The sequence below is a fragment of the Dreissena polymorpha genome, chromosome 11 (genome assembly GCF_020536995.1).
Source record: "Dreissena polymorpha isolate Duluth1 chromosome 11, UMN_Dpol_1.0, whole genome shotgun sequence".
NCBI lineage: Eukaryota > Metazoa > Mollusca > Bivalvia > Myida > Dreissenidae > Dreissena > Dreissena polymorpha.
The window spans coordinates 79,881,526-79,953,614 of record NC_068365.1 but is presented as its reverse complement, the minus strand read 5'-3'; the positions used below and the strand labels follow the sequence as shown (position 1 = coordinate 79,953,614).

Sequence of the window (72,089 nt, the reverse complement as noted above, 5' to 3'; positions counted from 1 at the left end):
TAGTGTATTCTTATGCGATACATTGTAGGATATTTTTCCAGTTTATGCTACATGTATATGTCTATTGAAAAAATGTTTCGAATAACGAACAGCATCATAAGGCAATTGGTGTAAGTTGTGTTTTATATATGTTTTGACAACTGAAATGCCTCATGATTATCATTTATTGCAAACACGTGTTGCTGTATCAATAAAGGCTGACTTATCAAAGCTCCATCAACCTGTTTAATTTCTTTGCAAATCCGGGGTTATCTCTTATCTGATTCCAGTAAGCATTACATCTACTGGAAACTTGCAAACACTAGCGTTGCTAAGCACACTAGGTAGTTACTAAATTACAAAATAAAATTCACACATCTAGTCTTCACCACAAACATCAAAGGGTATGTGGCAATTATCGACTTAGTAATAAAAATAAATATTTCTGAGTATTACAGTTTATATCGCTTGTGTAGTAAATGGGTCATACTATTCCTACACAAAATTTAAGCTTTTGGTAATGAAATGAACACAATTAAGTAAAATCCATTGATTGGCAGTACAAATTGCACATTGAATTTGTGTACATGAAACATTTTACTTCAAAAGGCAAATATTTCCAGATTAAGATCTGAAAATTAACATAGCTACTGTGTAACATTATCTTATCTGTTTTATTATATTTACCGGAACCTTATTATAATGCAAATGTGATCACAGAATATAACACATTAATTTGTAACTTCTGAATTGTTAAGCTTATGTTTCCAACTTTCGATTGTCTATCATTGAACAAAACGGGTTTAATGAGTTACGTATTTTAAAACTACGAATCGGTAAGCATGTGTTGCAGAATCTAGGTAAGGGTTTATTCATCGATGAGACGTCGAACATGTTTGGTTGAACTGTCAAAAGCAACCCTACAATAAAACTTAAAAATATCACCCTATTTGTTGTTCTTACGTTACAAATTGTTTAAATAAACATTCGACATTTATCAAAGTATAAAATAAAGCCACTGAGGAATTCACATTAAATCATAAAAAAATAAAAAATAAAACACACACTAGAACAAGTACAGTTCATATTGCGGTGCGTCCAAATACAAATAAAAAGTATACATGTATATGATATATAGAAAGATAAATAATTATGCTGAAAACAACAGTAATTGCATTATTGTGTTTTCTGCCCCATGATTTTAAATACAAAATGAATTGTCATGCTTAGAAAAGGTCATTCACTTGTGAAGTAATATACTCTATCTTTGCAATTTCTCTTAATAAAGATAAAACAAATATTTTTTTTTAAGCGGGTGCCCGAAAATTTATAAGAAAAAATACAGAGGTTCGAAAATGTATAATCAGTTTAGAAGATACTGCATTGATAATCGTGTACGGGTTTGCAATGTGTTCAGCGTCTATTGTTTCAACGAATAATAGCACATGCTTTATACAACAAGTTTAATAAGTTTGATTAAGTTCATTGAACAATTCATCCAGAAGCCGAGGTGGATATAATAAGTATCCAGTGTTTACAAAGTAAATAGTTTATTATTAAACCAAGTTGTAATACATTTCATTTTAACAATACATGTACATACAAGTATAATTAAATACTATGTCCTTATATTAACAACTATCGATAGTAGATATGTAATTAGATGTGTAAAATAACTTCAAATTTTTATGGAGCTTATTAATTGCAACCATATATGAAATAAATTATTATGTACATATGTTAGGACTGACTACATGTAAACTAATATAGTAAAACTTTGTACTAACCTCAAGTAACAACTTTCGTTTCAGGAAACATACAACGCAGTAAAATAAAAATTACGTTCACTTTATGCTGTTTGTTAAATAATAGTATATTACAGGTGTTAATAGATATTTACCCGATAAATACAAACGTAATTGTCCCTCGATATAAGGCATTCGTCTGCCAGTTTTATTACCTTAATCGGTTGTAAAAATGGTATGATCAAAGGGTTCATATATAAGCGAAACAGGGCATAATTCTGGTAAAAGAGAAACGTAAAATTAACTCTATGAACATTTAGAGTCATTTATTCTGGACGAAACCCCGTATGTCCAACAATATAGAGCCAGGAGAAAAAATTATTTTCGCTGAAAATGAGGGTGTTCGAAAACATAGAATGTCGGCAAACTAAGAGAAATTACATTTTTAAATATAATGATTTTTTATATGCGGAGCAATTATGGAATTTAAATCATTCTCGTAGTTTATAATTCGGAGTTGGTTGCTAGTTTACAATATGGTCACTACTTTTCCAATAAAATAATTTGTCAATTTGCAAACGTTCCATTAGCTCTAGGGAACAAATAAAAAGAACCAATCGTTTTCGTAATGATTTGGTTATTTATATGCAATACAATCACCTTAATGCGCGTATTTTTCATGGTTTTACGAAAAACTGGAATATATAAGATAACAAAAATATTACGGTAGAAAACACGTTTCTACAAAATACAAAGAGCTTATCATAGTGGGAAATCGCTATCACAAAAACGAATTGTATTATTTTTAATTATACAAAATAAACCTGCAAACATTTTGCGAAGAACTGTTGAAAACAAATGAAACAATTCTAATAACACGTATTAAAATAATTATCAAACAAGCTGAACACTAACATCTGGAAAATGTGTAAAACTCATTTAACATTTAAAATGTGCACTAAATAACAATTTTATTATAAGGAATGTTAATAGCGTATCCTTATTATAAAACTAGAAACAAATACAAATGGTAATGAGGAAGGCATTGTATCTATTGTTTTAATGACTAATTCATGTGTTTCTTTGTAATTATTTCAAAACTTGTTGAACGTTAAAATCGGTCTACATGTTCCACTGTTGTTAAAATATAAATGAAAACTATATAAATACCAATGTATGCTTATAATGCAAATCGATGTGTAAACGATGTATAAGTTGTGAAAATGTGCAAATTCCAATCTGAATTGTTCAATGAATAAGACAATCGCTATTTCCGAGTAAATAGAAAACTGGAGTTAACTTGAACGAAACGAAGAATTGCGTTACGCTGCGCTAGCTTCATGATCATCTGTCATTTCAATTGTTTTTGTTTCCAGCCTCGACTGTTAAAAGCAATATCAAAGTGATCCCGGTGGATAAAAAACTACTGTTCATATAAGTGGCTCGTAACCCTCGTCTATGGAAATGCTTTGCTGCGCATCTGCTGTGCCATCTATGAAGAGACAAAGAAAGCTGTCCATTATTATGTTTAACTGTTATGTTAATTAGTAAATCGTCAATCTAGTGGCCTTGACATCATGCAATACTGAACATAGACTATCCCTACCGAAACGAACCAATGGGAAACGTAAAGGGACAAACACCGGTCAAATAAGTATATTGAAATCATCCCAAAATACGATCAATACTCTCTTAGACTAGCGAAGACTTATTGCAAATCAATTGGGACAGTAGTCTTAACATATTATCTTTCAACACGGAAGGTCGGTCCTACGATAAAATATCCAAAGTAAAACATTTCTTGGATGTTAATCCTAATCTTCATATCCTTGATTTACAAGAAAGTTAATTTCCTAGAGATTCTTTTTAGTTTGATTTTTTTTTTCAAGTAGCAATATGTATTGCCCTGGAAATGATCTTTACAGATGACAATCATAGTAAATTTTATGTAACTTCTAACAACTTCTACACTTTATACAAGTACCTATTAAAATGAATCATTATGTATGGTATAAATTTAATATTTTACCACTAATAATACCCATTATGTAAATATACTATTATAATCAATTTCATATCATAAATATTTATTTATGGATAGTTCAAGACCATGCAACACGTTAATGGCATAACCGAACCCAGTGCTTCTATGATACACTGGGAATGTATACAACGGCCCCATGGATATTATGTATACTTTCCATTTTCCCTGGCTGAAAAGTCAATTAAACACCATCTGCAAATACAATGCACTCTGTTTTAGGGGATAAAACCCAAACATAATGCCCAGGCGATCCCCAATTATCTCCCCTATATAACCACATGGTATTTTCTTTCCTTCCCCTACCGGATTCCCATAACTCCAACCTTGACTGCCAACAATTATGTCGTATAACTCCCATGATGTCCATAGGTTTCTACGTTATACTAAAAACATAGTGATAATAGATCAATTAACAGACCATTATCGAATACGCATCATAAAATGATACTTTAAGTTTAATAGTACACATAATCCGGTGAAATGAACTTGTCATCTGCATACAAATCAGCCATATGACCTCCATTCTAAAATGTTAGTTATCATCCCTTAATCATATGACGGGTGATTTTAAATGTAAATACAATTGGTCGTTGACAGCCCAGGTACTACTTCAGAGTATCCCAGGTACTTTTAAGTGTACATGTAACACAATGTACCCCGACTCCCCGAGTACGCAAACTATTATAAAGGCAACCAGCCATACCACCGGATACTTTAAGTATATTATTCTACATCAGGTACTTTGTAGAATACTTAGGAGTACCAGTGGTATTACCCTAGTCGACAATGACCAATTGTGGTTTTCTCATTAGGTCGTTGTCGGCTCAGGTACTACATCACAGTCAATCTCCACGCAAAGTATTCGTTCCATACTCTCACATACAACCTCTCAATCTCCACGCAGAGTTGTCGTTCCATGCTCTGACATAAAATCTCTGCCATAACAAAAAAAAAACATCCCAGATCTTGAAATATGTTTTTGCTTAAGTAATATATTATGACAAAAAAAAATATTTTCTATTTTGAAAATAGTAAATAAGTGTAGGTTTATAATTAACAAGAAATATCTTTAAAAAAGATATACGGCGTTGATGTTAAAATGTTTGCGACCAGTGAAAGGAGACGGAATGAAGCGACCATGTATTTTAATAATAGTAATTACACATTTAATTAATATATCAGTAAACTAAATATTGCAATAGACAAACATTTGTATAAATTATTACATTTTTTTACTTTAGACGTTGACCTGTATTACAACGCTGTTTACAAATTACTAAACTATGCAGAGTCACCCAAAGTCTACCAAAGGCCTCAAACTCAAGCAAAGTCAAAATAAAACACAAATAAGTTAACCAGTGGATCCTTAATTCAATAAATTTAAGACTATTAAAGGACTATATTTAGGAGGAACAAAGATTTTAACATAAATATCTGTTTTTATTTGGTCTACAGTGGTGTTCATATAAATCCAGGCAAGTTATAACAAAGGCATTTCAAGAGTTACAGTGGGTTTATTGGACTTTAAGTGCATGTGTGTGACTTTGTGTAACTTGGCTACACTTTGTGTGTTTTTGTAGTGTTTAGTGTGACCTTTACGGGCGTCTCTCTAAAACGAATACGGGAAACGCAGACAATTTACATTATAACGATTGGTAACATTGAAAAATGCATACGATATGAACAAAGAAGGAACATGCAGACGGTGATTGGTGTCCGTTATTATGGTGTTTATTATTGTTTCGTTGTTTGAATTTTAATGTTTGATGTTGAAAATAAATAATTAATCCTTAAATATCGATGTTTTGTTGAAAACGTGGCTCGGAAAGAGATTTCGACCCAGATCGGAATTAGCGTAATATAACCTCCAACCTTATCTTGATCGTCTGCGTTTTTACGTATGCGTTATAGTGACCGCCCCTTTACGGCATGTAAACATCAGCTTCTTATAACTTTAAAGACGTGTGATTAATGCTATAATGCTTCGTAAACTAAGGAAAAACGTGGAAAAAATTCTAAATTTTTCTCTCAAACTAGAAGTCCGCATCCCCTTAAGTGAACAGTGTTACATGCTATACTACAAGAACGCGGTTATGTTGCCAATGTTCTAGGTAATTATGCTCAAATCAGCCAATGCAGTCAATGAAGTGTATTCATTTGGATTTAGCCGCGGGAAGTCGTATTTGAATTCTGTTGGACGCTAACAAAGGTCAATTAAGGTGAAAAGCTGGCTTAGACAGCTACGCCGAAAAACAATTACCTGAATAAAAAAAGTAAAAATAACAATGGGAAAATGATTGTACTACGGCACTCGGCTATCATCACGTGGTTGGTTATCACGGCAGGGATTTGATGGAGCTCTGCTGGCTCAAGTCAAATCTCTGCGCGGAGGTTGCATAACAATGCCCCAGGTAGTTAGCTACTCGCATAAATACTGGTTTCCAGGATCTAGTCTTTCTTTTAATCTGCATACCTAAAAAAATTGCGGCAATTGGAAGATTTTCGATTTCGACTTCGTTCTGCTACGACTTCGCGTTTTGAACCGTTTTTCAACATCCAATTTAAAAACACTAACAATTTAATGAAAATACTAAATGAATGTATGGAATTAATAATATTACTGTAAAACGTGTTTTATGCGTGCTGCATGCGAATCACATATAATATACTTGTCACCTGATCAACAAACTATGATGCGTCATTAAGCGATAATGCAGAGATCTACACAAAACAAACATAATGATTATTGATAGATCTTTCGATAAGGTAAGCATCGAATTTGGGCAGAGATCCATAAAAATGTTATCGGAAGCGTAAATGGGATCAGTATATAGACCCGCGAGATTAATGTGGGACTTATCTGGACTTGTTTGGTTGATATATTTGAGGTGACCTTGGCACGCCGGGTATGCGGATACTTTGATAACAGATGGCACTTCGATACCAGATAACAACAAAAGCCACGCGCAAGAGTTGAGTTCTTCAGCTTTTTTGCATTTATGTTCTGTTCATTTGGTTTTCAGACACGTAACATTGTTTGGTCGATTAATGGTATAGTACTTCGTATTGCGGAGCAAGAAAGTCGTGAAAAAAAACAGTGAATTATAAAAAAAGAGATAAAATGTCATCGATAATCGTCACGAATTCGATGATCAGTACGTATTTCAACAAAATAAAAATACTTGGAAATAAATCAAGAACGTGCGAACTAATCGAAATGAAAGATCAATATGTCCATTAATGTTACAACATGTTGAATTTTAGATGAATAACGTATTTGAGGAAATTCAAATGATTTAAGAGTCGGATGCCAAATTTTCATGGACACTTCTTTTATCGATCATCTCAAAGACAATGACACTTCGATTCCAGATATATTGACACTTTTTACCAGATATAACACACTCTGTTTAGTGAATCAGAAATGCAGAATTCGCTGTGGAATACTGCTATAGTAAGCAGGCAATAAATAAAAATGTAAGTACTGACGTAAATTAAAAACGAATTACCGAAACATGTTCTTATCCCTTTGGAATATGATAATAAAATGGAAATTGAAGTTTAAAGCTCAATATAAAGGGAATTTTCCAATCTCTTTTAAATTTTGTGGCTACGCATTAGTATTGTCTTCATGATGCGATTCTTTTTTTCTTTTTTTTTTCTTTTTTTTTAATTCAATATAAAACATACAATGTATACATGTATATGATCATATAACAAAGTGATATCATATGCAGCAGCAATAATATTTTAACATGTTATACAAGATATGCTAATATATATATTTTTACCTTGTGGTTTCCTTTGATTAAAAAATGAGAAAAGGTTAATATGTATTATTTTTCTTTCAATTGGAAGGATGTGAAAAAAAAAACAGAAAAAAAAAACAGAAAAGTTATGAATAAGGATGAGTTGCATAAAGTGAAAGAAAGCATACTGGACTTGTTTATGAAAGTTTAATGTGTTTCCATTTTTGTTCAAATATATGAAGTGTATCATTGTTTAGGGCAATTTCTTTTTCAATTTGAATTTTCAGTTTTAAGTAATTGATAAAACAGTTCATTGAAGGTCTTTGTTTTCTGTATTTCATGCTGAATATAAAATATTTCATTTATATAATTATGTAATTCACAGCGTTATTAACCTCTTATATTTTGAAGGTATTTACCCCTAAACTGATGTCTAAGAGAGATAGTTTAACATTTAATTGTTGTTTCTCTAGAAAGGTTGTCAATTGATTCCATAGAGGTTGAATATGTTTACACTCCAAGAAAAAGTGTTCTATATTGTTTCAATATGTTCATTACACATATCACATAGATTCGTGTTGGATAGGTTGCATATAAAAAGATGCTTATTTATAGCTATGATTCTCTGGATGTATTTATATTGAAAGTTTCTCAGTGTGCTATCAGTGGTTGATTTATATGGCATAACAAATATATGTTTCCAATTAAATTCTTTTTCTCCAAGAAGGTTTTGCCATTTAGATTGAGCTTTGGAGAATTCGGCAGGGCTTTTTGTTTGAAGTGTGTAAAATATTTTGTTCGTTTTTGTTTGTTTTGCAATTATGTTTTCTACGAATGTTTTTTTAGTACATGGTGTGTTATTTGTATTGATTACAGCTTTAATATGTATGGGTATACTTTTGATCAATGTGTAGTACATCAGGAAATTACTTGTAGGTATTCCGAATATGTAGCATAAGTTATCAAAAGAATAGAAGTCGTTTATTCTGTAGTCGTAACAATTGATCTAAATATTTTATGTTTCGTTCTCCCCAATGTTTATAGAATAAAGTTTTATTGTTAGTAATTATGTCTTTATTGTTCCATAGAATGATTTTACTGTTTATTTTGGTTTCTAAATTATGAGTAACTTTACACCATGCCGATAGAACATTCGATAGAAATATGTTTTGGGTTAAAATTTCATCTAAGATATTATTGTCGATATTACATTAAAAAAGTAAGGAGTCACCATATCTTTTAAGAATTTTCTGGTAGAATAATATCCATTTAATCGTATTCGTATTATCTAAATATCTTTTAACCCAACTGCATGTGATTGCATTCAGGAATGAATCTATATCCGTTAGTCTGATACCTCCATTTTCTAATGATTGAATTAATTGAGTTCGCTTAATTTTATCAGGTTTAACCGTCCCATATGAAATTAAATATTTCTGATTTTATATCTTCAATTATATCAATTGGTGGGTTAGGGAGGACTGTTAGTGTATAAATTAATTTAGGGAGTGCAAACGTTTTCAACACCGTGTTTTTTCCATTTAATGTGAGTTTACGATGCTGCCATGATTTTAAGCAATTTTTTATTTTGTGTAGCATTGGTAATATGTTTTTAGAATTGTTGCATGTTCATTGTTTGTAAAGGTTATTTATTCCTAACGTTGTTGATTCATTTGATGTCCAATTGAATTTCATTTCTTTTTTAAGACGAATATTGCTTTGTTTAAATGTACCTACTCGTAGCACAGTGCATTTACTCTTGTTTACTGTCATTTACGAAAATAAGTTGCATCGTCAGCAAATAGGGACTGTTTAATTTCTTCGACAGGTTCTAGCGATATTCCCTTTATATGTTTGTTTGATTGGATATAGTGTGATAGATACTCGATGCATATAATAAATAGTGAGGATGAGAGTGGACATCCTTATCTTACCCCTCGTTCGATGTTAAAACTGTTTGAGAAAAAGCCATTGTTAATTATTATACTGTTAATATCGATATAAAATAGTTCAACCCATTTAATTAGACTTTCACCGAAATTCATATTTTCTAAGCAAGAGAACATAATACTAATTATTGGCGTCGCACTGGAGTGCGGCGACTAGTATGTAATGCTTTTTTTCGCTTATGGGAGAAGTTATTTTACGGATCAATGTATATATTTTTGATTTAAGAATATCTTGCATAGTGGTGATTTTTTGTGTCAATTAGTGTTAATAAGTACTGTTTTTGTGCCTATTATATTTATTACAACATTTATTGCCAATAATTCAATTGTTTAAAATATAATAACTGATCACAGGGGAAAGATCACAGGGACTGGGCATATACGCGAAACTTTCTGGTTTTGTATAAAAACAAAACATAATCAAAATATATTTATTTTGTGGTTTTTCTAACAATAGCGCAGACTTTTGCTGTTCGAGTTTTGGTTAACGCGTATTTTCTTCAATTTTACAAGACGACAGCGATTACACGGTTTATTGCTTTATTGATAACCGTTACACTACAATCACTTATTAAGGCAGTAGGTGCCTAGTGAGATCGGGATTAGTCGGTCGATATCGCCGTATTCGAAAAGCGTTTCGGCTATAAGCGATATATACGGTAAAGTCCGGAAATTATACTAAATACACGAAATCAATTTGTATTTTTTTATTTAAGAGTTAAATTTGCTTATCTCTTTAAGATTTAATAACTATACAATACAAATATAAGTTAAATTAATTCGTTTCATAAAATATTTGTGTTCATGACGTCACGGTTGTTGACATTTTCTTAGAAAAATGATAGTGCGAAATAAAAGCGAGCGATTTGCAAAATCGAAAAAGAAGCAAACACCGATCGACAACGTTGTGTTCGATAACAATTATTCATTTACCGAGCTCTGCTATGGCGATTTGTGTGAAAATGACTCACGTAAAAGCTATTCGCATTTGCTAAATGGCGTGAAAAAAGTAAGCAGAAGTGGGTGGGGGATAGGAAGAAGATTGATTGACTCGTTGAGCTGGAGGTTTTGTTAAACAAATTACAGTATGGTCAGTTTTGTAATTTGTGTCCCATTCCTTTGACAATATATAACATTGTTGGCGAACTACAAAATGGCCTCAGGGGAATGCCATGCTTTGACGTAAATACCAAGCTTGGAACAGGTATGTATGTCTTCATTAAACAACCTGCCATTTCTATCAATGTTTAATCATTGTACAATTGCCATTGATCTTTGGACTTCTTCCACATTTTCAGACCCCTTAAAATTCCAAGTGTCATTCCCAGAGAATATTTGTTTATCGTGTAATATATAGGGAAACATTCCGGTGTCCATCATATTCAGTTTTCAAATTTAGTTTCGCATATGTGTTGTTAAATCCAATTGATTGCTCATTCAACTTATTTAATAATGTAATGATGATTCGAATTGTTTCTATGAAAATACATTGTGACGTCATTATTAAGTAACTATGGCCTTATTTCGTTTTCATGTTCTTATCATTTTCAATTCTCTTTTCAGCAATAAAAGTCAGTTTGGGCAGGCCGGTGAAGGTAAATAACTTCCTAACCACTCTAAACATAACGCTTATTGCAAATAGAAATCTTAAGAAGATGGAGGCTCGTGCTGGGGAGGCCATCAAGAAAATCTCAACTGCGTCGTCTAACAAGGCTGCCATTGATGCTTATGAGAAAGAAATGGAGTAAGTGTAAAAACTAACTTTTTTTTAATACAGTGTTATTGACAATTCTGGTGCCAAATTTTAGTATTTTTTCTCATCAACTGTCTTCTTATTTCCTTTTCCAGATGAACATGAAACATTATTTTTACATATTAATAATAATTGATTTATTAAAGGCACTGTGTTCATAGTTTGGTAAAATTACTTTTTTTTAAATGTTTGGTTAGAACCCCAGGGCAGGCACATTTTTAAAAATATTTGTGATTTTTATTATAAATATTAAAAGCTATTCCAAATATTACCATTTTTAAAATAAATTCATTACTTTTAGTAATAAATCTTATAAAGGAGCATAGTTATATTAAAATTCTGAGCTATTCATATAAATGGTGAATTCTTTTCACAAGCGATAATTTGAGTTCAACGACTTGTCAATATGTAATGTGCTGAAAATTGATTTTTCTCATAACCAACGATCATATAAGGCGTCAGAATGAAACTTAAAGGGGAATTATAAAATTCATGAAATAAGCATTGTGTGAATTTAATTTTGTATTTCAGTTCGAGGTACAGTAATGCCTGATTGCTGCAGTGCATTTGAAGACGGGTTTTAAGTTCTCGACATATGTGAAGACAACTGTGCCAATTTCTTCCGAAGCTCAGAAAGTGATTGGCATCCCTGTTGATGATCATGGCATAATGCGTGTAAATGGTGGAAGTGTTGATAGTGTATCAATAAAATCTTCTCTTCATGATTGTATGATGTGGCTTGCAAAGTTTCCCAGAGCCATTTTTGTTGCTGATAATGGGCGCATGTTTGATTTTCCGGTTTTGGTTAGTGCATTGCTGAACACACACTGTTTTGAAACGTTTTGTAAGCAGTTTTGTTGACTCTTTGCCGGTTTTCAAAAATAGTATCCTGGAAAGTCACACAAACAGGAAGATCTAGTGAACGTGTTCTCCAGGCAACCTGCAACGCCGACAGTGCTCCTGATGATGTTGAAGCACTGGGATCTTTGCTTAAAACATGTAAAATTACTGACAATATGGCCCACATCTTTACTGTTACTACAATCCATAATTCAGTTTGTTTAAGTCGTGAAAAGCCTTAAAGGCAAAGAACATTAGATTGTTAAACGTGCTGTTGCATAGAGGAACTCTAAATCGACCAACTGCTGGAAACATTGCGGGATATGGACTGGCCTTGTGTCATTTGAAAGCCATATTTTCTAGTTCCGGAGAGGATGACTTTAGGGATACTTTCATTGCTAAAACAATGAGGGACTACCAAAAGTCACAAACGCAAAAAAATATTTTATCTGAAGTTGTCCCTTAAATCGGTCAGTTTTTCAGTGACGAAAAGTGACGGAACGAGATAATATGGCTTTCAAATGACACGCGGCCAGTCACAATCGCGCAATGGCTTTATACTGATACTATATTATGTACATCTAGTTGTCATTAATCTGGCTGTTTTTATTAAAATATAAGTTGTATATTATTGTGCTACATGTTTAAAGAAACATGATAACTTATACATCTTTATGCTACGTAATATTGGGACAACTTTGACATTTTGTGGTGAACTGCGCCTGTATTCATATGTTGCCTTTTGACTTTAGGTGACCTTAAGATTGTATAATTAGCTCGGCTGTTTTCGGAGAAAACTCCGAGGTATTGTCATAGCCTATTCGTCGTCCGCCGTCCGCCGTCGTGCTAAAACCTTTACATGGCTCTAAAATTAAAGTGCTTCCACCTACAACTTTGAAACTTCATATGTACATGCACCTTGATGAGTTCTACACGCCACACCCATTTTTGGGTCACTAGGTCAAAGGTCAAGGTCACTGTGACCTCTAATATAAAACTTAAACTTTGCCTCTTAGCATCAAAGTGCTTCCACCTAAAACTTTGAAACTAAATATGTACATGCACCATGATGAGTTCTACATACCACACCCATTTTTGGGTCACTAGGTCAAAGGTCAAGGTCACTGTGACCTCTATTATAAAACTTTAACTTTGCCTCTAATATTACAGTGCTTCCACCTACAACTTTGAAACTTCATATGTACATGCACCTTGATGAGTTTTACACGCCACTCCATTTTTGGGTCACTAGGTCAAAGGCCAAGGTCACTGTGACCTCTAAAAAAAATCTGACAGGCTTTCGCAGCCGAGCGTGGCACCCGTTATGCGGTGCTCTTGTTAATGTATTATTATATCAATATTCATTCAAAGTTAGCTAAATTTCTTCACATGTCATGGTTTATAACTGTAGTTTTTAATAAGCAACTAAAACCCTCCCGCCCCCCCCCCCCAAAAAAAAAAAGTGATATACAAATTTATACTTAAATTCATTGCGTGAAAATGAATTGGGGTAGGCATACTCAAAGTAAAATTTCTTGAGATAGGAACGGTAAAACTTCCTGAAATTCATTCAGTGTGTAGAAAATATGTTGTATTAAATAAATATGTACAATATATGCATTTCATCACACTACAAGTGCCATAAAATGTAATTAAAGTTTCTTGTCACTGAACCATTTGTTGTCGTTTTTGCCATTTTATTCAGATAAGTGCTTATATTATTGGACATCAAAGGCACAATTCTCTTTCAATGACACTTTTTTTAATTCTGTATGTACTAACAAAATCCTGTCGAGTACGTTTATAAGTTAATTGTCAAAATATATGTATATCCCATTACAAAAAACTATATATTTTGGATATAGGGTAAATCCATAGAAAACGCCCAACCGAGTCAAGGGGTAGGTGTATTCAACCAAGTATAAATAGTTAACCGGCTGGTAAAAAGTTTTAACATTTTGCAATTAGTTGTGATATACAATTTACTATGTGGAAATAATAACAAGGAGTGTTTCTGGAAAAGTGCCCATTAGGCTCCTACTACCTTAATATCTTAGTTTGAAGGTGATTTTTCAAGCGGTTCCGCTCGCTTCACATGTGAGAGGTCCAAGGTTCGAGTCCCAGTAGAATCAAATTATTTTATTTTTGTTGTATGTTAACTTTTTGTTTTGATGTAGACATTTTAGTTTAAATAAATATGCTGTTTTATTGTAACCATTTTTTGTTTTTATTATACCCATGAACTATATGTGTAAGTGGGTGGGGTGGGGGTTCGTTAACACATTAAAACCTTCTTTGTTCCACTATCCTAGCAACCACGTAGTTACTAATAAAGCCGCTATAGAGCGCGAAGCGCGACACGTATTATTAATTGTAATAATGAGTCTTGATAAAGAAAGCAGCAGCTTATCAATGAGGAGCACCATCACAGCACCCCAGTCTCATTACTACCAAGTCCTCCTACAGGTTTTTTTTAAGAACCACACATAGAAGGCCGCAGGCCTGACCCGTATCTTGCCAGTGGTATGGACCCTTTGGTATGGACCTTATACCCCGCTTACTATCCAGCGTTTAAACTTCCGGGTTTACATTTAAACCGACTATTAATAGCTTATTAATATCTTAGTTAGAAGGTAATTTTCAAGCGGTTCCGTAGTGTAGTGGTAACACGCTCGCTTCACATGTGAGAGGCCCAAGGTTCGAGCCCCAGTAGCATCAAATTATTTTAATTGTGTTCTATGTTAACTTTTTGTTTTGATGTAGACATTTTAGTTTAAATAAATATGCTGTTTTATTGTAACCATTTTTTATTTTTATTATGCCCATGAACTATATGTGTGAGAGGGGGGGGGTTCGTAAACACATTTAAACTTTTACAGTGTTTTCATATCAATGAGTACTCAACCCCTATCGTAAATGAGCAACATAAGAATAAGTTCAGAATCATTTCCCCTTGAAGTTGAGAAAAATATGAAATTACGCTTACAAGATGAAGCAGATTTTTTAAAACCTACACAGTTCTGTTCCATTCATGAAAACTGCACACGGATGCCAGTAAAAAAAGGAAACCAATGTAAATAAAATGAACTATGAAATATTTGGGGGTTACAACACAAAATCATAGATAATGGCTATTTGGGGGTTATAACACAACATCATAGATAATGGTTATTTGGGGGTTATAACACACAATCATAGATAATGGTTATACCAGTATCTTTTTCTATTTTGTTTAAAATCATCGGCCAATATATTAATATTTACAGTAGAAAAAAATCGTTCCATGTAACTTCATTGAGTGCCTTTTACACTGAAATTCCCGACGCCCTATGATGCTTTGCATCAATACTTATCTTGTATAAATTATTAGTAATACGATTTTTGAAAACGAATTACAACGCCATTGGTTATATTTTACATGTGTATGTAATTACGTTATGCATAGATTCCCAATCTGTCGGGCTTGACAATGCAAATTCATTCGTACTTCAAAATGTTTGGTAAAAATAGTCATAATATACATAAATGCATTTCAGGTAGAAGAAAAAAACTCGGTTATCAGAGTGCCCAATTTGTTGAAAGTCTCTGTTATCAGAAGTGCCCTATATCGGGAATCAAAGTATCCGCAACTTCATGAACACCACCTATTAAAACATGCTCTATCTTCGTTTATATTTTATTGAATACTATCTAAATTTCAAAATTTGAAGGACAGTGATTACTCTTCATGCTGGAATATCAAACAATTTATTGCAATATGTCTAAGTAGTTTTATTTTGTTGAAATGTTTACTGTGCATTCAGTTTATGCTGTTTTCCGACCGAATTTTCTATTTTTGGGGACAAATCCGTGATGTTTTTCTTTGCAATAGAAAAGGATACATCATTTATAAACTCGACCATGTGCCTTGTCTAAAAAAACTAATCTTTAATATTACACCTCAGAGATATTGGTCCTTCTATATCTATATGACCGGTTTCAGTCTGTAAAATGCGATAGAAGAACCTAATAGTATATGGACCGGTCACTATTTTTTGTATATGGACCGTTCGGGGTTACACACCACTAAATTTGCACTGTTTAACTGTAAAATGACGTCATTTTTTAACGAAATGACGTCATTATTCCTGCGAAATTATTCAGTTTATCTCTTTTAAACATTAAACAATCGTACAACACTGTACAATGGTAATGGGGAAACTATTCGGTGTAATATAAGAAATAGTAAACTACTCTTCGGTCCCAATGGCATTATAGTGACCAGCCAGGCAACCACAAACTGAACATGGACCTCAGCCTACGGCTTCGGTCCATATACGGTTTGTGGCTGCCTGGCTGGTCACTATAATGCCATAGGGACCTCAGTGGAGTTTACTATTTCTTAATGATATAACTTTACCAAAATACTGATGAACTTTCCTCTTGCGCGTGGCTTTTGTTGTTATCTGGTATCGAAGTGCCATCTGTTATCAAAGTATCCGCATACCCAGAGTGCTTAGTCTGATAAACTTATTCAAGACCAATGCCTAATGTCACCCTAAAAGGGTAGGCGATGGTGAGCACGTGTGCTTCCAGCTCAGAGTCGCTTAGAGAAGTAAATCACGACGGGGAACTGGGGGTACTGGGGGTACTGACGGCGGAGCAATGAGAGCACTGGGAGATTACTGGTCCCCACTTAACACCAAGCAGATCTTTATCGTACCTTCAGTACACCGCAGCATTGAAAGCACGGCGAGCTTAAATGTTTGGCGTTAACAACACATTTATCCTAAAGCTAACTTTTTTGGTAAAACTGTCATATATTAAAAATTAATATAAACATTATGTTTAAACAAGCGACATTATACTCCAGACAAAATATTGACAATTTAATTAATGATTGATAATTATCATTTGAAATCGGTAAATAAAATGAAGCGTTTGGAACTATTTTCTTCCCGCTGGTACGAAGATTATAAATTTGTGTCAGAATTCGTGTAAGCGTGTTTTTTGCTTATCTGCCCTTTTCAACGGCCAATGCACATCAACATTGGAGAACTGCAAATTACATAATCCTAGTACCAGCCTGTATATTTCTTTGTTTTTATTTCGTTCGTCTTCATAAGTTTAATAAATTATCATCCCTGTTATAGCCCTATTCACTCAAATGGGTGGAAGGGGTATATATTTGCTCTTACCCGCCCGTTCATAAGAATTTTGTTTTTTCGCGCATTACTCGCGTTGTTTAAATTAAATTTCCTTCTGATTTAGTTATGTGAGCACACTTGTAGTAACTCCATATGTAAGGCGTTTGCATGACCTGCAGTAGTCAGTGTACATCGGTTTATGCCTTGAATAGCACTGACGTTTTTTATCCAAAATCTTGGCCCTAGAGAATACGCGCGGTTGCCATAATCTTTTAAGATCGACTTTAAGTCAACAAAGTCTTAGGGTTGCACTGTGCGATAACTGTACCTGTACCTTAAGCTTGACGTTAGGTGACCGATTTTGCAAAATTGTGGGAAAACTGACACCGCCCGGAGACATTTCTTCCAAAGATCTATCAAATATAAGTCAAAGTTGATTGATTGGTCTTTGTGTTTGCATGGAAAGTTGATCGCTTGTACAGACGACATGTTGTTAACATGTGAAAATCATGAAGATAACCATGATTATCAAGACTATAAAAATTATTAAATATGCCTAAACAACTTTTTCAAAGACATAAGCTCTAGACTAGGGATGCAATGCTATTTTAAAACTAAGCAAGAATGGACAGTCGAATGGAAGGAAAACTTGTGCTTGGATTTGTGAAGAAAATTGTCACCAATTACCTATTTTGAAACAGTTACTTATGATTTTGTAAAAAACAACAACGCAATTTTGATTTTTGTGATTGTATTCTCAATTTTAACTCGACCACGTAAAATATATAGTCAGGCCTATAAAACTTTCTTATTTTCATTGCTTTGTTTTCATAAACCATTTTAATCAATGTGCAATGAAAACAGATATGACGAAACCTCCATCGCCATAGAAAATAAATTCCCTTGAGGAATTGTCGGCCCATGCTCTCACAATCTTACCGTCGTGCAGAGATAAGGTGGTTTGTAACCTTTCTAACGATCACATTTTCGCGGAAAAAATAAAGGTACCTTATTGTTTCCTCGGTTCTCTTATTAGTTGTAAACAGAAAAATTGGCGTACCACGTATCCTGTTTTAAACACAATGAACGCAAACAAAGCACATTTATCGTTTCATTCAAAGTCAATTCTTATTTAAAAACAGCCTATACATTTTAACAGTAGTGTATTTCGGACGTTTGATATATTTCGGATATTAGTACTAGTAGTCTCAACCTGGATAATTATATCATTGCAGCTTACAGTATTGGTCATTTTTTGTTGTAGCAGTATATAGTTACCTTAATATGACTTGTAATTAAAAATTGGTCTTATGACATACAGTACGCTGCCGTCGATTTTCCAAAGGTTCAAAATTTGATCACCTCTTCAAATGTTAAGGAACACTAATACTGCAAAGCCTTATCAACCTGTACCTGTCTAAAGCACAAATTAACTCATCCAAATGGAAATGATTGCTTTTTATTTCCTTTGTTATTCTTACATGCGCTCTATCCACCATATTGGAAACTGTTGTAATGTTGCCAACAAAAAGTGTCACTATCAGATGGGTCGCAGTACACCAATCTTTTGCACGTTGTGATACTCAATCTAGCCTTAGTCGATAATGATGTCAAATGATTGTCAAATTTCAAATGAAAATGTCAGCAAGAATAGTGTGTTAAAATATCATCGTGTTTGTTAGGTTGCATGCAAAGGATATAAATATCAGTAGGCTGCCATTCAGGTGTGTTTTTGAAGTGTATTCATTGCTTTCCTTAATTGGAAATGAACAACGTCTGTTTAGTGATGTGCACAAAATCTGTGGGCTTAACTGAGATGGTGTTAATGAAGGGGTGCATATGTACTCTAAGAACCGCCAAAGCAAAAAATATCAAATATGTTTATATGGACTCCCTTTGTATCCATGTGTTATATATTGCCATTTTCTATTCTAGAAGTGTTGACAGTTGCAAATATGCCTAAGTCCAAGGAGTTCATATCGTCTGAAGAAGATTCTGGTTCTGGATCAGATGAGGTAGGTTTCAGGCCAGGGCACTAAACTTCTGTTTGTAAATTTCTATATCATTTGAAAATCATTTTGATCTAGCTGAAGAGAAAAGGTATTAAGAGTCAGTATCAATGCTTTTCACTAAGTCTTTACAATCAGGATGACAGACTGATGATGAAGGTATGGTTAACAGTTTACCAAAAAGAAAATGATCTAGCTATGAGCATTATGACAAGAATTTTTTTCTGGTTTTACAGTCATAAATTGTTGAGTGGGTCTTGGTGTTTTGTTTGACTTAACGGTCAGTCAGAGAAAATGAAATTTAGAAATAGAAATTGTCTTTTATATTTTTTCAGCCAAAACCAAAAAAGAAGAAAGTTGAGAAGCCAAAAGAAACGTCAGATGCATCCGGTTCTGAATCAGATGAGGTAGGTGTGACATCCAAAAAAGTAACTGAATAGGGCTATGTACACTTTATTATTGACATAAGGGGCATGTAACTTTGATTTGTTTTATTCTATTTTATGGGAAGATCATATTTGTCTGGATTTTTTTGTCTATATTTTCTTCGAAATAAAACAGAATTGAAGATTAATTTTGTTGGAGAGAAAAGGCATTAGTTGTCAGTATCATTTCTATGTAATAGATCTTAAGTCTTTAAGACAGCAGGAAGACAGATTGGACATAGTGTTATGGTTACCAGATTGCCAATAAGAGACAGTCATGTACAGTGCTCTCCACAGGATTTTTGTCAGGCGCCCTGGGGCTGATAGGGGTGGTTCGGGAGGGGTGTCCTCTCCCGACGTTGATATTTTTTTAATTTAATGTGTCAATTCACGTTCTGTGGTGCGTTATAACTGAAAGAAAAACAGCGTCAAAAGACGTCATTTGGTGCGCTATGACTCTTCAAGAAAATCCCCCAGTCATTTAAATTTATATATAATTTTTTATATTGTTTAATTGTTTAAAAACTTTCCTGACAGATAGTAAAGTCCCGACTCGAACGATTCCCCAATACATCCGTTTCAACCTGACTTTTACTGTATACTTACTACTTTTCAAGTTTCTATTTATTACCCGATAATCCCGTTTATTCCGTTTTTATAAATCACTTTCTGGTAAATATTTACGATAAAAGCTCTCAATTATTTCTTTAACACAAACCTTGCCATTTTTCTATAGTATCAAATAAATTTTAAGTGACTATTTGTAGATTTGATGAAATGTTGCCTCTGAACATGCGTCAATCCCCAACCGTGTTGTGTGCTTGTTAAAAATGCTCAATACACGCACGCTTTCTATGCAAATGACGCGACGTTGTACATGCTGCATAATTTTCGCGCTCTTTTTAATTGAGAAAAAGATTCTACACAAAATAAATTTGCACTGCTTATTTGAAGCAAGAATATTTTAACGTTGCGGTAACATTTACATTTGGAAGTTTGTTTCGGATTAAAAACGCGTTAACATCGACGGTAATGGGTTTCGGATTACAAATTTAATTATTCACATTTGAGATTTCAACAAATATTAACCGTTGCGTTATGAATTCAATGATAATTTGTTTAAACACTTTATGAGTCGAATAAATGTTTTGACGGAATTATGCATGAAATTCACGTTGTCCATGAGGATTTCGGCCGGTCGCCATCATCAGTCTTTTATGTATCGATTATTGGACGAAACATTTACAAGTGTGCGTAATTAATTCAACAAAAATTGGTTGAAGCGCATTACGTGTTGAATTAATGTCGGAAAAACGAGATGAATCAGTTCTATAAATGGACATGATGAAATATACATGTACTGGAATTTAATTGTTATCGCATAATTGTAACCGTGAGTTATTTGCACAACTTACTCGCTATAAGTAATTAATTGTTTACCACTTGCAATTAATTTCTCGTATTAATTATGAGTCATAGGTTATCATGAGTGCTCCAGATAACATGCGTAAAGGCGTAAAAACGAATTAATTTTCTGAAATAAAGATTTATATTTAAAATCTTTGCGTAAAGTTACGCATTAAAAAAATAAAACACGAATTTGAAATTTTCGAACATGCGTAAAAGTTCCAGTAGCAAAGTATATACGGTAAACATTTCATCCCAATTCTGACTCGTTTAGATGCTCAATAAAAACTTAAAGTCAACGTCACTCAAGCGTTTGCTGTGAGGAAAAGAGCAACACCTAAGAACAGTCGAATGGCAAAACGGTCTGTTCTCCTAATATTGCAGTCGAGTCATTACTGCTATTGTACCTTTTTAATTACACTTATTGTAATTTTTATACACAAGTTATATACTGTATACCTATTCAAAATGCCATTAAAATCAAATGTTAAATATAGTTTTCGATATGACTTTAACGGCGACCAACAGGCCATTATGACCTAAGCCGAAGTGTCAGTAAGCGTTTTACATAAAAAAATCAAAATGGCCGACCGAAGCGGCGTATCGAAGCGGGGAAGGCAAAAAAAAGCCATTTCAGTGTCAAAAATCCACGCTGCATGCATTCATTCAATTAGATTCTCATGAACCAAATACCCAAAGCATGGTTTCGTCAATAATTGATGAATGTATAAGCTCTTGCGTAAATGACTGAATCTAAAGCAGTTAAAAAACAAAAGGAAAGCCAGGCTTTTCCAAGACTATAAACCAAAATTTTAAATAATTGATGTGTCAAAAACCACGAATACACAATTATTTGGTAATATATTTTTGAAGAATCATTACTTTTATAATAGGGCGTAAAATAAGAATTCATTTTTAAAATAGGGAGTAAAAAAGAATTTAACCAAATTTTTATCTGGAGCTCTGGGTAACACTTGTTTACAGCAAAAAGGTGTGATGATGATGCCCGAAACCGTCTGTAATGTACTGTACTGTACTAGTTACCGGTTTTATATTACGTAAATGGTACAACTTCTAGCTAATAAAGTTGCGATAAACTCTTACTTTGTGCCTGACGTCAATCAAAAATAATGGTGGATAGTTAACCCCGCCCACATAAGCATTTGAGTAACCGATTGGACGCTGAACATCACAGTTTGACGACTGGAAAGTTACCTGATACATCCTTGTCAGCATTTAAATGACTGTGTAATGTGGCTGGAATAATCGATAAACGCGTAATGCTATTCTCTTATCAGTGGATTATCCATTACCCTATGTGGTGTTTATGGCAATTACTTGTGAAAGTAGGAACCGAGTGCTCTTTTAAAACAGGGAATATTGATACACTGATAGAGAAACCTTGATTTTTTTTTTACAATCTCCACTTTCTTTTACTGAAAAACACACTGATCGGAAAATTTCAAGCGCCCCGGGGACTCTGATTTTGAAATTTAAGCGCCCCGGTGAGGGATCGTTAAATGGCCTGTGGAAAGCCCTGATGTATTTTACTTCTTCATTGGTTTGTGTAAATTGTTGTTTTGTTGAACTAAATAGTAGGTTTAACTAAATGGTCAGTTGGTGAAAGAAAGCTGTCATAAAAATATAAATTCTAGAAGGAAATTTGTCTGATATATATTGCCAGCCAAAGCCCAAAAAGAAGACGAATGAGAAGCCGAAAGAAAAACCAGAAAAACAGACGTCTAAGGCCAAGCCAAAGGGAGATAAAGGCCCAAATGGAGAATACATGTTTCAGGTTGAATCAGATTTCATCTTATGAAGCTTTATAATGGGATCAGACTAGCTCAGTTGGACTTTACGGATTGCAGGTTTCCTAACCAGCCGGACACCATAACTTGTGTGGGGATTGGTTGAGAAATCCTTTTTATGGCAATTCTCCCTCTGCCTCTGAATCTAGTAGAGCAATGATCAGTTACTGGCATAAGTATGTGCACTAAGTAGTGGTAACCAGCTAATTCAGAAAAAAGTGTGAGGTGTTTAACTTACCATGCTGCTTTAACTGAAACCGTAAAAGACCCAACAAAAAAACTAACAATACTTTTCATTTAAATGCCAACAGATGAAAATTTAAGAGCTCTTATGAGTACCCCGGTAGCATTGAAGCACATTATTTGTTTTTGGCATTTAAACATCTTTCTTGTTTTAATTATTTTGATTCTAACAAGAACTTCGAAATGATTGAGCAATTAATTTACATAGTATAAATTGTGCAGCGCTTAAGATTGGTACTTCTTTTGCTTAGTTTTTTTGGTAATTGAATATTTATTTTTTTTGGAATTAAAAATGCATGAATATATTGCTTGTACTCTGAATAACAAATACTGTTTTATAATTTTAAATAATCAGCATAATGGTACTATCAATTGAATATTATTTGAAAGATTGAAACCAAATTCTTGCTGACTGTAGTGTTATTCGTGTGAAAATCTCATTTAAAACATTTTTTTCATGTTTTTGCGCCTTCTATGTCAAAACTCAAACATGATTCTGAAATGCGCACTTTTGTTGTGTTATTCATGACTGTTGTGTATGTTCAGCAATATTTTTACAATCAACTTTTGTTTCCATGCGTAGATAGCAAATATGCGCTTTGCAACAGTGAGTGAGTTCCGAGGGAAAGTTATGGTTGGCATTCGAGAATTCTATAATGCTGACGGAGAGATGAGACCTGGCAAGAAAGGTTAGCTTTCATTAACAATACAGGGTAACTATTGAACGTTAAAAAGTGTTGGGCATTCATTTAAACTTTCAATGCTAACTGCTGTCTGCTAATTAAAGCAGACTATTAAAGAGCAAACATGTAGAAGATTTATAGCGACCTAACGTCTCTATAGTTTGTACGCTACTATCTTTAATTTTCATGCCCATATGGAGTAGGAAGCATTCAGGATTGCACTGGTCTGTTTGTCTTCATGTACTAAATGTCCTTATGTATATTCCGATGTTAAGTTTAATCTGATTGGAACTAATCTTGAATTAATGTTTGGATCTTGCATACAGTTTTGCAGTTGAATGATCTACATTTGTAGATGATTGTAAGAGAAGAAATTTTGATTGTGACCAGTTTTTGCAGAATTATGGTCCTTTTTACTTTGCAGATTACATGAGTCGCGTTCTGAGAAAACTGGGCATAATGCATATGTGTACAGTGCCACCCCGAATTAGCCTGTGAAGTCCGCACAGGCTAATTAGGGACGACACTTTCCACCTAAATTGGATTTTTGCTAAGAAGAGACTTAATGTTAACAAAAAATGTCATAAAAGCAGAAAGTGTCATCCCTGATTAGCCTGTGCGGATTGCACAGACTAATCTGGGACGACACTTTACGCACATGCATTATACCCAGTTTTCTCAGAACACAACTCATATAGTGGATTTGTCTGTGTCCAAACATTTTTTGTAGGTGCATCAGTGTCTTTGATGCATTTCTTGTTTTCTTCAGTGTTTGCTTTAATGTGTTCTGTGGAATAATGACTACGTTAACATGTTAATGTTGGTGCAACAACTCTCCTTTTTATGCTCCCCCAAAATTAATTTTGGGGGGAGCATATAGTCGCCCCTTCGTCTGTCCGTGCGAGTGTGTGTGCATCTGTCCATCCGTGCACAATTTTTGTCCGGGCTATTTCTCAGCAACTAATGACCGGAATTCAATGAAACTTTATGGGAAGCTTCACTACCAAGAGGAGATAGGCATATTATCAGCGGGTTCTGGACGGATGATTTTTCACAGAGTTATGGCCCTTTGAAATTTTCTATAAAAAAATTCTTGTCCCCCCAACTACTGTGCCCTCAAGACGTTTCCTTTTATCTGAATATATAGTGCAATATTGTGACAAAAAAAAACTTTGGAGAGCATCACCCGTCTCCGACAGTTTCTTGTTGTATTAAGTTGGAACATGACAAATGTCTTAAATGTCACAAATTCGCATAACTATTCTCTGCAATTTAGCAGTGTTATATGTCTTCTTAAGTACTTAAGTCATGATTACAGAACCAATGCCCATTACTATAACCTAAAATTTCCCAGAATTATGTCTCTAAGAGTACTTTAAGGTCAATATAAAATTTGCATATAACAACACAATATAACAATATGTCCTTCAGATATTTAATTTGAACTTAATACATTTCTTGTAATTGAGGTGTCCATTTACTTTGCCTGACCATTACTATAACCTGCAATGTTAACAATATTGTTTTTTCTTTTGACATACGAATTTTGGGTTATGTTTTTTCAGTCAACAAATATGTACATGTATTTCAATGTCTTTGTGCAGCTCTTGCTGTATAAGGAAATTCTGTTTAATGTTTCTGTGCAAGTAGATCTTTGTAACTACGACAGATAATAACATAAAACTTCATGTGGTCCGAGTATTAATATCAAAGGTAACTCTGACCTGCAAGTGTGCAGAATTAAGGGCCTTTACAGAATTCATGTGAAGGATGCAACAACTCCCTGTCTTACTATTTACAAAAGACTTCAAGTAAAACATCCCACATGTCTTAAGAGCCATAATCAAAAATCTCTTGTGAATGCTGAGAAATGGTACTGTTTTTTTTATCACATTTTACCTATATTTCAGCTTCTACAGATGTATTGTTAAACACTGAAATATCAAATTAATTTTTGGTCACTGGCCGAAAATGTACATTATACGAGCAGAGCAAAATAAAGACTGCATATATTTAAATCATTTAGTGCTGCTGTCATTGCTAATTGGCTCAAAAACACTTACTAGTATTTTGCTTTCGTATACACCAAAACTGGAGAGGAACACAGACTGCCTGTTGTTATCCCCGCCGAAAAATGTTCGGGGGGGATATAGTTATTGGTCCTGTCTGTCCGTCCGTCTGTCCGTCCGTCCGTCTGTCCGTCCGTCCGGCTGAAACTTTGTCCGGAGCATAACTCCAAATCTATTCAATTGATTTACTTTAAACTTAGAATATAAACAGATGGCAACTAGGAGAAGTGCAGTGACCAAGAACCATAACTCTATCTACCTTAGTTTTTGAATTATCTCCCCTTTTAAATGATTTTAATGTAAATTTTTGTCCGGAGCATAACTCTAAATCTACTGAAGGGATTTACTTGAAACTTGAAATATTAACAGATGGCTACTAGGAGAAGTGCAGTGACCAAGAACCATAACTCTATCTACCTTAGTTTTTGAATTATTTCCCCTTTTATATAATTTTAAAGTACATTTTTGTCCGGAGCATAACTCTAAATCTACAGAAGGGATTTACTTGAAACTTGAAATATAAACAGATGGCAACTAGGAGAAGTGCAGTGACCAAGAACCATAACTCTATCTACCTTAGTTTTTGAATTATCTCCCCTTTTATATAATTTTAAAGTAATTTTTTGTCCGGAGCATAACTCTAAATCTACTGAAGGGATTTACTTGAAATATAAACAGATGGCAAGTAGGAAAAGTGAAGTGACTAAGAACCATAATGCTATCTACCTTAGTTTTTGAATTATCTCCCCTTTTATATAACATTAAAGTAAATTTTGTCCGGAGCATAACTCTAAATGTACTAAAGGGATTTACTTGAAACTTGAAATATAAACATATGGCAACTAGGAGAAGTGCAGTGACCAAGAACCATAACTCTATCTACCTTAGTTTTGAATTATCTCCCCTTTTATATAATTTTAAAGTAAATTTTTGTCCGGAGCATAACTCTAAATCTACTGAAGGGATTTACTTGAAACTTCAAAAGCGGGGATTTGGCACTACTGTGACAAGCTCTTGTTAAATTTGACTTTTGTCAGAATGTGTTCCTATAAATGACAAATGCTCATTGATGAAAATACTGTCTTACCAGTAATACTTTTGTTTTTAGGCATCAGTCTGCCAATGGACCAATGGAAGCGCTTAAAAGATCAGATTGAAGACATTGATGCTGCTGTGAAACAAATGTCATAAATGTTAAAGGCACTTTTTGATGATCCTATAAGAATATTCTAGGTGACGAATCAGAATATTCTAGCTGATAGATCATGTTCATTATAGTTATGCCTGTCTATAACTGTATGTAAATGATGTCTTCATAAAATCGTCTTTGTGTGGTAAACATTGATCAAACAAACCTTTCATTGTTAAACAATTACAATATTGCTAAGTTACAGACATCATGTTATGGGGCTTTGCTAATGTTTTTAAAAGTTATTTTGTATGTGCTATAATATTTTCTTTAATGCTTGAATAATAATAACACACAACTTTTTAATAAGCATGTGTTGTGTGTTTTGTCATAGTATGTGTTGAAGTATTGTCTCGTATGTGCTTCTTCAGTATTATCGTTCCATGAGCTGCGTAATGCGAAAATGGGTCTTATGCCATTTGCAACTAAGTTCTTTTAGTAATGTAGTTAGATATGTCTGTTTTACGGTACTCATCCTTTAACATGTTGTGAGGACTAACAATAAGTTCCCAGAATGTCTGTTAGATATTTGTGTATTGTTCAATCATGTTACACAAAAATTGTATTTGTATCAGCTTATTAACATATACATAACACACGTTGAACCTGGTTGATGGATTACCTGCGCTTTTTTCAAGGTGTATTACTAATACTGAAATACTGTGGTCCTTTTGCATCAGTCCTCGGTTGCAAATTTATGGCACATTTTGCAAGTTGTTTCCACGCGGATATTATTTTACATAATTTTGTTAAGAAAAGAAAGTAAGTGCATGCCGGTTTGTCGTTGTATTAAAATGTCAGAATTTCAATTAAGTTCCGCAAATAAAGAAGTCGAACTACCTTTTCAGTCATTTGTTGTATGTGAAAAATTTGAAATAGGTCGATTGGTTGACGATTAAGATGATTTCAAACGGCATTCTACAATTAAAACAATTATGTAAAGTGGATTTGTGGATGGTCACTATTGCGCTTGCCGAGTTATGGAAAACCAATCAGAAAATCAGTGTTATGAAAATAATAAGTACCGAGTGAACTTTTGTGTGAAGTAATAACGTCAACAACTACCGGAATGGGGCTGCTGTGAATTATTCACATATTTTACAAACCTTTAAAGGCCCCTATCAAAACCCACAAAAAATGAAGTTAAAGGTCCTGTACATCTTCTAAAGTGTTCCCCTCTATGAGTTTAGGTATGAAAATGCTAAGGTTTAAAGTTTTATTGAAATTCAATATTCCAATTTGTAGCAATTAAAGAATTTAGACGAATGCAATGGACAATCATCATTAATTTTTCAGTAAGTTTCTTTGATGAATTTGATTCGTATTAGCTCTTGAGAGTGATAATCCTTTTGAGTAACAAGTTATTGCCAGTGAAATTCAAGAGCACACTTAATGAATGGCAATTAATTTATTTTTATAGTTAAAACAATGATGAATAAATGCATTTTTAACCAGGTTTTCCGAAGGAAAAAACTGGTTATTAGATTGGCGAATGCGGGCGGGCTGGCTGGCTGGCGGGCTGGCGTATGGCGGAATAAGCTTGTCCGGGCCATAACTATGTCGTTCATTGTCAGATTTTAAAATCATTTGGCACATTTGTTCACCATCATTGGACGGTGTGTCGCGCGAAATAATTACGTCGATATCTCCAAGGTCAAGGTCACACTTTGAGTTCAAAGGTCAAAAATGGCCATAAATGAGCTTGTCCGAGCCATAACTATGTCGTTCATCGTCAGATTTTAAAATCATTTGGCACATTTGTTCACCATCATTGGACGGTGTGTCGCGCGAAATAATTACGTCGATATCTCCAAGGTCAAGGTCACACTTTGAGTTCAAAGGTCAAAAATGGCCATAAATGAGCTTGTCCTGGCCATAACTATGTCATTCATTGTGAGATTTTAAAATCATTTGGCAAATTTGTTCACCATCATGGGACGGTGTGTTCCACGAAAGAATCACGTCAATATCTCCAATGTCAAGGTCGCCACGACTAAAAATAGATTTAAAAAAAAAAAAATTACAAAGGGGGTTAATTTTTTTTGGTCATTTCAAAAGTTCAGTTTGAGTTTTCTCCCTTTATCATATTTTTTTTTCACAATGAAAACCTGGTTTTGTGACAATTTTGTCCCTTGTTAGTTTTAAATTTGCACAAAATTAAAAGCTTATTTGACAATAGTCACTTCTATGTCATCACAATACATCGTTGTAAATACTTCAAAATATGGCTATTCTTAATCTAATGTGAGAGATCTTAGACTTTTTTCCAGATTTGATGAGAGATTTATATGTAAATCACTGAAAGCAACTGTTTGATATGTTGATGTCTTTGAAATTTGTTTTTAGTTTATTCATAGAACTTGAAATAAAGAGTGTTGCTTAAAATGTCATTTTTTATAATTTGTAAAAAGGTTTAACAATGACTTTGCCTATTTGACAGTTTTTGAACCACAAAACTCAACAAGGTATACATAATATGATTACAACAAAGTTTGGTCCACCCATCTAACACGGTTAAAAAATATCTGGTCATAAAGATTATGTGACCCACCACTTGAGTGGTTTGAGAGACATTTGATTTACCCCTGTTTGTCTGTGTGTCTCTCACACTTGATGTCTGAACTTAAGTTCTTGTTTGTTTTACATGCTCTTTATCATGCAAATGCTGATTAGATTGCAGGAAATTGCACCATTTTAAGGTGTCATTTCAATTTTTGTTTCGACCACTTGAGGGTACACCTTGCGCACCTTCCCCAGTTGAGCCCCCCCCCCCCCCCCCCCCTCTGAAAAACTTCTGGATACGCCCCTGTGAATTCTGACCAGTGTTTGCCGATAAAATATCATGATTGAACAATCTTATTAAATGCCCAATTTATCATTTTTAAGCCCCGCAACTCTTGAAAAACATCAAATGCGGCAGAATCCGTTTCATTTTACACTCCTTTGTTTATTGTTTTCTACACAACGTTTTACATTTCAAATGAATTTCGGTTATTACTCGCTTATTTAAGTACCGCCAACTACATACAAATGCTTATTTCAGAAAACTTAAAACTACAATAACTCACAGAAAAAAATATGCGGAACATCGTCGCTCAATTAGATGGTCAAGTAATGCTTGTTTCAGACCTCATCGATATCTAATAAATGTCAACATTCATTGAAAATGAAAAAAATAAAACATACTCGATTTGAGTGCGTACATCCTTTAAGTTATATAGCTTCCCGCGAAGTATAATTTATGCATGGCTTGTATTTTCGAAAAGTAGAACGGACAAGAAGTGTGCGCCAGATAATTATGTCTAATCTATATATATGAGTCCATTAGATCTACTTGTACTTTGAGTAACAGCATATATGCGTAACAAACTAGTTCAAAACTCGTCTCGCCACTTCTTGTTCGTACGTGTTCTCTTAATTAAAATCATGGCAACTCCTGTTCCATTAAAAAATGGAAAATGAATATAAAACACTATTTAAAGCTCACATTTACTATTAAAACGAATATGTGAGTCTGCAATATTCACATGGTTTGGTTTGACGTTATTTATTTGATGGTCTGATAAAGTCGAATTTCAGTGCGGTGCTCTCCTCATTTTGGTTATAAACCTACCCACGTGGTTTTATTCAAAATACTAGTAGAACAAGCGAGGAAACAAGGGGGTATGACGGGCAGGTGGTAAAAAACGCGGGGACTATACATGCATGTGATAATGCCCACGAACATTTTGATAAGCTAATGTTGTGGGGCAACTAGTGGCAGCGAATCATCAGATATAACAATACTTAGTCCCTATTATGCAGGTACCGCAAAGGCCATGTGCTGTTTAGCATAAGTAATTGTTCATGTACACTTAATTACCCTTTTAACAGCCATTGAAGCGAATCATTGGTCTAGTGGTAACACACTGGGGTAGCAAGTTCGATTTTCTGCTAAACGTTTCAGATTAAAAGTTTTTCATGAGACTTTGAAACGAAAATGCACTGAACTTCGTGAGTCACACAGAGCCATAACGTATCCACTAACAGATACGCATCTGGAACGAAGCCTCTCTTGTATGTCGAACTGTCCCCGTTGCGCGTCATCTACATGCTTCGTTGACCAGTCTAGCTGTTGGACGTTGTCAAGCAATCGGAGGTATGGCGTACCATTTGGGTTGAAAGTCAACAAGACCTCCTAGGTTAAAAGAGAAATGTACTTCGACGTACAATATGTACGTCGAAGTACAAAAATTGTACTTCGACGTACAAATATGAAATACACTTCGAAGTATATATTTGTACGTCGAAGTACGATTTGTACTCCGACGTACATGTTTGTACTTCAACGTACAAATTTTCTGAACAGCCAATCAAAACACTCGTCTCTTGAGCCGCTTTTCCTTCAGATTTATTCATAATAAATGTTTAAAATCTCTTCTTTAATTGAGGACAAAATGAATAAAAATATCAAAATTGAACAAAACAAAGAAGTTTCAAGTATCGAATGCATTGAACTAGAGTATATACCAATTTGAAGAAGATTCAAGGTTACCTTATTTGAAATTAAAATTATCAAGCATATTGTAAATATTTATTGACTATGCGGGGCGGAATATCACGGTCCCGCGCATTACTAAGTAGGAAATTCCCAACGGTAACCAAACAGTTGCCAAACGATTACGGGATTAAAAATGTATAATAACCTCCCTGGTTTGGTCGTATTTTGTGATGACCATTATTTGCATAAGTCAGAGGATAATTCCACCACGCCAGGTCAATAAATACGCACAATATCTATGAGTTAGCGGTCGATGGTCGCATTATTTTGTATAAATAATAATAATGTTCAATAAATATGCACAATATCTATGAGTTAGCGGTCGATAGTCGCATAATTTGGTATGCATAATGATAATAATGTTCAATGTCAAATATCTCTAAAAGCAACAGATGTAAGGCGTCTTCTGATTGACTAACACTCAATGGTTGGTAAAACCTGTACCTCGAAGACAAGTACAATGTTGTACGTCGAAGTACACAAAAATGTACTTCGACTTACATAGTGTACGTCGAAGTACATTTCTCATTTTACCTAGTAGGTCTTGTTGACGTTCGACCCAAATGGTACGCCATACGGAAGTGCTTTAGATCATCTGCGCCCGGGGGCAACCAGGGCAACAATACAGGGTTCATGATCACGTGACTTTATGGGGTTGCCAATTTCACGTTAAAATGGATTTTACCACACCGGTAAGTTGTGCTTTTTTCGGCGTAAGCTGTATTAAGCCAGCTTTTCACCTTAGCCTGACCTTTGTTAGCGTCCAATAGAATTCAAATAAAACTTCCCGCGGCCAAGTACAGATGAATACACTTCATTGACTGCATTGCCTTATTTGAGAATACGACCAGAACATTGGACACATGTCCGCGTCTTTGTAACACTGTTTAACTGCGTGTTCAGCATGAAACAATTTTATATCTAATGAAAAGGCTTAATAGATAGAACAGTTTTACACTCAATCTCGACATCAATACAGTTTGTGCGTCCACCTTTTATTTTCAGAATATTTTCAGCGCGAGAACGTTTGCACTTAAAGGCTATGTTTTCATATTTAGTACTAACTTCCACATTCCTGTCAACATGTTAACATGTTAAAGTATAGAGAGCAGTGGAAGCGAAGACTCACTTTAATGCATTGCATTTCAACTCGCGAGGTATATCGGGTCAATTTGCGGCCACTGTGAGTGAATGTCAGAGTTTACGTACAGGTCATCGCTGCGTCTCTACCCTTTGTGCTGATTGGAGTTCGGGGCCAGGAAAACAATCGTTACATAATAAAGACGCTATAGCGTGAACTAGGTGAACTGAAATTTTCTTTAGACCAGACAGGTGTTAAATGAAGATATCCAGCGATATCATATGGTATGTCAATAATAGATTCTTCATGTGTTTTACAACAATACCATGATAAATATTATTTTTAATTAATTTAACAAGAATTATGCCATCATATTGACTAATGAATTAAGCATGAGCGCAATGATTCTCGATACTGTTAATAATCGAATCAAATAGCAACGCCAGACAAATCACTAAAACAGGTTTGTTCGAAGAACGCGCGTATAAAAATTTAAAATATGTACGGATACTTCGCGTGTGGCCGGTTGACTCATGTTTTAATTTCAATTCCATTCTTCTTTTGGTTTTCTGTTTTGTATCTATGCGTTTATGACCAGCAATATGTTATAATGTAAAATAAGCCGCGAAAACTCCGCGTATCATCCCGTACTGCGTTTGCTGCAGCTTAGAACTGCACAGAAAAAGACATTCGCTATCTTTGATCTCATTCATTAAAGTCTTTACCTTTCATTAACTGCAACCACAATCAACGCCGTATATCTTTTGTAAAGATATTTCTTGTTTCAAATAACATTTTAAAACATTTTTTTCTTACGAATTTTAACTAGTGCATTAAAGACAGATTTTTTGCTGCTTATGACAAAGTGGAATACATCAGAATTACTCAATTTAATAAGCCTGTGTTCTTGTTAAAAATGCCTTCTTTATTGTACGGTTATGCTTCACGTAACGTACAATTTTGTCATCGATTTCAGACGTATTAGGATTTAATTATTCTTATACTCTTAAGTTATCGGCACAAACTGCAAGAAAAAATGTCTTTTATGCATTAAATATTTTTGTAAATGTATTTCAATTACTTGAGATATTTGAAAAAAAGTTCTTAACGGCATGTTAGCATTCTGTCCTGTCCGTGAGTAATTAATCCCTGAAAACCCCGTTGATTCTGCACCTGAAGACGCGATATGTCCTGAGAACACAGGTGTTTAAGCTAATAATTGTTTATTTCAACGTGTTCCATTTTGATTTTTGTATGTGCATCAAGTGAGGGAGAAATCACGTAAAATATAAATACGGAAGAAAATATCATATTCCATAATATGCATGTCTGCCATAAACTGATCCTAATTTGTTTAATTATGATTTTTTTTCTCTTTTCTGGGGGGAGGTAAATAACTTTAGCACCTCGCTTTGTAAAATATTGTGTTCTATTTTATGCTGCATGGTATGTTGGTAGTGTATCGTGCTGATCATTTAAAACTTGTTATACATTACCGTCAATGTTCTTATAGTTAAAATTGATAATAGTTTCAAGAATTATTAAATCGATTATTCAGGAGCATTTGCCTTTTGCTCAACGGAAAAAAATACCCCGTTAAACCTAAATGCTGGCTCTAATAAAACAAACATGCATGCTAATTTTATTTGTAATTATTTTATCGGGAAAAACAAATATATATCCAGGTTATGTATTGTCCGAGGAACTGTTGTTGTTGGTTTTTATTGCAGTGTGTTGGTTAACCTACATTAAATAGTTCCATATCATTGTGTACACTCCGTTCTTTCTGACAATAACGTAGTGACGTCACCATCTATGTATAGAATGGTTCCATATAAAATATAGTGTAACGTAACCAACAACTATTGTCACATGACAAACAAAATGGCAGGCGAAATTGGTGTCATTGTGTTGTTCAGTTGTTGTTTGGCCATCGCGATATGCAATGTTCAGCAACAATACAGGGAAAAGGGTCGCAGCGTTGCTGTTACGCAGACGAGTGGAATGCCATGGCCAATGCCAAAACAGATGACAGTTACGACAATCCAACGCATCCTTGATGTCGGTTCGTTCCAGTTTCTGGTATCCTCCTCTACACAAAGATGCGACATAATAGACGAAGCTTTTGTGAGGTATAGAAAGTACATTTTCGGGAACGACGACAGAACCTTGAAATTTAAAACAAACCGAAAGCCACGACATGGATCAATCGATCAAGAAGCTTATTTGGACACCCTGCAAATAAATATTGCATCTGGGTGTGATGGCTACCCTTCTGAAGAGTCCAATGAAGCATGTATGCATTATAACTTGCATGTATCTTGTTGTTAATAGTTAACATATCTTAACCCTTCACCACTGAGATATGTATTTTGAAGCATACAAGGTTAAATTTAATTAGATACCTTTAGTATGAAATTAAAGTTTTAAAGGCGTCATCTCCAAACCTTAGATACTGATGAGCAGCAAACAGCACAAAACCTGAACAGACTGCGAGTTACTTGCAGGCTGTTCTGGTTTTATGCTGTTTGCACAAAGCCATTTTCACTCTGCTTCTAAGTGGGAAAGTGTCAATAGTTTTAGTATCATAACATTATTATCATACAAAGTAGTTTTTCTTGAATACTTTGAGCTTTTATGAGTTCATACATACAGCAGCGACCTGGGTGGTCAGTGGCTTGGAGTTGGATTTTTGCAATTACTGGTGGATACTGATTGATGTGAATTATTGTATGATCATTGTTGTTATTTTACCAGTCCACTGAGTGCTGCCATTTGCGCACTAAAATCATATAATGGTCAAGACAAAGTAAAAAATCTAGCCAATATTGCTAAGCTATTTATATTGGTAAACAAAAACATGTTTATTTACATCATTTATCACCACTTTTGATTAAATGATTCAAAGTAAGATACATGTTAGGAGAGAAATATTTGTTATAACTTCGGGAAAATGAATAAAAAAAAGGCTGTGGAAGATATCATTTTCTTTATTAAATCAGTCAGGAATACACCATGTACTGCACAATAATAATTAAATGAAATTAAAGTGATTTATGTATCTGTTTTTGCAATATATGAAGCATATTATATGAAATCAGTTACTTTTTTAAATGAATTGTATTATATAATTTGCTTGAGCCCATATATTAGGTGATTTACTTCGCATTCATTACATACAAACTTGCTGTTGTGATCCTAAGTTTTAAAGGTATATTAAATCGGCAATGTAATTAATCATTTGCAAATACCTCATACCAAAATAAAATGATGAAGTAACACTGAACATGTGTTAAAATAAATAGATAATTTACCACATGTAAATGAATAGTGCATAAAGGAGTTAAACACATTTGATTGTAACATATCCTACTACACCTGTTTTGTTTGGGTTTTATGTATAAAGTAGATGAGATGAACCTTATTTGAATATTTGTTCATTTTCATCTGCATTTGTAACTCCCAATTTTTAAAACATAAATAATCAATACATAGGCAAAATAATACTAGTATATACACATAGTTTAATTCTGCTGCAGATACACTAATGATATCACAAGATGCTAGTACAGCAACTATTAATGCAAATGAAGTATGGGGAGCTTTGAGAGGCTTAGAAACATTCAGCCAACTTGTGTACCAGAATGACATGGGTCTGGTAAGTTACATTTGATAAGTTATGTATTTCTTTTTAAATAATTGCAAGTTAGTCATTGGTTTAAATAAACTCCAGCAAATTCTACGGGACAGACAAGAACTGTGGGGGGAAAAGTGAAAATATCAAATGCAAGTGTGAACATTTTAAGTTATGTTAGATAGAACAATTAGATGACTCACAATTACTGCTCGAAATATAACCCAATAAGTATATCTTGTCTTTTTTCAGGCTGTTATTAATGCTACGATAATCAATGATGCTCCCAGATTTCAGCACAGAGGTCTGCTGTTAGACACTTCGAGACATTTTCTCTCATTGGACATTCTGAAGGAAAACCTGGTTGTTATACATTGACACATAATCATCATGTATTTGCTCTTATGTAATCGTATGGTAAACTTTGTACATTATGACTTAATTGTGCTGTTCCCACTTTCCAATTTCATGAGGTTTGTTCCTTTTAAAATAAATTTGAAGCTAATGCCACATAAAATCAAAATAGCCAAAAACATGTTGGGTGTGTAATTGACAAATGAAAGCGGGTTTTAAAAATAGTGGGAGGGGGGCATATATTTAATTTTAAAAGTGTGGGTAATACAATTGGATGGGAACCACATATTTTAAAATGGTGTGGCAAACTATACCCCTATGCATTGTATAAGACCTTCATGGTAATTTTTAGCTCGGCTGTTTTAGGAGAAAACCCGAGGTATTGTCATAGCCAGCTCGTCGTCTGCTGTCGGCCATCAGCCATCCGCCGTAGGCGTTGTGCTAAAACCTTAACATTTGCTCTAAAATCAAAGTGCTTCCACCTACAACTTTGAAACTTCATATGTAGATGCACCTTGATGAGTTCTACACGCCACACCCATTTTTGGGTCACTAGGTCAAAGGTCAAGGTCACTGTGACCTCTAATATAAAACTTTAACATAAACCTCTACATTCGCTCTAAAATCAAAGTGCTTCCACCTACAACTTTGAAACTTCATATGAAGATGCACCTTGATAAGTTCTACACGCCACACCCATTTTGGGTGACTAGGTCCAAGGTCAAGGTCACTGTGACCTCTAAAAAAAAAATTATGACAAGCTTTCGCAGCCGAGCGTGGCACCCGTTATGCGGTGCTCTTGTTTAAGATGTCTGCACACTTACATAATTTATTAACACCACTTGTTCCATAATTTTATGTTGTTTTGATTATTATGTTTAATTAAAAGCTGGCTAATGCCTTGATAATATTTTAGAAAAAAGCCCTTGTAGAAGATATATGTCAGTTTTGCTTCTTGTGAGCCTCTGATACTATGGTATTCTTTTTTTTCCTGACAGGAATTGATGGCGCAGAACAAGTTCAATGTGTTTCACTGGCACATTGTCGATGACCAGTCCTTCCCATATGAGAGCTACTATTTTCCAGACATGAGTAGAAAGGTATTTAAGTGAAACCTTGTGGTGTTAAATTCAATTAGACATTCATTTTGATTAAGAAGTAGCTGATTTTGTTTTTCAGCCCTTGTCTTACATGTAGAAGGATTTGGCTGTCTGTTAGCCTTTTAGTATTTCTTCCAAAATGGTCACTTTTTATATATTTTTGTTTGTTCCTCTTTAAGTGTCAACATGTACCACATCTCAAACCAGATTATGGTCTTAAGGTTTAAATAAAAATTCAGTGAACACTGGTTTTTCCGCTAACTTACATGTTGTACAAATAAAATTGATTTAAATCAACAAGATTATATATTAACTTTCAAACTTATGTGACCTCATATTCTATATAGGGTTAGGGTTAGGTCTAAACATGTTCTACAAGACCCCTTTCCTTTTTCTAACATATTTCAAACATGGTTACCCATGTTTTTGTCCCCTACCGGTTTTACCGGAGGGGACTTATGGTTTGCGCTCTGTGCGTCTGTCAGTGAGTCTGTCACGCTTTTCTGGATCCTGCGATAACTTTAAAAGTTCTTCATATTTTTTCATGAAACTTGAAACATAGACAGATGGCAATATGGACATTATGCACGTTATTTCATTTTGTTCCTACGTCAAAAATTCTGGGTGCTATGGCAACAATTTTTTTTTTTTTTAAATTCTGACAATGATGGAGCAGGTAGGGGACATATATTGCTTGGCAATAGTCTTGTTTAATATCTGATTGGAATGAAGACACTTTAATTGAATAATTAAGAAATGATTGGTTCATTTTTATCAGTAAAGGCATTGGTAGGATGTAAAGAGGAGATATTCTCAAGCAGAAACCATTCTTATAACGGTTAACATTTGATGGCATTGGTCTCAGCATTACAAAATTGTTTGTGTTTAAGTTTCTCCAAACATGTAAACATATCAAAATAGTACACAATCTGTGTGTGATATGTAATTTTTATGCTACTTCTTATCAATTTGTGTGATTCATACGTAATATTTGCTTAGGTGTTGCATGATTTTTTTGTTAATGAATTCTTTTTGTTTATATTATAGTTGTACTACTCAAGTGAAATTTTTAGACATAAATGTTATTTCTTTTATATGTTTTTATTTAAAATGGAATATCTTAGGCATTAATAAGTATTAACGTTAAGCTGTTTATTAATGTCTCAAAGTTCGAGTTCAGATCATTCATTTATGGCTTGACAGTTCTGTTGATACAGTTTACTACACGATTACCAGTAAGTATTAGTTAGTGCTAAGCTTTTAGCACTCTGCTCCCACCTCCATGGGTTTAAGGCACGCCTTGTATAATGTACATTTACCATTGCTCTCCAGGGAGCCTACTCTGTCAGACATGTGTACACCCATAGCGATGTCAAAGAGATCATTGAGTTTGCACGTGTCAGAGGCATCAGAGTTATACCGGAGTATGATTCTCCAGGTTCGAAGAGCGATGAGTTTGTAATATTCTTGGAAACTGGTTTCAATTTTGGTTTTGATAGATAAAAATTACATTTATGTTTTACTTCTATAAAAATAAATAAATGAACATAAATGTGATTTTACTTAACATAAAAAATTAGCCAAACCCAGCAAAAATTCACTAAATTACAGAAACCTGCAATAAATTCGACCAGCAAAACGAAAAAATTTATAAAAAAGTATGAAAATCAGCATATCATTATATCTTAACTTGACAGTTTGCTCTATTGACTTTATATTTTGAAGCCTGTCTTTTTATGCCCCCCTTCAAAGAAGAGGGGGTATAATGTTTTGCACATGTCGGTCGGTCCGTCTGTCGGCCGGTCCTTCCACCAGATGGTTTCCGGATGATAACTCAAGAACGCTAAGGCCTAGGATCATGAAACTTCATAGGTACATTGATCATGATTGGCAGATAACCACTATTGATTTTCAGGTCATTAGGTCAAAGGTCACAGTGACTCAAAATAGTAAAATGGTTTCCGGATGATAACTCAAGAACGCTTAGGCCTAGGATCATGAATCTTCATAGGTACTTTGATCATGACTGGCAGATGACCCCTATTAATTTTCAGTTCACTAGGTCAAAGGTCAAGGTCACAGTGACTCGAAACAGTAAAATGGTTTCCTGATGAAAACTCAAGAATAATTAGACGTAGGATCATGAAACTTCATTGGTACATTGATCATGACTGGCAGATGACCCCTATTGATTTTCAGGTCACTAGGTCAAAGGTCAAGGTCACAGTGACAAAAAATGTATTCACACAATGGCTGCCACTACAACTGACAGCCCATATGGGGGCATGCATGTTTTACAAACAGCCCTTGTTATTTTTTATATTTGAACAGCAGTATGTCATATTTTTAGCTTCTTATGTCTTCTTATATCCCCAGCTATTGTGGTCATCATATGTCTTGAGTCTAGTGTAATGTATCATGCAACATATTCTTTAATCTTGTTATCACCCAATAGGCCACATTTTTCATTTTGATAATCTTAATGAAACATGGTCAGAATAATTATCTTAAGAATTTCATTGTAGAGTTTGAATCTGAGCAACATGCATTTAAAATTAGGTCACCTTAAGGTTAAATCTTACAAAAAGTTTGATACCACTCAGAGGTCACATTTATTACACAACTTTATTGAAACTTTGTAAAAATGTTCATCTTGACATTATCTAGACTAAGTGTGAATCTGGGTTGCATGCATCCAAAAACTAGATTATTTTGTCAAATGTAAGGAAGACCATGTAACCATTCTATAAGCCACATTTATAACTCGATAATTCTTCAACTTAAATGAAACTTTGTCAGAATGTTCATCCTTACGCTATCAATTGTGCCATTGAATTCCGGACAAGTTGGGTCAATAACTTTATCACTAAGTAAAATGGGTGTACTGTTAACTCAGGTGAATTCTTCAGGATCATTATGGACTTCTTGCAGTTGCAATCTTTGCAGTTTTATCACACTTGCTCCATGTGCTTTTGCATACTCAGGTCATTCTCAGTCGTGGGGGCTTGCAATCACTAACCTGCTGACCAAGTGTTACAAAGATGGACAGTTGTCGGGTGACTTTGGGCCAATCGATCCGTCAGTGAACTCCACATTCCAGTTCCTGCAAAATTTTTTCTTGGAGATTTCGCAAGTGTTCCCTGACAAGTTTATTCATCTAGGTGGAGATGAGGTCCCTTTTGATTGTTGGTAAGGGGTCAACAATATATATGTAGAAATAAATGCTGCTGTTGAAGAAATATTTTTTGGAGAAAAGTTTGTTTGAAATTTTGAATATTTTCTGTATTAACTTAAAAAGCAGGATTTTTGATCCTGTGATATTATATTGTTAATCTGGTCGACATGACTATTTATATTGGTATTGTGCAATAAATATGTATGTAAAAAGAATCACATTTCCAATACACTTGATTTAATTAATGATATTTAGATAGTAAAATTGGTTGTGTAGCATATTTGTAGGTAATTGGTAAAATACTGACATAATGTTAACTGAATGTTTAATCATCTGTATGTACATGATATCAGTATTTTACCAATACTGAGTATCTAATTGATACAATTTTCTAAATAGAAATCCTTTTTGTCATTGGCGTCGCTCTAGAGAGCGGCGACTAGTATGTAATGCATTTTTTTTTCGCTTATGGGAGGAGAAGTTATTTTACTGATCAATGTATATATTTTTAGTTTTAAGAATATCTTGCATAGTGGTGATTTTTTGTGTAAATTAGTGTAAATAAGTACTGCATTTGTGCCTATTACATTTATTACAACATTGATTGCCAATAATGCAAAGCTAATTGTTTTAATTAATAACTGATCCACAACTGATCACAGGGGAAAGATCACAGGGACTGGGCAAATACGCGAAACTTTCTGGTTTTGTATAAAAACAAAACATAATCAAAATATATTTATTTTGTGGTTTTTCTAATTTGCTTATTTAGTGGAGAATCAATGTAATACGATATTTGACGACATATCGCGCAAGCAAGTTTATTGGAAGGCGTAGTGTTACGAAAATGTACAATGTATTAGTTTATAAATAGAAAAATAATAACAATCGCTATACACAACTTCACCAAATAGCAGTGCATAAATGATGTCAGCCAAAATAGCTAAGTTGGGAGAGCGTTAGACTGAAGTTGTTTATGCAACAATCATCTAAAGGCCCCCGGTTCAATCCCGGGTTCCAGCACGAACAGAACAGTTTGGCAGCTGACTTTTTTTTCAGTCAGGTTAATAAATATAATAAAGCTTTATTTTTGTAGACATTTTAAAATCCATTTTACTACAATTGGACATTTTTATTAAAATTAATGGATGCCGCGTGGTGACAACGTTAATTAAAATTTCTTACATCACTTATATATCTCATAAAAAATACACGTGTTTTTATATTAACAAATAAATGCAAACAACACATCTATTATCCATGTACAATCCCTACCACATGTAGATCGCGAAGCGCGACATGTATTATTGATTGTAACAATGAGTTGCGATAAAGGAAGCAGCCGCTTATCAAGGAGGAGCTGTATCCCAGCAACCCGTTTCCCTAGAGTCAAGCACTCCTCTGAGTTTTTTTTTAAGAACCACATATAGAGCGCAAAGCGCGACACGTATTACTATCCAGGTGGTATGGGCCCGTTAGCATTATCCGACCATTACGTCCATAGTTATCTTCCTTAGAATTTGAGAAATTTTGAATTCGTTGTTCGAAGTCCAAAATTTTCATCCGATTATTCCCAAACTTGTACAGGGTTTTTTTATCAATGAGGACCCAACCCAAACTCTATATGAGCAATATCGGACCATAAGTCAAGAATGATGTCTCTTTGAATTTAAAAATAAAAGTGAAAAATTGCTTGGTTAGGTGATTATGTCAACATTTTTTATCAGATTCTTTTTAAACTTGCAGTGTCTTCATATCAATGAGCATTTTTACCTCATTTAAAATGAGAAACATTGGGACAATAAGTCCAGAATTTGTTTCTTTTAAATTTGACAAAATAAACAATTTCCACTTGTTTAAAAGATTTCACAACTTTCGTCTGAATATGTCCAAACTTGTTAAGTGTTTTTATATCAGTATTACTCGAACCCTAATGAAAATGATGAATAGCGGAGCAATAAATCTATTATGATCTTTTACTGAATTTCAAAGTATTGTGAACTGCAGCTTCTTTATGCAATTTACAGTTTTTATTCTTTTTTTTTCAAACTTTTACAGTGTTTTCATATCAATGAGTACTCGACCCCTATCGTAAATGAGCAACGTAAGAATAAGTTCAGAATCATCTCCCCTTGAAGTTGAGAAAAATATGAAATTACGCTTACAAGATGAAGCAGATTTTTTTAAACCTACACAGTTCTATTCCATTAATGAAAACTGCACACGAATGCCAGTAAAAAAAGGAAACCAATGTAAATTAAATGAACTATGAAATATTTGGGGGTTACAACACAAAATCATAGATAATGGTTATTTGGGGGTTATAACACAACATCATAAATAATGGTTATTTGGGGGTTATAACACAAAATTATAGATAATGGTTATACCAGTATCTTTTTCTATTTTGTTTAAAATAATCGGCCAATACATTCATATTTACAGTAAAAAAAATCGTTCCATGTTACTTCATTGAGTGCCTTTTACACTGAAATTCCCGTCGCCCTTTGATGCTTTGCATCAATACCTATCTTGTGTGTCATACTGATATTAAATTAGCAATTTACAGGGAACAGTAAAGTTTAAAGTCTAGCTAGATGTATTGACACCATAACTGATTTGGTAATTACATTGTGCTTGAAAATATGAGTATAATGTCCATACTTGAGACAAGAAAACTTGCAATCCTGTTTTAATGATACCAAGATTCTGACCCAGCCATGTTCAAAATGTAATAGTGCAAGAAATGCTAGCTTGCACTAGAATTCACTGCTAAATCAGGACATTTAATTTCCTATTTTCAAAGCAGAAAGTTCTACTTTTAATGATAAAAAGTTGTTATTAGTCTACCTGTCAATCATAATGTAAAAGCATATATTTAAAAACAGCATCATTTAAAAAAAAAGCAAAAGCAAAAAGGCAAATACGGTTTTTGTTATTCTATGCCATTCCCCAGTTATTACAGAATTAAGATATTAAGCGGTATTATTTGTTTATCTGTATTCATAATGGCGTAAAGCAAACATCTGTCACGAAACATTCTTCATTGTTAGATCTTTTCATAAAGTATGCACTGTATTTCTTTCATTTTGTACGAAGCTAAATATGTATTAAAAGTATTGTGTTGGACACAAATGTATTTTTTCAGTTTGCATGCGTTATCAGAATCTAAACATGTTTTGTGGTTCTTGTCAAAATGATATTTTGAATTATGTATGTATCATTGGTCAGCAAAAAATGAATTGTATGCGTTTGTTCAATAACCATTCGATGATGCAAAATGCCAGAGTAAACTAGCACTAATAGGCTTTTGATGGTTTGCATCTTGTTGTTACTATTGATGCTGTTAGGTATTGTTTTGTTCAAAGGGAGAGCAATCCAGATATAACCAGTTTCATGACCATGATGGGGTATGGGAAGAACTATGCGCTTCTTGAAGAATATTATATGCAAAGGTTGGTATCAGTCAAAGGTTAGTTTTCCTGTCGTCCTTTTGTTACTATGGTACACATTACATTTGTAAGGAACACTCACAGTTTACAAATGGTCTTGTTTTAGTTACCGGAACACTGCCTCAATCCGCCACATTTGGAAGGTGTTAGCACTATTTTTTTTAATGATGTAATACTAATAAATAGATAATAAATTCAGTATTTTCAGAAGGTACATGCAACATAAATGAGATGTGTGTATCCATTCAAACCATTTAGTAAATGATGTAAATCATACACGCAAAATCAATTAAAAATGCATAAATTGATAGGAAATTTAATAAGTGTTTTTATAGTGCAGTCTATCTAACTAATAAATAAGCTTGTACTCGCCTATTATTTTAATAATTCAAATATATATTAATGTTAATTCATTCCTATCTCGGAAGTGTGATATTAAATGAATTTGGTCATGGTTCAAGAGAAAAAGAAATCACTGGAAAACTAAATAAACTAAGCATTTAAAACATATACTGTCTGCATTTATCATTGAATAAATGAATTGCTGTTGAATGGTAGTATTGGCTTATCTTATGCTTAACAAAGTTTCACTGTCTACCACCTACAACATTAGGATACACACACCCATGTTGCTCATGTCAACATATCATCACCTAACGTTGACCTTGACCTGCTATTTCTAAGTAAAAAAATGTGTAACTTTATGTAAATATGCAAACACGTTATTACAACTCTTGTGAACCTACAGAGTTGTTGTTTAAAGTTATTCATAATCCACCAATTTTACCCTAATGCATTTTATGAAACTGAATGAGCTGCACAGAACCGCTGAATAACAATTTTTGTGTCGAAAAAAATGAATGTTGTCTCTCTAAAATTAATTACATTGGCTTTGATCTTTTTTATTGGAATACAACATATTAAGAAAGTTGTCGTTACAACAATTGTTTCTTTCAGATTGATAGACATTGTCCAAGGATTAAATAAAGGGTACATGATATGGCAAGAGGTTATTGACAATGGTGCAAAGGTAATATTCATTGTTTAACACCTCCTTATTCTTTGTTTCTTGATTAATCTATACCTCAATTATACTACCTTTTCGGATTAGATATATTCACTGAAGTCTATAAAAAAGTATCAATATTTACTTTAGTATGCTTTAATGCCATTTACAATAATAAAATTATCATTATTTCCACAGTTTACTTTAAACTAATTATTTGAAACAGGTTGCCCCAGACACTATAGTACATATCTGGAAAGGTGGTTACCAGGATGAGTTAACAAAAGTTACCAAACTTGGGTACAATGCGGTATTATCTGCCCCTTGGTATTTGAACTACATTTCCTATGGCAGCGACTGGAGAAACTACTATCAAGTCGAGCCACTTAATTTTAATGGTAACGAAGCAATTATATGATCTTTGCTATAAATACACGATTTCCATAAGTTGTATGTATTTTCAAACCGTACTTGGTATACAAAATTTACAAATTCTTTACATTACAATCTCAAACTATGGCACATGTTGTTTATGCCAGATTTTAATGCATCTTATGTTTGCAATTAATGGCTGCAAGAAGACTGAACAGTTGTGCATGTACAATGTACAATACATTTGATTTTTTATGATGAAATACCAAATGTTAAATTAAATAAACTCAAGCTGCATTATGTTTTTCGTTTTGAATGTCTGTTTGTATGTTGAATTTATGTCATCACAGGATTCAGAATGACACAGACATTCTTATTATGTACATTTTAATAGATTTTTCGTCTATAGTGTAGCTTTTTCAAATATTTCTCTTGTAAGCAAGTTAACCAACTTCGTATACTATTGCTGAAATCTACAAGTGCGCATTTAGTAACAAATACATGTATTACGTTAGACTTGAAGTTAATATTTGTTGTGTGTATAGGTACAGATGCCCAGAAGGCGCTTGTGATTGGAGGTGAGACGTGCATGTGGGGAGAGTATGTGGACAACACAAATCTCATACCTAGGATGTGGTAAGTAGCGATTCCCAGTTGGTTGCTCGTAGAAAAGTTTTCCTTTTGAAGTGTGTAACCCGAAAAGAATATTTAGTTTTAAGATGCTTATTTTTCTTGTTTTTGAATGCTGTACATGCACGTAATTTCATGTTTCCGTTACTTATACATTGAAGCTTATACATAAAGATATAATGGTTCGAATAGTCTTGATTATTGTAGCAAGAAGATTAATGAAAAATATTGCCTTTTCCGGAATTCAAATCTGGGACCTCTGAAAGCAAAATCAAATGTGCTACCTGTCGCACTCCAGCCTTTATTATTAATCAGCGAAACATTAAATCCCTGTTAGTGCTAACTTTTTTTCAAATTACCAAAGAATTATCGATGAAACGGATTACAAAGGTTTTATCATTTCACCGATGATCATCCATTAAATAATAATTTTTGTATTATTGTTTGTCAGGAGTGTTAGTTTGCTTGTTAAAACAATATACAGTATTTTTTGGATTGATAAACTTTTTTTTTTAACAGTACGTATGGGGTTTTTATCGTTCACAACAGTATATAATGCCTGTAATACTGAAGAAAGCGGTGAAAAAAACAAATAAACAGACTAACACTCATTGTAAACGCCTAATATTTAATCGAATAATACCAGAGCACATGACAAAGAGATTCTGAACTTGTCAAAAAAAAAAGAATAGGACATCAGGTATTTTCGTGTTGATGGCAAAACTATGATCACATGACAACTATTTCTCAGGCCCAGGGCTGCGTCTGTAGGCGAGAGGCTGTGGAGCCCGATGGAAGTGAACAGTGCAGATGCGGCCACATCCCGACTGGAGGAACACAGGTGTAGGCTCCTCAAGTAAGGGAACAACGTTAAGTTCTCTTCTAGGATTTGTTATGAAAGTTTCTTGTATAGTTCTGTAGATGAATTAACAGCAGATATTGTAGATTTTGTAGGACTACTTTTTAGCTCGGCTGTTTTCGGAGAAATCCCGATGCATTGTCATAGCCAGCTCGTCCGTAGTCCACAGTCTGCGTCATGCTAAAACCTTAACATTGGCTCTAAAATCAAAGTTTTTCCACCTACAACTTTGAAACTTCATATATAGCTGCACCTTGATGAGATTTACACGCTACACCCATTTTTGGGTCACTAGTCAAGATCACTGTGACCTCTTATATAAAAAAGAAAATTCTTTTGACAAGATTTCATTTATTCAAAATCGCACTGCAGCCGAGCGTTGGCACTCTCTATGCGGTGCTCTTGTTATATATTTTGTTTGAAACTGATGTAATGCTTACAATGCTTGTAATTGTAAATTTGTTATTGTACCCTACCGGTGAAACCGGAGGGGACTTATGGTTTGCGCTCTGTGTGTAAGTCAGTCAGTAAGTCAGTCACACATTTCTGGATCCTGCAATAACTTTAAAAGTTCTTAATATTTTTTCATGAAACTTAAGACATGGATAGATGGCAATATGGAGATTATGCACATCACTTCATTTTGTTCCTACGTCAAAAATTCTGGTTGCTATGGCAACTAATAATTAAAATAAATAAAATCTGACAATGGTGGAGTTTCACCAGTAGGGGACCATAATGCTTGACAATAGTCTTGTTTGTAGTTTGAGCGATGTTATTCTGAGTATGGGACCTTTAGTAGTGCAATCGTTTTCAGAACGCGGCGTTATTCTCAAACTAGTTAACATTTAAATGAACGAATATCTTGGTAAGAAACATACTTTTGGCACACTATTGACATGATAGTATCAAACACAAAATCAAGTTCAGAAAATGTCTTAGTGTTGTGTATAATAAAATACATATGTGTGAGCAAAAACTTCTTATGGAAATCGGTTTAGAATGTTATTGTTTATTTCAGACGAGGTTTCCCTGTACAACCCGTGAATGGACCTGGCTTCTGCTCAGTGGAACTGTAATGATTACCAATTAGCGAATCACTCCTCTGATCTATGAAAACAAAACTACACAACCAATTAACTTGGTGCAAATTTAGTTTTTATTGTTTATAACGAATATGTAATCAACTCCATAACCGAATTGGATTGACTTTGAACATTTCACAAAATTGGGTCGGCTAGCACAGTTAGTAGAACACTTGACGACAAATACAAGGATCGCGGGTTTGGTCCCTGATCCTCAAAACTTTTGATGATAATCTTTCATGAAATCCCTTTTACATCCCTTCACACCATCTCTTTAGTCAATGTTGTCAGTACCTGGCATAACTCAGGAAAAGTGTGAGGTTGTAAACTGGCAGCATATTTCAACAAACAAACAAAATGTCACAAACACATTATTTTTGTATCATGTGTAATGTTTCATTAACATCAATACTATTTTTATACCCCCACTAAACGAGGTTTAGGGGGTATATAGGAGTGGGCTTGTCGGTTGGTGGGTCTGTCGGTCGGTCGGTCCGTGTCAGCTCTCTAATTCAAGTAGTTTTCATCCAATCTTCACCAAACTTGGTTAGATGTTGTATCTAGATGATATCTAGGCCAAGTTCGAACACAACTAAACAATGTTTATGGGGGGTATATAGGAGTGAGCTTGTCGGTTGGTCAGTCTGTCGGTCCGTGTCCGCTCTCTAATTCAAGTACTTTTCATTCGATCTTCACCAAGCTTGGTCAGATGTTGTATCTAGATGATATCTAGGCCAAGTTCGAACATGGGCCTTGCCGGGTCAAAAACAAGGTCACAGGGTCACTTAGTGCGTTATAAACATTCAGCATGTTGTCTGCTCTCTAATTCAAGTAGTTTTCATCAGAGCTTCACCAAACTTGGTCAGAAGTTGTATCTAGATGATGTCAAGGCCAAGTTCATGGGTCATGCCGGGTAAAAAACTAAGTCACTGGGTCACTTTGTACATTTTACACATTCAGCATGGCGTCTGCTCTCTAATTCAAGTAGTTTTCATCCGATCTTCATCACACTTGGTCAGAACTTGTATCTAGATGATGTGTAAGTCAAGTTCGAACATCAGCCATGCAGGGTCAAAAACCAGGTCACGGGGTCAATTAGTGCGTTTTAAACATTGAGCATGGTATCCGCTGTTTTTTGTGAAGACAACATGCAAAATAATCTGTTTCAATGCGGCATGTGGGGGTATTCGTCACGTCTGTGACAAAGCTCTAATTTTGATGCCTGTGATTGTTTCCAAATGTATTAAATACATATTTATAAATTCGTTTGAATGTTGGTTACTGTCTTGATATAGTATCTTGAGTAGCAAATGGACAGCTGAGACATCGTGGTTTTCTACCATGTCCGGTAGTCGTGCACACTAACGCAACAATATGCAGATAAACATCTGAGCAAAAAAGCATAGAAATATAATTCTTTTCAGAACATACATACAATATTGAAATCATGTTAAAATGCATCAATACGGACTGATTTATTGAACATAAAGCGTTTTTTGAAAATGTTAATTAAGGTTTTATACCACTATTACATTATTAAAAGCCAGTCAAAAGCCTTGTCCACCGAATTTATTTTAATGCGCTCAATGTAATCTCAAAAGTGACCATTTTTGCGTTGTCATCTTCATACTCATAGCGATAATTATCAGAATATATAGAACATAACGTTGTCTGCTCAAGTTTTTACCCAGGGAGAACACATCACATAAGCTTTGGGGTCAAGGGAGGGGGAAGGGCACCTCTCCCCTGTTCTCACCGGTTAATCTATCTAATAAACTGTTCACATCCTGGAGAGAGACAGAGAGAGAGGTACTGATTTTCATCAAGACCTACTGATTTGATCAAACGTTGAAAGAAATTAATGACCATGTTCGGATAAAAAAAATGAAAAGTAAGATCAGATACAAATCTGGTTAATACAACACACACGTTTAAAGCCAACTCCTAGCTTCATAAACTTTATAGGGTACCAAAAAACGGGATTAAAGCACGCCAAAACTGCCTATTTTTTAGAGAAACGTATATGCTTGTGTTGGCATCACGTCGAGTCATATTCGAGTCATGTTGGTAATGCGTTAAGTAAATATGACATTATGAAGAGTTATAATACCTTTGGTGAAGTCAATTTGGGATTGTGTCTGGTCGAAAATAATCATAACCTTTAGTCCAGCTTACATACTGTTTCGTCAAGTTGTCATCAGGTTTAATCAGATTTGAGTCATGTACAGTCAAGTTGACATTGTGTTAGGACAGGTTTTTTGCGTATGACTGTGTTCAGATGCCATTATTTTGCGTCCAGTTTGTTTTTGATCTGGTCGTTTGATGGTCGGTCGAGTTGATATCGGGTTGAGTCAGGATGACTTAACGTTCAGTTAAGGTGGCATCAGATTGATTTAATTCGGCGCAAGGTTATATCAAACGCAATACATATTGCGTGGCTTTCACTTCGAATCAAGCCATACATGTTATGTAGTGTTAACTGATGCCAATCGTTTCCACTTGCGTGTTTGTTTGATGAACTGAACTTAGTAACCATACCACGCAGCAGAGTTATATTGGCTAGAGGTTTTATTTCTGAAACGCAACATTACAATACACGACTTGAGGTACAGTTTATACCACTTAACATATCATGCTCTTGGCTAAACATATTTGACGCAATAAACTGTCATTTTGGCCCAAATTACAGCATTGAACAATAGAAGCGTGGACGGACGAGTGTGCTTGATACTCATGAACGACCATTCCTACCATAGAAGACTTGCAGACAGGTATCAAAAGAACTTGTAAGTTGTTAAAATCACATTCACAGCGATACGCTGTATAAAATGAAAGTGAATGACACAAATGCCATAATGATAACAAAACACACTATGAACAACAAGAGTAAGTTTATAAATTTCTCTTTAAGGGTTGGCAACATGAATTTGAATAAACACTTCGAAAACTATTTGTTTAATGATCGATGGAAAATATCCTGTCGATGTAATGGTATTCTTAAATTGGTTTTATCGCCTAAATCTGATTGAAGTTGGCACATGATATAATGTCCCATAAAAACTCTATATGCCTTTAAGTGGTTTTTCATGTGAATATTGAAGAATGCATATAATGGAGCCACTCGAATAGCGTCAGCAGAATTATTTGTGCTAACATCAGAAAAATATTTATTGTTGTCAGACACTGTAATCGTTTTGTTTTTGCATAATATAAGGTTTATCTTAATATCAACCTGAAAGAAAAATTATTGCATTGCAATTTGGCGAAGATTGGTTATAGCAGTGTAGAAAAAAATATAACCAACAAAATGTCGCTTTGCTTTGTTTGTTTAGGCATTGTTTAAAGATTTAGAACGTCAAAAATAATATGAATAATTTAACTTTATATAATAACAAACACAAACATTTCTTCCCACGTCCGTTGGGACTATTTCAGATATTTGATTGCAAGTCTGTATTGCGTCCATTACATACTGTAAGTTTTCATTATCTTACTTGGTTCAAAGTGAATTATAAAAATATAAAAGAAGAAATGCTCTGCGTGATACTTGTTTGAATATAAAAAACACAGCATATTATCACTTTGACAAGAATGTAATTAAACACTATTGAGCTAAATAATCTAGAGAATTATGAATTTAACATGTGTCATATTTAATTACAATAACGAAAACATACAATTACGTTTACTATTATTACATAATTACATGTCTGAAACATTTAACACAGATTAATCAAACACAAATAAAGAAACACTGATATATGAACGCGAGTCTTTGATTGAAAAGGTCATAACTACCAATCTTATATAACGATTCGAGGCGAAGATTAGATCTCGTCATATTTAATTCATATACCGTCTCCAACGGACACCCTTATATTTTAGATATGATTCTCATACTAAAGAAAAGATATTTGCTGTTATCTGTTTAGCTCAGCATTTTAATCTCTTTTCTTTAAAACTACAGATGTCTGTTTGTAAAATGGAGAAGGTTTCCTCTGAATTCATTATTGTTTTCTACTTAAATATCATCAAATGTATAACGTGGTCAATATATGTCACGTTGGTGGACGCAGCTTTATTTCACGTGTAAACATTTGACGTGAGTCCGAGTGATTAATCATTTTGACTTTATAAAATACACTTGTGAAAAATGGATTTTGAAGATATATGCATCAACTTAAATTAATACATTCGTCAAGGGGATGTTTATCTATGTGCAACATTCGCTAAAGGGCGTTCATTTGAACTTTGTTGTGCGTCTGAATCACAAGAAATGCTAGCGATAACTCTTGATTTAGCATTGGTATTAGCATGTTTCATATGCACATTCCGGAAATGATAGCAACACAAGCAATAGTGTGTATTTTGAGCCATACTATTCAGCAACGAAAACACAATCAACAAAGTATGCATTAATTGTCTATGTATGATCCGTTAACTTAGTTATTCTAACATTATCAAAAATTTTATAAACAAAGCATATGCCATTGAAAAAAACATATGATCAATATTGTTAAAACGTTACCTACCTATGCATAATAATAACGAAAGTTCATTTGATTTTTTATGATGAGAGAATTTCGATATGAATTGTTATTAACGGTGATAACTGTGTATGTGCTTGAATACAGTAAAATGATGAAAATAAAAACTACAAGGCTTCCTTTATAACTTCCTATTTTTTTAACAAAATATAAATGTTCTAACATTCGTAAAACTATAACCGTTTCAGGTAACGAAATTCGCGCAACATTAAATTTATTAAGACCACAGTAAGTCTACATGCATAATTTTTAAGGTATTTTCTTTTGCCACTTGAAGCTTGTAGGATTTTATATGATTATTCCATTGCAATAGAATACTAGATTGTTCAATATCACGTTTATAGGGTATAACATTAATGTCAAATTATAATTACCAAAGAAGTGAATAATGAAGATACATAAAGGTTTCATATTTCAAGTTTGTGAAATGAGATATATTGTGTACTGTAACAATGAGAAATTAGTATTGAGAAATTATGGACCATTTATTCAACATGTTTACTATCATTTAGCGTTAAATGAAATAAATACTTAAAAAATGTCGTTAATCTTTTAAGAAATATGGATAATTTAAAATAGTATACATGACTTCCCGACTTAATGGTATAATAACTTAAGTTTTTCATCAGTTTAACCTGGTGTGACGAAATCCTATTAGCACAAAAGAGATAATGTAACCGTCAAAAATAAGTTTAAATCTTTATAACGACGGAACAAAATACAACTGACTGCCCGATCATGTGTCCGCGATGAAATGTTAAATGCCATATCAGTACAGAACACATTCCTTATATAATAATTATCTCCTATGTCAGTTTTATGCCGGCATTGGTCAATTCAAATAAATAATTCATTCTGGTTAACGAACGAAATAAAAAATATCACAGACGACCAGCATTAACTTAAAGGTAATACATTATGTTGTCTTAAGTTTTAAAATATTTAAAACTCAATATAACGATTAAGAAATATAAATCAGGCATAGCGTACAGAGACTGCTTTATTTCGGAACGAACTCAATTAAGATATTTTAGTATTCGACATTGTTCTGACAAAAAAACACATTCTCGTATATCTCGGATATTCGTCTAATTGTTTTGTAATAAATATAACTGATTCGGTGAACGGCGTTTACATACTACGCATCAGTTATGAGTTTCATAATCATTAATCCGGCTGTACAGCATTCCAACTACATGTATTAATCATATATATCCAGTATATTGGATGTGTTTTAGAGTATATTATGTATAATGCACGTGCTCTGTAGATATAAAAGAGGTAAAATGCATTAGTGCTTAACCCAATTGAATCCATTGCACTGTTATCACGCACGCGATATGTCAAGTAATCTGACATCATTCTTATTTGGCTTGGTCTTTAGGGTAAACGCGTCTGTTGTTGATACCATTAGTGAAACAATTACATATTTATTGACGTTTACATCGATGGATGGAATGTTGAAATGGTTCGTTAAATTGAAACAGTTTTCAATCCTTCGCAGTAATTCTTTGCCATATATTGTTCGGCTGTGTGTTCGTAACATGGAATTATGCAATAATCTTTCTCCTTTGACCCGATGCAATAAAAAAAATTTTGTTGAAACAACTGTGCGTAATTGGTTTGATGGTTGTTATGAAAAGCAACAAAACACCGCTTTTTTAAACAAATACGAACATATTTCTGTTTGCTTATGTTGTACCGTAATGTTAAACTAAAATAACACAATTTAAACGAAAATCCCATCTGAAATAAATACATTAACGCCTTACATTAGACGTATGCCAAATAGTTATGTTGTATTAATTGTGTATGTAGTTTTAAAATGCATAACAGCTAGTAATTCAACTTTGAATGGAACCATGTCGTTATGCACCATCACGTGTGATATTACAACGTTTGTATTTATGTAAGGGCCCATATAAATACCACCACAAATATAACGCAATATTTATCCGACATTTATCCCAAGTAGTAACACAGGTTTTGAGGCATTGCTTTTCACATCATCCAAGCAAAAAATGTCTTCATGTTGTTTCTAAACAAGATTTTGTCCGAGGGACTACTAATCGAAAACAGTAGGCAAAAACGAGAACAAATATTGAATCAACCGATTCTGAAAATACGCGCACTGATCATACATTTTAAGAATATCAGCGTCGGTTTCCATACTTTGTCAGTTTGACAGATAATGTAAACATTCCATTTAGCCATGTAAATCTAAATAAACTCGCCTATTTGTTCACCAAGAGCGCTACATCAGACGCTTTTGATAAATGGTAAAATCTTACTGTATGGTTTTGTCAGCCGTCATTGGGTGCGTGTGGGCATGATGATAATTGTACTCACACTTTGTGGGGTTTTGCCGTATGTGTTTCCAATTAAAACATGTCTTTATATAGTGCAATAAATACTTACTAACGAAGAACAATACTATTTGACATCCGAGAAAAGCGGAACGCAATTCACTATCCCAGATTTGCTATTAAAACGATCCAGCGATTTGAAAAAATGACATTGGATATGCTAATTGTTTGGTATAATATAAATCACATGCTAATTTTATGAATATTAATTATAACAATATTTTGTCCATACAAAACAGAAAAAATTAACTTGTTATGTGTTCACTACGGTACAATAAAACATAAAAGCGTCGTTGTTTTCATAAAAAAGTTCTATAATTTGGTGTTTCAATACATTTTTATTGTGGAGCAGCTACATTTTCTACATCATATTTGTATATGATAGTGTATACAATAGGATGAACTTGTAATGTAAGTTTGATTACATTATGTAGGTTGATAATTGATGTTATGTCTTATAAAACCGAAAGAATATCGAACGAATTTACTTAATAAGAACAGCACTTACAGGTGCCCGTTTGAACAAAAAATTGCATATTTAGTTTTGTATTTTAATGAACACTTATGTTTATGATGTTCTGTTATTTTATTAATTAACACAAATCGAGCTCGATATATCATTTTAGAGCCATACAAGGTTATTATAACCAACAAAAAATAGGAACGGGAATAGGAATTATGAATCTCAAGATTGAAGGAGACGTATCATTTCTGGTGTTTCGGCAATTATACACTTTCAAATTTATCTTCCAGAGAATCAATGAACTAGTTTGTTGGCTTCCATTCTTGAACTCATTAATGTTTAAATTGCATTATAATATATAGACGATGACACTTAAAATTTATCAACATTTCGAAACAAGGAGCAATGCTCAATGTTGCTAGTGAACGTTCTATTTCTAACAAAATTGACAATCGAGTCAAACCAAGAATATACATAACTAGCATTCAGACTTACATGGATTGCAAATTATGTTTTGTGATGACAGTTTTGTTGATATTGTTATTTAATAAGTAGTTCATAATTTATTCGCTTTTATATCTAAATATTACGCATTGATGATAAAAAATGTTCGTTTAAGATGATCTAAATCGCCGAATTATTGTTGTTATTGACTCAGGTCACATGTGGAATGAGTAAATGCCAACGCAATAATGATTTTCATGAATGATTCAACAAAAGTCACTTTCTAGATCGACCAAGGATTTGCAAGCATGTGTTTTGAATGATATGAGTAGTGAAAAAGTTTTCCAGTGATACATTTCAGCGCTTGGTTAGAAATTATATAAATACAATATGTAAACGTTCATAAAGAAATTTAATATGCAGTTTAACTATACACATTAAACAATTTCATTTTGTACAAAAATTATCACATTTATTTTGTATGCATTATTTGAACCTATCGTGCTTCGTCAGATAGTCTTTAAAACCCGACTTAGTTTGTCAAGCCGAATCTTTTTCGGTGGTATACGCTTGTAACGATATTTTAAACAGATTTTATGAGAATACGTACATCAATAATAAATAATTGTACCTTCTTTAAAAAAAACTCCATGTATCTCTTCATGAATGTTCCTTGCAATAAGAATATAGTCCCGTAACCACTGTTCAAATGTAAACTGAAGTAATCTTCCGTTCTTACAACATCACTCTCAAGCACATACCCGTAGTCAGGGGGGGGGGGGGGCGTTGGGTGCATTCGCACCCAACATTTTTCGACGAGTCAATGAAAGTGAAATTTCATATAAAAATGCAATATAACTTCAGTCTCTAAATACAGATTACAAGTCACCAGACTGCAGGATTTTACGTTTCTTTTTCAATTTTTTCTAGGGGAAAGGCCACAAAAAACCCGATTGCTGGAGGGGTTAGCCCCTCCCGCACCTACCCCTATCAATCGTTGATGGAAAAATTCGCACCCCCCCCCCCTTTTCAAAACCCTGGCTACGGCCTGAAGCAAACCAACAAGTTGTTAGTGATGCATAAATAAAATAGATTATTTTACATACATATACTTCGATATATTTAACACGCATAGCTCAATTGCAGGAAAGTAAGGCACACTGATGTGATTATCTGAATAGAACAAGACTCCCCATCGTCTTCTCGTAACTTAATCTCGTGATATGTAAAGCTCGATATACACATACAACACATTCGTAGAAGATCCAAAATATGTCCCAATCAGTAGTCCTTGTATAATTGCCGTAACAGAAAACATAAGATTAATTGTAGGACCGCTTTATGGTCCGTACGCATGTGAACAACATGCGTCTGTGTTCGACCATGAAATAATAGCTTTGAGTTGAAAAGTTTTCACATTGAAAGATGGTGATGACATTAACAACAGTTGTAAAGAGCGAATAGTGGTACTGAAGTTAATGTGCATTCTTCATAATGTTTATTGTGTAAACAGGTCCATTCAAAGATATGAACATAAATATTAAATCACTGAATAACGTAGAAAAGCCCCTATCTTTCCACATAAGCGTTGTTCTTACAACTTACAACTTTCGGTCCTAGGTCACAGATGTGGCATTTCAACACCGGCAGGTCGCAACCAATATATGTTTCTGTTTGCGGTTGGACAAAGATGTCGATACTATTGGAATAGGCCAATACGTAAATTTAACCTGCCAAGTCCTCTTTATGTGAGTTTTTATTTCTTATGAAAGAAATATGTTTTAACGAAATGTTGACTACGTTGTGTAGTAATTGCAGATCAGTATAGAATATCGTGAATAACCACGTCAACCAATCACACCCAATTTCATGTGCGGATAATAAAGACAGTCGTTATAAGGCAATTACCAAAGGAGCTATCACGCTAAAAGAGATCAATATGAAGAACGGGCCGCATATGCGTTCTTTAATGGATATCAATACAAACAAATACAAGCATGAACTTTGGACGAACTTACACACAGTATGACATTCATTTTTCATAAAACACACCGCTCATTACAATGTATAAATAAATTAACGAGATTGATCGATGGACTTTACTGTATCCACTTTATTGTGTTCACAAAAATGGATTCAATTTGGAGACGTCTATTGATGAAATTCATTTTTACAAACGCTATACCTAATCATACTAACCCGTATTCTGAACGATAAGAAGGCACAAATAATACAGTATTATTTGAGCCTAATACTTAACACTATCGAATGTATTTCCTATGTAATGTACACAAACAGCGATAATCGCAATGTACTTACCACATAATATGACACCAAAATGAAACTCACAACATCCAGCTAAGGTTTAATTAGCTCCCAATTGAGCTACGGGGTTTTGACAATGCAATGTTTGTGGTTCTTTATAACTTAACACTCATTGAGCCGCTTCACTTAATTTTGTGTCTATGGTGAGGTAATCAATTGAATAACTGAATATGATATCAACGTATGCATATGTTAGCACATTCCATGTCTCGGAATGTAATATCAAGGATTAAACATGAAAAGTATCTAGATTGCTATCTTGACTGAGCATAGTTTGCGTTTCTTCAATTAACATCCAACCCGTTTTACCATTACATATTGTTTTACAAGAACATTTATAACAACACTGATCGCGGGTGATGTGAGTTTGCAGTAATGCATTCTTCATCCAAATCCCTTCTTTGGTCGCGAAAATTACCTTAGTCATTTTGCTGGTTTTTAATGAAAGGTGTGTTTAATTTCATGTTGCGTGACGGTTTTCCCTCGACATGGTAATGTTCTCTGGCTTGTAAGGATATAAATAATTTAACAGACATCAATCGAATAAATGAGTAGGCTGACCATTAAATGTATTTACCTAAACTTGTATTGCATTTGGTTCACAATTAACTTTCAATGTGTTACATTTGATCAAGATTTGATTCAACCGATAGTAATTAACTAATATGTATTTACTGAATGCATGTGTTTTATACGTGTGCATACACATTTTTCTGCTGCGCAATAAAGCGTGATCGCAAACTGAAAACTTGTAACAATCGTGCCTACGTTCGTTTAGTAAGATTATCATAGTAAAGTCAGAGAAATGTATTGATTTTTACGAGAAAAAACAAACATTAAGATGTTCTTACGGTACTAGACAGAAATTTTCACTGGCCGCTGTCTCATTGTTAGCGTCGCGAAAGGTCGGTGTGAAATAACACAATTGTCTTTATTCGTCGTTTGTAATTTCCACTATTAAATATCCATCGACTGGTACGCCTACAGTTATCATTTGACTTTCAGTGTCACCTTTCAATTGTTCTTATTTGAATAAGTGTGTGACTCGTGTACATACCATGTCACTGATGTGTATAATACGTTGTATATACGTAAGCTTAGCAATCATTCATTTAATTAAAAATTACAAAGTATGCACATAATAGAACCGTTTGTCTACAGACAAACTATTTTATCTATAATCAATGAAATACGCTTAATATAGCATCGTGCGTGTAACTATATTATGTTACCGAATTAAATCATACATAGGTCATGAAACAAAAAATCTTTTTATATAAATGATATTTTCTATTGATCACTTAAAGGGGCCTTTTCACAGATTTTGGTATATTTTGAAGTTTGTCATTAAATGCTTTATATTGATAAATGTAAACATTGGATCTTAAAAGCTCCAGTAAAAAATCAAGAATAAAATTAAAAAAGAAAAAAAGTAGCCGGTACCAGGGCTCGAACCAGTGACCCCCGGAGTCCTGGAGTTAGTCTGAAGTAAAAACGCATTAGCCCTCTCGGCTATTCCGCCGGGTATACGCAGGATAAGTATTTTATACCTGATATAAGCAATCTTCGTAGTTTCGTAAATTTAAACGACAACAACAGAACTCTCCAAATTATTCAATCGTTTCGCGTTGCAACGCTTTATACTTTTTAGGTTTTCAAATCGTCAAAAGATACATATAATGGCTATATTGGACTATGGTAAATGTTCAATAATACTGTTTCCTCACAAATATCATAACTTAAACGAAAATTTGCGAATCTGAAACAACTTTTTTCAATTTTGTCAATTAACCAAACCGTGAAAAGATCCCTTTAATGAAGAAATGTGTCACCCAATGCCTAGGTTCAATCTCACCTTTGAAGGAAGGAATGGTTATATGATATATATTGTACGGGGCTCACATTGTATGTACTCAAATATGCTTTAGGTGATTTTGGTTGAGGATGTTGTTCATTGAATATCATCGCACATTGTCGTATACTGTAACGTTATACATAATTGTGTCCAAACCTTATTGTATACGATATCATTGCATAGCTTTTGAGGAATTAAATATGGCAGTAATTTGATTTTAGTCATTGAGATGTATGCTGATGAATAATATCTTGAACTATAGCATTTCCAAAGAGTTATTTTTATTTCAATAAATAAAGCGTCAATACTTATTATACGTGTATACTTGAAAATACAATATTTGTAACTTTATGAAAATGTTGACACTGGGAACATGCATCATGGGAATGAGACAAGCGGCTTGAAATATAGTGATAACGTATGAGGCCACAGATTTGTGGCGGGCAATAATAAAAAATGCACATACTTTATTCATGATGGTAAACAAACGCCTTTATACTTAGAGGGAAGATATCTACCGCTTGAAACGAAATTGTGATGTGATTTAGACTATGGTTTAATTATTAGTCATAAATATTATGTTGATGATGCCTTGTATTATTTGGATTGCATCCTTTAGCGTTTCGAAGAAGTGTACATTTACTTATTTTATTTACCCTATCTTTGTTAAAGCGGAGCGTTTCGTCCCATATTAGCGGACTGCACAGGCTAATCTGGGACGACACTTTACGCACATGCGTTAAACCCCCTTTTCACAGGGCACGGCTCAAATAGACTTACATTTCACAAACGAAACACGCTGGAGGATTCGTAGGTTAGCCCTGTGCGAATATGAGTAATTTTCTTTTCTTCATCAAAACTCTATTAGATTAATACAATACTGATAAAAAAACGGAGCGACGAACATGAACATCGATTGAGTTGTTAATGATATTCTTTAGTACTGCGAACCTGAAACGTTTTTCGAAACTTAGTTTTAGTCTAAAAAGACAACTTATTCCCGCATTTTAACGATATTCATTAAGTGCATTCACGCGATTGCATAACGGCAATTTCCATTTAACACCGCAATTTTGAGATACCATTAATTGCACGTTTGTATTTGTATGTATATTTATGTGCGAACATTTAAAGCTACTTGTCATATATTCATAACCATTTTATTTGTATTGGGAAATATTCATTCAAGAAATGGCTCTTTGAAAAATCATATTGTTTAGCTGCGTTAATATTAATTTTATAAACGTCCCAAAACACACAGTTAATATAACGACAACCGTATCATACTCATATTGCAATAAAAAACGATAATTCCAAACACGTATAGTACAAACAACGTAAATTACGGCTTCCTAGCAAATAATATTAATTTTATAAACGTCCTAAAACACTCAATTAATATAACAACAGCTTCCTATTACTCGTATTGCAATTAAAAACGATAATTCCAAACACGTTAAGTACAAATAAAATTAATAACGGCTTTCTAGCAAATCACGAATGAATGGAAGCGAGTATTGAACAAATTGATATCTGACTTCCACCCAATAGCGCAAACATTCCACAGAGACTGTGTGATCAACGATTCGTGGTACAAGTAGACGCTCTGACAGCAAAATACGCTTATCGCCTGCGAGCAGCAAGTCGGAAACGTATTGGACTCTCTGTAGCTCACACGGGCTGTCATCCGGACACAATTATATCCAAATATCGTGCAATTGTATAAGCTGATGGAATACTTAACTCTTTGGTTTTCGTTTTGAATGATCTAAGCAGCAAAAAAATGACACATCTTTATATTTGAATCACAATGATACATGTATCAAGCATTGTTTACATGCGATCAAAATAATTATTAAAGTTACCAAGATTTCTTTCCTTCATAGCAAATTATTGTTTCAAAGTAAAGCATTATCCTTAAATTGCATAAAGTATATTTAAATAACATCAAGCGCTTTAGAAAAACGATCGATTATAAGATATGTGTCTCAACATAATGTAAATACTTTTTTTAGTTGATATATAATTTTCAAGATGTTCACTTCGTGTGCATACGGGGGGAAACGTATTACTCAAATCAAATTACTATGAACAAAATAAAGCCTGCACCTGATAAATTCCGCATGTATATTTAAATAGAAATGTACCGTAAGAACATTTTGGAAGTTGTAAGTACATCAATACCTTATGTGCTAAAATTCACGCATAGAAAGGTTTCGAGTAGATGTTCAGTGATACCAAGTACAGCATGTGTAGTAAGGTGCATTGCAAATCAAATTAATCTAACTCTGTATAACCATTTGCATTCGTTCGTATAACATTTAGTTTTTCTTCTATTTTCAGACTTAACTATAAAGCATTATTGCTTAATTTTCGTTACCTTGTAGAAGCAACAACAAACGTCTTAAAGTATTGTGAAGAGAATTTCTGTTGAGAGATATTGCGCGATTTCCATTTTATCTGTACATGCTTTATAAAATACTACAGTTTATGATAATCGAGTTTTATTTATCGCTTGTTAAAAAAATTGTAACATAAAGTTTATGCCATACATGTGAGCTAGACTAATTTTAGCTTTCAAATGTTCATTTTCAAAATATGGATACAAAATTTATCTTATTCCTTGGCGATGTTGGCCTAATAAAAGCTTGGATATATTTCTCCGATCTCCAGTCTACAATAAGTGGCAACATTTATCGTGTTAATAGTGTAATCACACGCACCTGGTAACTCATGAGATTGCATTTAATTAAAATCTACAAATCGAGTTTCTTCCTATAAAACGTCCGTGTATTTAAAAAAATGCACAGCCACAAGCAATGCAAACATAGCAAAGCCAGCACAAAGATGTTAATATTTCACTAAAGGAATACCTGAAAAGCGTGGTTAAATATCTTTAAGCATGACCCGCGGTCGATGAAACAGTCGGCTTTACTTCATCAATTTATAATACTGGTTTATTTTTTAAAACAGGCGCACACTCGTTTTGGTGCAACCAGACCGTGCGCCTTTTGTTAAATAACGTAAAAAGCTAGAATACTATACATAATCCTATTTTTTAGCAAATAAAATACATATTCTAATTGGTATCTATTTGTCCTACAATAGCTTAGTATGGGCTATTTCATTTTTGATACACTGATCTGTACTTAAGACTTAAACGCTATTCCTCGTAAATAAATGTATGACGAGTTTACTTGTAGTTATGGTGGTATAGTATGATATTTGTTTGTAAAGCGTTGCTGCGAAACATGTTTTTAATTAGTCCGCCTCTATGCTAGATGCAGAGCCACATTGTAATCAATATTACTTGTTATGCTCCAGCTAAAATATTCACAGAAATGTTCATAACCTAATGCTCAGATTTGCTGCTAATTGCATTTGCGAGAACACATAGTGCCGGCAAGTAACGAGTTAATTACTTTTTCTTAAGAGACTACGGGTAGTTGCCTACAAGTATTTATAAACAAGCCCGTATTCAGAAGATTGCTTTCTGTCGGTGACTACAATCAATAAACATTGAAATATCATCATACGGAAACGGCATGGAGCAAAGTTTGCCTGCATATCTTAAATGAATGTCAATTCGAGATTTCATTTTAATCATAAATAACACAATTCTTGAAAATGGCTAATACCTGTCGCTACATTAATATTATACCACATATATTGTTTAATTAACTATTCTGTACGACATGATAATTTAATACGCATGTCTAGTGCAACTTAAGAAATCGTCCACAAACAAATTGAAGATCTGCGTGTTATATAATCAAATAAATATTACGCTATTCAATTTAAGGTGTGTATTAGTCTCGTGACTATCGTTGTTACGTATTTCGCACTCTAGGGGGAGCCTGCCGTGTGAACGGGAAAGCACAAGACACTCGACTGATACATACATGTAGTCTTAAAACAATTTAGCGTAGACCAGCTAAAAGAATGGCATATCTTCACACGTAAATTGCACTAAATAGTTACATTTAATTATACGCGAATGTATCAATATGTTATGGCTGTGAAACTAATAATGTCTTAACAGTTGCTAAAAGGATTTTTCAGCCAATCTGAAAGTTTATTTGCGTAGACTCATTTGCAGTTTAAACAAACGGGTTTAATTGTATTTAAAAAAACACTCGCAGTACAAAATGCATTTAAGAAGTACAGATCGTGAGGCGTATTTAATTTTATATAAATTACAATAAGTGTTCAACGCAAAGTATGCCACGTTTAATTTTGTATTTTGAAATGATCTTAAAATGTAAAAAACACCAAATTTATATTGTGTATAGTAACCATCAATCGAACTTTGTATAATCGAGAGGTCAGTGAGACACGTTTACATGCAATATTTCCCAGCAAGAATATATTTAAGAGCATACATGTGATGCGCATTAAACTGCCTAAATTCCATAATTTTATAAACATTTTGCATTGTTAATATAAAATGTAGATACATTATTTTTCATATACTCGTTTCAAAGTGGACACATAGCTGAAATTTGATTAATGTAAGATCTTAGACAAATACATTGTATTCCCATTTCGAGTGTGGTAGCTAATGTATCAATGTTTTATAACAGATTAGTTAAGATATTTTATGACTAATATGCAACTCGAAGGCGAGATTTCGAAGATAATATCGCGAACTATCATTCTCTCGAGATGTAGATAGAAATATCGTGATCTTACTTTTTTTTCGCGATCTCGAATCGTATGTTCGCAATCTCGCATCCTCAGTTCATGCCTTTGCATCGTATTTTATCGTTCATGCTATTGTTATAAAATGTCGATTATGCGGTATCACTACGCCAGGCTGCAAGATTATAATGCTTAGGTAAGAGACGATAATGCGAGATCGCGAGAACACGAGGTGAAGTAGCGAAATCGCGCTATTGGCTCCGTTATCTCGAATCTTATTGTAGTATTTCTGACCTTGAGCTAACAATGGCGAGATTTCGAAAACACGATTCGAAAAGACGAAATTACGAATCGAGATCGCGATGTTTATTTCGCTATCTCGCATCGTGATCTCGATTTCTCGCACCTTGATCGCGTGTTATCGCATCGTGATTTCGCTCCTTCGTATCACGTTTTCGCGTTCTAGCCTTTGCAATCCAAATTTCCACGATGCAAAACAATGGGTGGCATAAACTGACAACCTGAGAAATGAGCCACTATTAACCTGTGTCCATACGATATTTGATGGTTTTAATGGCGTTGGAAAACAATTCTACCAATATTAATCTGCGCTACGACAACCTTCACAGGATGCTTATAAACCTATTTCATGTGTATAAGAAATTAACCCCAATAAATCTGCGAACAGATTAATATGTCATCACACGATGTTAAGTGCATTATACAACTAAATATTGAAAAGTGCATTGCACTTTGGACAATCGGTATTTTGTAGTATGCATATTTCGTTTTTAATGTTAATCGTTATATCTATATAATATAAATATCGGGCTCCAGACTATTCCCACTCAGTTTTTAATCAACAGAACATCGTGTCCGCGGGCTTAAACAATTCCTTTGTCCATTTATGCATTGGCACTGCCGAATAGTGAAGACATAGCTGTGTTAAACCCAGAATAAGACGTATACTTGAATTCGCGAGTCAATACGATATTTAGTTTTAACACTGTGTTAGCCATTTCTTTAAAACTGTATGTTAATGTGGTATTGTTTTTGTATCCAAGTAGGATGAAGTGTTTTGTTCATGAAACGTCGTTGGTGTTTTATTATAAATCTTACACAATGCATTACTTGTGGTGTGAAAAAAAAAATTACTTCCGGTCTGTCAATATCAATTATTACTTTCTGTAAACTCGCTAAAATATATATCTCTAACTATCTCAAGTAATTTAACTTAAGGTTAGAATGTTGATAATAATAACATTATTCAATAAACAACTTAGATATTTTAGTATATACCCTTACAGAAACAGAATGTTTGCTGCAACTTTGCGGCAACTTTGCGGCAAACTTTTTTGTTTGCGGGAAGGTTTGCAAGAACTTTGCAGGACTTTGCGGCTAACTGCAAAGTTTCTGCAAAGTTGCCACAAAGTTGCAAGAACTTTGCGGCTAGCCGCAAAGTTTGCAAGAAGTTAGCAAAAAACTTTGTCAAAATATTAGTGTTGCAGGAACTTTGCAAGAAACTTTTATTAAAAATATTGACATTGCAGAAACTTTGCAAGAAACTTTCGTATAATATTGATGTTCCAGGAACTTTGCCAGAAAGTCCGGATTTTATGACAAAATGTTAATGCCTTATATGTCAATATAAGAATATGAACTGAGTTTGATCCTTTCAATATTACTGTTGTAAAAACTCTTAACATTGGCTTACTATAGTAATAGTAGTTTTCATAGTAAACAAGAGATGTGTGTCAGAAACACAATGCCCCCAAATGCGCCACTTTTTTAGACCTTTGACCTTGAAGGATGACCTTGACCTTTCACCACTCAAAGTGTGCAGCTTCATGAGATACACATGCATGCCAAATATCAAGTTGTGTGTTCAATATTTCAAAAGTTATTGCAAAACTTTAATGTAAGGTTACAGTTTTGATGACAGAATGACAGAATGACGGAATGACAGACAGACAGGCCAAAAACAATATATCCCCGATCATTCGATCCGGGCGCATAAAATGGGCATTCTTTCAACAAAATGCACCAGAGAGTGTCCTACTCTTGCCTGATTTAAATGTGAGGTCATGATTGTAAACAATTGCGCAACAATACAAACGATAAAATATGTCAATGTACTAAATAATATTTCAAATTAAGTAGCATTAAGACATAAGTGCAGAAGCTCTGGTGATTAGTATGATAGCTCTCCTTATTTTTTGAATAGTACGTAAAGTTAAATAGGGAAATAATATAAAAACATTCATTGTATGGTTAAGTATGTTTATTTAAAAGTGTAATCTTTTTAATTTCCATTGGTATGAAAATGTACTTAACAAAAATTAATTCAGTAGAATCTCTTCCTTATTTTGGAGTTAGTCTTCAGACGACAAAAGCACTTACAAAGGATGCTGGACGTTCGACTTCAGGTGCTTGACGAATACTTTTTTTTTAAGTAAAAAGGGAATAACTCTTCAAATATTTGACAGAGTTGTCGCCTCAAGTCAATAGAATTATAAAGATCATCGAATCATAATGTGCATAAAGTTTCTACTTGAAAGATTTGATAGTTTTTGAGAATACATCTAAGTTGAAAATGGTCATTATAGTTATGTACTAAGTCAAAACAAGGGTAGATAACTTTATGAATACAGGTCACAGGGTTACCAGCCTTTATAGAGTGGACAGATGTCCTGGGTCCAAGTTTGAAATGGATATCTAGAATACTTTTTAATACAAAATTGACTTAAAGAAAAACTTAAATTTATCTTAATTTTGACCTCACACGTGCCACTGTATATTTCAACTTGTAACATTAAATAAGATACTAGTATATAATACTACAATTTTCTATCGTTATCCCAGATTTACAAGTTTCCTGTCTAGCCAAGAATCTTAACAATTTACGCTGCCTCAGATGTCAGATGGCAGATTGAAGACAATAGCTGCATTTTTTTTCTTGCAAACCTTCCCGCTTTTTTGTTTGCCGCAAAGTTGCAGCAAACATTCTGTTTCCGTAATGGATCTCTTCTGATTGGTTCTTTGCAGATTGTGAGCCAAATTTGAATGTGTTAACATGCATAGATCCACACAGGCCTTTTTACTGGTTTGAAATGTTGTTTGAAAGCAATGTTTAGACTTTTCAAAGTTAAAGTTTTAACAATATCCTGAAGTACTGACTTTGATGAAAATTCTTAAACAATTAAGTAGAATGTGGAAATCAATATTGTGTGTGTTGTGTGTCAACAAGTCTAAATTAAGGGGTAATTCAGTGAGTTATGAAGAGGCCCTTTAATTTGGAAATGCTTTGAACTGTTAAACAGGTTTGTATTGTGTTTCTTGAATTGTTTTTTATAATGTTAAGTTTAATTTAATGATATTGTTTAACAGTTTCAAATACCTGTTTTGGTGGGTGATTTACATTTAAAACAAATGATGAAACAAATTATCTTTGCAGTAGTTCACATAAAAGTCATATGAAGTCAGTCAAAGGTATCTCTATCTTACAAAACCAACATAGTTGTAACAATCAATTGCTTAATCAGTGACCAAATGAAATGGCAATGTAACCTAAACTTAGATTTATTTATGAATAAATACTCTGCCACGAAATGTTAAGCCTTTTTTCACTTACATATATAAGGAAGCTATATATTAATTTAATTGCTATCGCTAAAAAGGTGTAAAGCAAAAACTTAATATAATATAGTTTGTAACTTAATCAAAATTATAAAAAAAGTCTATCAAACATAAAACTTTTCTGCTTTAGTTTTATATTTGGTGAAGCATTCATATGACATTTCTAACATTTACAAAAGAAAGCTATATATGTGTATGCTTGCAATTTCATTTATAGAACATTCGCTATGTGACAACTTTGCAAGAACTTTGAAACAACTTTGCAAGAACTTTGCGGCAACTCCGCAGCAACTTTGCACGAACTTTGCAGCAAAGTTACCGCAAACTCCCATATGCAAATAAAGTTTGCAGGAATATGGCAAGAACTTTGCGGCAAATTTGCAGCAAACTTTTACCATGTAAATTAAGTTTGGGGCAAAGTTGCTGCATACCCATATGCAAATGAAGTTTGCGGCAAAGTTGCCGCAAAGCTCATTTGCATGGTATAAGTTTGCAAGAACGCATGTTTGCGGCAAATTTGCTGCAACTTTGCTGCAAATTAGCAAAAACAGTTTGCAGGAGGCCTGTTTTTTCCGGTAAGGGTACGTCTCGTTTGATAAACACATCAGAAGGAATGCCACTTTTCAATTACTAAGGGATGTGTATCTGACAAAAGTAATTTAAATACATGATTAAAAAAAATAATAACCAAGATCTGCACAATATGCTTGGCCTTGAGGCATACTTGTGTTTCGAAATAAATAGAAAACATTATACAATGCCGTGGCGTTTACTAAAATAGCAAACAAATACAAATGCTCAGGATAAGGATGGCGAGAGTATCACCAGCCACAAAGTAGTGTGTAGCAGTGAATTATGAGTCACATATATGTTGATAATTTAATTTGCTTATCATTGCCATGAAAACGGCGCACTTTATGACAATTAATTCTTAAACTACCAAGGCATGAGCACGCGCCCATAATGCTCGTGTCATCATTGTTAACAATTAACTCAGAGAAATGCAATTAATTTATCATGTTTAATTAAACTCTGAGTAAGTGGCATACAATAGCTGCTCAAATGAAAACGCAATATAACAACTGATTAATGATACACACATTCTTACATTCAAGCAAGCAGAAAAAGTAGACATCGACAACAATATGAACATTTTAACGCATAAACCATCTAAAATAAGATAATGTTTGCTTTACTATCATCGTGTCTAAATTTGAATATAATTATATTGTTGTTAAATTGATCATTAAACTACTAAGAATTTCCATTAACTCGAATAAATAACATTTCATTTTGATCTTTGTTCGATTGGACACTCTTAAATTGGATAAACGAAGTGTACCGTTTTGGGTTGTCTCAATTATGAACCTTTCAAATGGTTTATACACCTAAAACATACAAACCGAAACAATTAGGTGAACCTAATTTTATGACCAGTGGGTATGAGGATGCGAAGGACGTATTCGCCCGTCTTATTGTGGATACTGGGAAAGGTCTCTTGCCTTAAGTACGAGACTCATTAGGGTTTTGGAAAAGGATCTATAACTTCTATTAAGCGTGGTATCTACGAGTTATAAATTGAGTACTATTAATGTTATTTTACTCTTAACAATAATTGCTATAAAAATTAATACGTGTTTTCGTTATTCTTACTTTTTCCGACCATCACGTTCTTAACATTCACGTTCGGATTTAAATGTGGCATTCACAGTTTTATAAGCAAACATCGGTAAAGAAAATCAAGTAAACTTATTAATTTATTTCCAAACAATTGTGCTGCCAGTCATAAATCACATAAAGATTTGATAGCACGATATTACTACAAAATAATGAACTACTAAATAATGCGCAGAATATGGAGAAAGTATTCAAATGCAAATAATACAAGTTATGATTCTTGATATATAGCTTATATTACATAAAAGTGACATAATGTCATCCTTAACGTAAATTGTATACCTCATATAACTTAAAAAGAATCAAGTGGTATTGCTGCTTCTTCCTGTATTTGCGCGATGATTATCTGAGATATTAACTCTATGATTCTATATTCTCAAATCTTTTCTATAAAGAAGGAATGTAGTTGACAATTGTTAATAGTTTTATTTGATCGTTCGTCAAAAAGTTGTAATTCTGTTACTCTTGTATCTTCAATGCAATTGAGTAATTAAATAGTAATTAAATTGAATGCGTTTTAATTCCCTTTTATTATTGTTTAATTTGAGTTACAATGCTATGACGTTAAATTTTATTTACACTTAAATGTATTATGAATATTGCTGGGCCAAGTGTGAGGTTGAGCGCTCTATAACCAGGTTTAAACCCCCAATGCTTTGCATTGACCGTTCCAAGGCAGTGACCCCAGCCTTATTCATATTTTGTGTTTATGTTGGTTTGTATTGTGCTGTTTTGTACTGTTTTGTACTGTTTGGGAAATCGGTCACTTGCCTTAAATAAAGGACCACCTAATTGTTTTTAATGAAAATTCAATACTGCTCCAGCAGCTGGAGTTTCACTTCTTTATATTGATGTAATTGGCTGACCCGATTACATAACTCAGAGTATCTAGCAACTAATGTTCATGTTATAAATGAACTGCCACAAGATGGTGTCTAAATCGCATTGGTCGGTTTTGGCCAACAGCAGATGCAATAAGTGGTAGGCAACTTAAGTCAAACGTATACTTAAAAGTTAATGGCGAAGATCAATTCGGCAAAAGAGAGTTTTAAACACGTTGATCGGATAAATCCGATCTCCGGATGGCTTTTCCTGAAATTGGAAGGTGATGGGTTTTTTTTTAATTCAAAATCACCAATTTCGTAAAATACCTCCGCACGAAAGAGTGTTATATGAACGACAGAAGAGCCGTTTGAGGTTTGGTGAATCAAATCTGCTTTTCTTTAGTTGTGAATCACATTTCCTTTAAATAATATATCGAGGGATACATAGAAAATCTACGTTTGAGGAAAGAGAGTATGCTTTGCTACTCATAATGCGATCTGATGTCAGATGTTAACCGTTGTCAGAACTAGACTGCAGATATTATGTTCCGCTCCTTTTTTCCGACAGGCATTTCGGAACACGATTGTATGTACCATATACCGCATTAAAATACCACTTCATTCCAGTTCAATAGTTTTTAAACAGATTAAGCTTTATAAAGGCCTTGGGAGTTAACGTTTTTGTAAAACAATCGTTTTAAAATATGTGGTGTGATAATGTTCATGTGTTTTTGATAAAAATATCTTGTTGGACAGGTAATCGTTGATGCTGTAAAGAATTAATGCAGCATTGAAATTTCGTTAAATGTATTTAACAATTACAAATTCAATTCACTAAGAAGTTATTAAAGCCTATATTTAATTTTATAACTAAAGCACGTTACTCAATGATTAATTCGCAATATTCAATGTTTGATGCAAAAAAGTTTGTCAGTGTGATTTAATTAATTGTCGTTGAACTAACAAATATTGAATTGTACTCCATGTTTCGGGAAAAAAACATTT

General features: G+C 33.8%; 2 protein-coding genes across 4 annotated transcripts; both read left to right on the top strand.

Moving 5' to 3' along the window:
- The first annotated feature begins 18,113 nt into the window (after positions 1–18,113).
- On the top strand, positions 18,114–27,859 carry LOC127850753 (activated RNA polymerase II transcriptional coactivator p15-like). Of its 3 annotated transcripts, none has more exons than XM_052384041.1 (6): positions 18,114–18,189; positions 19,121–19,200; positions 19,530–19,601; positions 22,711–22,821; positions 23,661–23,766; positions 26,938–27,859. In XM_052384041.1, the coding sequence occupies exons 2-6, from the start codon at positions 19,141–19,143 to the stop codon at positions 27,018–27,020; spliced, it is 432 nt and encodes a 143-aa protein (XP_052240001.1). In that variant the 5' UTR covers positions 18,114–18,189; positions 19,121–19,140; the 3' UTR covers positions 27,021–27,859. The 3 variants fall into 3 exon arrangements, with proteins under 3 accessions (XP_052240001.1, XP_052240003.1, XP_052240002.1); XM_052384043.1 differs by having other exon boundaries at positions 18,120–18,184; positions 19,120–19,200; XM_052384042.1 differs by having other exon boundaries at positions 18,135–18,189; positions 19,124–19,200.
- A 6,626-nt stretch (positions 27,860–34,485) lies between these two features.
- LOC127850376 (beta-hexosaminidase subunit beta-like) lies at positions 34,486–49,583 on the top strand. The gene is made up of 12 exons (XM_052383360.1): positions 34,486–34,935; positions 36,179–36,297; positions 36,526–36,636; positions 37,626–37,727; positions 39,060–39,165; positions 40,712–40,916; positions 44,271–44,357; positions 45,312–45,384; positions 45,587–45,758; positions 46,278–46,368; positions 47,114–47,218; positions 48,243–49,583. The coding sequence occupies exons 1-12, from the start codon at positions 34,512–34,514 to the stop codon at positions 48,298–48,300; spliced, it is 1,653 nt and encodes a 550-aa protein (XP_052239320.1). The 5' UTR covers positions 34,486–34,511; the 3' UTR covers positions 48,301–49,583.
- The last annotated feature ends 22,506 nt before the right edge of the window (positions 49,584–72,089 follow it).

What these genes read in the sequence shown, in the direction of transcription:
- LOC127850753 (XM_052384041.1), top strand. Translation starts at nt 19,141, where the DNA reads ATGCCTAAGTCCAAGGAGTTCATATCGTCTGAAGAAGATTCTGGTTCT. An exon ending in CTGGTTCTGGATCAGATGAG is followed by an intron (nt 19,201 to 19,529) that starts GTAGGTTTCAGG and finishes ATATTTTTTCAG; the next exon opens with CCAAAACCAAAAAAGAAGAA. An exon ending in ATGGAGAATACATGTTTCAG is followed by an intron (nt 22,822 to 23,660) that starts GTTGAATCAGAT and finishes TTCCATGCGTAG; the next exon opens with ATAGCAAATATGCGCTTTGC.
- LOC127850376 (XM_052383360.1), top strand. Translation starts at nt 34,512, where the DNA reads ATGACAAACAAAATGGCAGGCGAAATTGGTGTCATTGTGTTGTTCAGT. An exon ending in ACCAGAATGACATGGGTCTG is followed by an intron (nt 36,298 to 36,525) that starts GTAAGTTACATT and finishes GTCTTTTTTCAG; the next exon opens with GCTGTTATTAATGCTACGAT. An exon ending in TTCCAGACATGAGTAGAAAG is followed by an intron (nt 37,728 to 39,059) that starts GTATTTAAGTGA and finishes ATTGCTCTCCAG; the next exon opens with GGAGCCTACTCTGTCAGACA.